The sequence below is a fragment of the Lemur catta genome, chromosome 6 (genome assembly GCF_020740605.2).
Source record: "Lemur catta isolate mLemCat1 chromosome 6, mLemCat1.pri, whole genome shotgun sequence".
Taxonomy (NCBI): domain Eukaryota; kingdom Metazoa; phylum Chordata; class Mammalia; order Primates; family Lemuridae; genus Lemur; species Lemur catta.
In genome coordinates this window covers 21,179,772-21,251,860 of record NC_059133.1, presented here as the reverse complement: position 1 = coordinate 21,251,860, position 72,089 = coordinate 21,179,772, and the positions used below count along the sequence as shown (strand labels likewise).

The window sequence follows — 72,089 nt, the reverse complement described above, 5'->3', positions numbered from 1 at the left end:
GCTTATGTTCCTAATTTTAAGTTAATTAATTGTCATTCTGGTATATGACTAGTCTCTCACAAGTTTGGTTAGGGTGAGTCGGTTGCCAAGAGTATACTATGATCAACTCAACTGTTGATTAACTGATAAAGGAAAACCCTTGGACCTGAAAGACTGGGAACAGAGCCAGGATCCACAGTGACTATACCAAGGCACTGTCAACTTAGCTGGGCAGTCAGCCTTTCCAAAAAGACATCTACCTCTCTCACCCCTTGCAGGCCATCATCAAACCAAATTATTCACAGCTATTCCTCTCTTGAGATCATTTCCAACCCTTCTCATTCATCACAGTCATTTCCATTTTGTCAGTATCTCTGTTAAAAAGTATCATCCAAACTTGAACACAATACTTCAGATGCAATCTAAACAGCACAGAATATATCACATGTATTGGACCCCATTTTTGTATGAATGTACCCTAAATCTGAACTGGCTTTTTTACAAGCTGCTATACTTGTAGAATCCTATCAAGCTTATATTTAACTCCAGCTCCCAAGTCTTGTTTTGTTTTTTGTTTGTTTTTCTGGGTTTGTTTTTGTTTTTGTTTTGACACAGAATCTTGCTCTGTTGCCCGGGCTAGAGTGCCATGGCATCAGCTTAGCTCACAGAAACCTCAAACTCCTGGGCTCAAGCGATCCTTCTGCCTCAGCCTCCCGAGTAGCTAGGACCACCGGCATGTGCCACCATGCCCGGCTAATTTTTTTCTATATATATTTTTAGCTGTCCAGATCATTTCTTTCTATTTTTTTCAGTAGAGATGGGGTCTCACTCTTGCTCAGGCTGGTCTCAAACTCCTGACCTCGAGCAATCCTCCCGCCTCGGCCTCCCAAAGTGGTAAGATTACAGGCGTGAGCCACAGCGCCCTGCCCCAAGTCTTATTCACATGGGGAAGACAGTAAAAGTAGGAGAGAGCTTATACTGTGGAGTCAGACTTCCTGAGTTTGAATTCCTGCTGTGCAATGTGCTGACCGTGTAATCTTGGGCAAATTATTTAATTTCTCTAGACCTTAGTTTTCTTACCTGTAAAATAGGAATGATAAGCATACCTGCCTCAAAGGTTGTCGTGAGGATTAAGTAAGTCACCTCAGGCAAAATACTTGGTACAATGCTGGCCATGCACTGTGCACCCTCATTATATGGATATTTATTTTAGTCCTCCCAGGAATTCTGTGAGGTATATATTACCAAATCCACTTTACAGATGGGAAATATGAGGTTCACAGAATTTAAGTAGATTGCCTGAGGTCAAACAGCTGCTAAATGGCAGAGCCAAAATTGTAACAAGACCTGCCTGATTCCAAAGACCAAGTTCTTTCTCTTGTACCATTTCAGGAGCTTTCTTCCCCTTCCTGTATTTCTATATATTTTTAAGCTTTTACAGAGCACAATACGGAGGTTAAGCATGCAAGCTCCAGGGGCAGACTGCCTTGTTTAATGATCTTGAATGACATTGCTTAATCTCTATTTACATGATCTGGGACAAGTTACTTAACTTTTCCAAGGCTCCATTTCCCCATCCATAAAATAAGAATTTTAACAGAAATACCTACCACAGGGTTCGCAGGGCTGATTAACGGAGACAGCATTTAACAGAGTGCCTACCCATTGGCTAGGACACAATAGATGTTAGCTCTGTCCTTCCCACTCCATCTCACCTTGCTGGTTCCACCCAAGTGTTTAGCCTGTCAAAGTAACTCTGAACTCCAACAAATCCATGCAACTCCTGGTGATCACAATACTCTCTTCTAAATGCTCACAAGTCATCTGCATAGTAAACCATCCTAGAGTGTTTCAAGAGATCAACATTGACTTTACAAAAGTTCTCTGAACTTTCTTAAATACTACATGAACTTTCCTGCATCTAAGAAAAAAGTCAGATTATATCTAGAGTTCTTTTCCTCACTCTAATGAACTCTGACATGACAGTATTGAAAAGAGGGAGAAATGAAGGCCATCAGAACTTATAAGATGCAAAAAGAGACCAGAAATAATAGAAAATTGACTTCAGCTGTGATTCATCAAAGGTTCTTTGCATCCGTTCCTACTGCTTTACCACAGCTCACTTCCCATATTGCTCAGCCCTATATATTTATCGCTCGCAACCCACATTTGAGGGTAATGATTACAAAATGTTCTTTTGTACATCAACCCAGCTGCCAGGGGCCCCCACCCCCATGCTCAGCAAAGTTGGTTCAGATAACTAAGCTTTTGACATTTCAATGCTGAAGGAAAAGGAATTCAATCCCATGTAAATTCTGTGAGCTACTTATTACTGTCCCCATTTTTCTGCTGAGGAAGATGGGGATGCGAAAGGCGATTATCTATATCTTACCCAAAGTCACAGAGTTGATTAGAGACCGAGATAAGAGGTGACCCAGATCTCTCACAGTGCCACCGCAGGCTGAAGGAGCCTGCAGGCTGCAAACAGCAATGTTTCCCAAACTGTTTCTCCATCCATACCATTTTTGCAATATCTTCCTACCTCCTATGGGATTACTTACCCAACTTTTTAAAATCAATGCAGTTTTTCTGCCTTAATAAATGTAGAGATTATTAGTGTCAACAGTTGCAGCTGTGAAATCACAGGTTTTATATACCATGTATATATTGTATAATACATTTTTAAAGTACATTAGTTTCCTAGGGCTACCATAACAAATTACTACAAACTAGGTGGCTTAAAACAACAGAAATGTATTCTCTGACAGTTGAGAAGGCCAGAAGTCCAAAATCAAAGTGTTGGCAGGGTTGGTTCCTTCTGGAAGCTCTCAGAAGAAATTGTCCCATGCCCCTCTCCTGTTCTTGGTGTTCTTGGCTTGTAGACACATCACTCCAATCTCCACCCCCATATTTACGTGAACTTTTTCTCTGTGTGTCCAAATATCCTCTTCTTTCATTTATAAAGATACCAGATCTCAAGATCCTTATTCAATTACATCTGCAAAGGCCCTATTTCCAAATATGTTCATGTTCTGAGTTTCTGGGTGGACATAAATTTTGTGAGGGACAATATCTAACCCAGTACAATATGGAAATAATGATTAAATCTTTTTGAAAGTTTACGCATACACCACTTAATATCATCTTGCATCCTGTTAGTGGTTGGTAAACGACATTAGGGAGACCACTGGTACATGACATTTCAGGGTGCTTGGTCCCCTCTCCTACTTTTAAAAGCAGAAGATTTTACAGTCACGGTGATTGAAGTTCCTCTACTGTATTTGAACAAATGTATGTTTTGATATATCAAGAAGTTGATCCCCTAGATAGTTTCGATTCTCTGGTTTTGAGAACTCAGGAAATGTTATTAATAATAAATTATTTCAAATGCTATTTTAAGAAGACAGGTGAACACTAGCTTACAATGACTCATTGTTTTTTGAATTCAGTAGCTGTGTATGTGCAGGTCTCTGCAGGGTTGTATTTAGGGATTTATTAAGTTTTCTCTCCATAGAGACAACCAGAGGATGGTGCGGTGAATTTGCAATTTAAAAGAAGCTGTTAGGTAGTGCTGGACATTGTGAAACTCCACTTTGTGTAGGAAAGCAGGATGTTTGAGATCATTGTAAACAGGAACCCAGAGTAGACTTGTGGAACTCAAAGCCCAAATTTTCAGTCCAGAGGACAGAAAGAAAGACTTTACTTTCAGCAGTCTTTACGAGACCTAGACTTCTGTATGAATCACAAGCGGAGGAAACCTGACTTTTTCCATTTGAGATAATATTCAGAAGACCTTGCTCTCCTAAATGCACAGACTTCAGCTCTTTCTAAACAGCATGCACTGTAGAATGGAAATTAAAGAACTCAGAAAACATTTTGTATTGATCATTCTTATTTTTAACTTAGATGCTTTCTTCCTCCAAAATGTTAAAAATTGTCATATATCAATGACATAAGAGGAGAAACTATCTTAAATAAAAAATTATCAGATGGTGATCAATTGCTGTATAGGCTCAATGCAAAATAATATAAAAGATGCATAAGACCAGATGCTGTGCTTGGAAACGACATCTCAATAAGCACATTTCTATAAACACATATGGTGTAGGATCTTTCCCATACATGCCACCTCAGTGTTTACACCAAGTTAAATAATTCAAGATGGTGTAACCAGCTCACAGAAATGTGATTAAAAAAAACACTTTAAATAAATTGGGTTGTGGCCATGACAAATAAACAAAACAAAAGAAACAACAATAGCAAAAATACTTAGAGAAGAGGAGATTGGGAAGGTCCCCAAACTGGAAGGTTCAGTATTTGTTGGCAAAAACTCAAAGAACAAGATGTTACTAACCTGTACGTTGTGTTCCCACCCGCAAATGTATCGTAAAGAAATAGCCCAAACTTTCATGTCGGAATGATTGCTGGCCTTGAAATAGTATTTGTCATTATATGAGTCAATGTCACCCTACACCATTGCCAATATCCAGAGCTTTTTAAAACTTCTCTTGTAGGACTCCCTCAGAGACGGACTACCTACCGCACAAGAAAATGTGTTCCTTTACTTTTTTTAATCACTCCTAGATTTTCATGATGTGCACTGCCCAGGAAGGCTTTAGAGGATCAAGAATGACCAACTCCTCAAGACCAGCCTGAGCAAGAGTGAGGCTCCGTCTCTACTAAAAATAGAAAAATTAGCCGGGCACAGCAGCACACACCTGTACTCCTAGCTACTCAGGAGGCTGAGGCAGGAGGATCACTTGAGCTCAGGGATTTGAGGTTGCAATGAGCTATGATCTCTGACCACTACACCCTAGCTTGGGCAACAAAGCAAGACCCTGTCTCAAATAATAATAATAAAAATAAAATAAAAATTTAAAGAAAAGAGAAGCGAAGAATATGTTTCGTGGGAAAAGAGAAACCAGGTCTGAGTTGTCTCTAAGCAACAGGTTCAGCAGGCAGCTCCTGACGTCTTGCCAAGCACCGAGGATCTAAAGTGAAACCTTCCAGAAGACATTGCTATTGCCTCTGGGCAGACCTTAGTATCTCTTCTGACTGCTCTATGCAAACTCCCCTTGGGAGCACCTTGGGTCACCATCACCAGATCTACTTCATGCTTCTTGTATCTCCACCATGTCAGGTGCTTTCCAATTCTTAAACCATTCAGATCCAGGAAGGCCTGCTACCGGCATGGGCCCCATGACATCAGCCATCTGAAGTCAGACATCCGTCAGCTCACATGTCCCAGAAGAATAGCCCAGTGGTGAGTTGTATTCTGGCATTTATGTTTTCCCCATCCTCAGAAAGTGGGGGTTAAACAATCTCCTATACAATTGAGAGCTAGAAGAAAGGGAAAGTCCAGTTCATCTTTGCTAGTGAATGATGCAAGAGATGAGGTCAAACATTCTCCCATCTCTTTTGATTCCTGGCTTGCCTCTAGAACAAGGAGCAGTGAAGCATCTGAAACTAATGGAACCTCAAATGGATTTTATTCATTTTTGCCATTTTGGTGATTCTGACATTTCACTGGGACCTACAATCCCAAAATAATAGAAAAGTAGTCTTTAAAGGGGCTCTGAGTTAATTTAATCCAATCCCATCATTTTGCAGAGTAAAAACTAAACACTAGAGAGAGGCCACGGTGATTTAGTAGCAGAACTAAATAGTCTCACTTCCATTATCTTTCTAGTGCACCATACCACCTTGATTTATAGCCTTGTTTTATTATGGCTGGACCCTAATCAGAATCTTTCTGGAAATTAAATATCCTTTTGGATCAGAGGATGTCCCTTGCATTAGTATTTTTAAGACCACTAGAAAGACCCACCCAGTCTTTAGCTTATAGCTCCTAGGAGATGAAATCTGAGCTGGTGGAGAGCAGGGAGGATGAAAGGTCAGGGAAATATTTTATTTCCTTCCCCTGGTGGCTGTAAATTAGAACAACAAGCCTAGTTTCTTTGCCAGAAAAGGAAATGTGTTACATTAAAAGTAAATGATACAATGTAAAAGGACAGTGTTCTTCAATCTTTAGTAGTTGAACTCCTTTCAAGGATATAAATGCTCATGAATCCCTCTAGAAATTTTAAAAATTATTTTGCCATTTTGCGTGGATAAAATTATAAAGTTTATATTAATAAAGTAATTATAATCTTTTTTAAAAGTTGTAGAAGTTAGCCAGGTATGGTGGCATACACCTGCATTCCCAGCTATTGGAAAGGCTTGAGCTGGGAAGATCTCTTGAGTCGAGGAGTTTGAGGCTCTAGTGAGCTATGATAACACCACTGCACTCTAGCCCTGGCAAAAGAGAGAGAGCAGGTTTCAAAAAAAAAAAAAAATTCAGTAGATTTATTTAGAATACTTTATCATTAAGACAAGAAAAATTGCAAGATTGTGGTTTCACATCTCCAGGAATTTGAGGTGGGAAAAATCTTAACAAACTGCAAGCACATTATTTTAATATAATTTATTGCAACTGATATTTATAATAATGAAAGTGTTTCTACCCTCATTATTAAAACTTAAGAAACAATCAATGTTCATTAGAAATCAAACCTTTAGAAATCAAAATGCTATTTAACTTTTGTTTAGACAGGCAGGTCTTGAGTTCCTAGAAAAACAAATGCTGAATCAACAGGTCTATTTAAGAAAAACACAGCATCTTTTTTTCCCACCTAAAAAGATGATTCCCATGGCTTAAATCCTGGTATTATACTGATTTCAGCAGTCTAGAAGCTTCCTCTTACCTTTCCTTTATATAAGCTTTCCTATGATTTCCCTTCAAGTTTTACAATTTGGTTTAAAACACAAAATCAAAGTCACAAATACACGCACACACACACACACACACACACACACTCCTTCTCCTCTCCTAGGGGTCTCCTACTAATCTGATTTATTTTCAAGGAGATTGGCATCTCCTAGGGAATCTTCATTTTCTCTCCGTGCTTGGTCGTCCAGGAATGCCAAGCACTTGCATGCAGATTACACTAGACAGGCATGTTGTCCTGACAGCAAGAACAAGCTCTGGGCTCAAGCAACTGCCATGAGACTGCCAAGAAAAACAGCACCCTCATCTTCCCTGCCCCCCACCTCACGGACTATGGGAGCCGAACCAGATTTGTAACCTGACTAGGATCCAAATTTCTAGCCTAGAGCATACCAATGATAGCTCCAGGCCAGGCACCTGGGATTCTTCTGACCTGGGAATGACCCACTAGGCAAGTTAAAGTCCATCAACCCAACCTAACCTAACCAGAATCTGTCTCTAAACTAAACCAGCAGTTACTCTTCCTCCAATGACCTGGTTAGCTTCTCATAAAATTAATCAAAGAGGCTCATAACTCCACTCTTTCCAATATACTCCCTAAATATCCCACTGGCAATATACACTAATGTTTAATTGAGTGCTATTGTATTACAGTAATTAAATGTATACCCTGGGATTATCTGATAGTAAAAAATCTTGATTTTCTACATCTGAATTATATAGACGAAAAATTTAATCCTATAAGTAAATAGTATATAAATATGTATAAATAGTATAAATATCTTCACATTAATAGTATAAAAGAGATACAGTTGAACATAAAGAAATGGGGAGAAAAATCCGTGCTTTTGTCATAATCTGGAATGTACATATGTGGCATTCCTATGTATATGTAGTAGGATGATATAAAAATATTGACTGTTTTTCCTTCTAAGACTGTGTGTTGCTCTTCCCCGCCCGCCCTCCTGGCCATGGGCCCCAAGCCCCAGTGAGGAAACAATTCTGAAGTGTCAGGACTTTAAGTGACCGTGAAACCACTGGAGTCAAGTGTGTTTACCTGGAAGCAACTAAGTGCCATTTTCTGCATCAGGAAGAATGAGCAGGAGATGAACTCTGGAGGTAGGAATATGGGAATGTAAATCATAAGTTGAGTTTTAAAAAATAAGTTACATTTCTAGCACATCCAATTTTGTGTCCTTAATGCATTATATCCACTACCCGCACACATGCACACACATATACATACAGCTTTGCATATTTGTAAACAAAAATGGAATCCTGCTGTACATACTTTTTTACAACCTGCTTTTCTCATTTAATTTTTTTTTTTTTTGAGACAGAGTCTCACTCTGCTGCCCGGGCTAGAGTGCCGTGGCCCGTGGCGTCAGCCTTGCTCACAGCAACCTCAGACTCCTGGGCTCAGGCAATCCTCCTGCCTCAACCTCCCCAGCAGCTGGGGCTACAGGCATGTGCCACCATGCCCAGCTAATTTTTCTATATATATTTTTAGCTGTCCATATGATTTCTTTCTATTTTAGTAGAGAGGGGCTCTCGCTCTTGCTCAGGCTGGTCTTGAACTCCTGAGCTCAAAGGATCCACCCGTTTCTGCCTCCCAGAGTGCTAGGATTACAGGCGTGAGCCACCGTGCCCAGCCTTCTCATTTAATATTAACATATCTGAAAGAGCTTTACAGACCAAACTTTCAATGCCAGACTAAACATGCTCAATCCCCTTCACCCTACCAAAGAGGCCTCAACAATATCTCCCAGATGCTCTTCTGCAATGTGACCTTACATTCCCCCATCAAGAAGCAGAGTCTAACTCACCTCCCCTTGATCCGGGCTAGACTTAGTGACTCCCTCATACCAATAGACAGTGACAAAAGAGACTACTTCATGACTTCTGAGACTAGGTCAGAAAAGGCCACACAGCTTCCCTCTGTACTCTTGGATTGTTTGTCTGGATGCTCTTCGAACCCACTTGTCATGTTGTAAGAAGCCCAAGCCCCATAGTGAGGCCAAATATAGATGTTCCAGGTGACAGACCCAGTGAAGTCCAGCTGTCAAGTCAAGCCAGCCCAGGCACCAGACACGTAAGTAAAGAAGTCTCTAATGATTGCAGCTCCTCACCCTTTGAGTTACCCTTAGGTATTTACATCTTCCTAGCTGAGACCCCAGACATCTTAAAGCAGAAACAAGCCATTTCCTGCTGTCCTCTTTCAGATTCCTGGCCCACAGAATCCAGGAGCATAATAAAATTGTTGGTACTTTATATCACTAAGTTTTATGGTGGTTTATTCTGCAGCAATTCAAAACCAAACCACAGGTCCAAGAGTTTCCATGGAAAACTAAAATAATGTTGTCAACTGCCTAAAAATGAATTAACAAAGTAAATCCTCTGTAAATAGCCAATGCAGTATAATGAAAGTCAAGCCCGAATTTAAAATTTTTTCCAATTATCTCTGCTCTCCTATCGCGTTCATCAATGCGTGGCTTCATCAGGTGTGGCTAATGCATATTATATGTTAGACACTTTCATTCACAAGAACCCTGCAAGAAAAGCATTTTCTCCCCATTTTACAGATGATGATTTGAGGTTCCAAAGAGTTACTCAGCTAATAAATCACACGGCAGAGATTTGAACCCCTCCTGTCTTCTGGCTCTAAATGGATGTCTTTTGCCCACTGTACTACCAGATAGCTGCTGTATAGAACTTGCGGAAAGTTTATGTGGCATAGTCAAACCATAATTCCACCACACCCCCCAAAATAAGAAAGGATTACAATGAAATGTCATGGGGAAGATCCCATTGCCTCATTCCTAGTTCTTTTTTGTGATGGTATACTCTGGAAATGCATCCACTAACCTTGTATTTCACAGGTATGTTTACATACGTTAATACCCTTTTCTCAGCAAAAATTTTTATCAATCCAGTTTGTCAGCACATTACAAGCATAAAAGACCCCTCTACCAAGGAACATCAAATATGACATTGTCAATACCAACATGGCGTGAGCTGTTCTTTTCTCTACGTTGATTTTCATAAGGACATATGTTGACTGGCATTCTATGGTCGTAGTAGAGGACAGATCAAGTGGAGAGAAGATGTAGAAACATAGTGGGTATGTGACAGAGGCATTTATAACTTATCGGGATATTAGTGCTAATCCTTCTTGGGTTTCTTACCCAGAAAAGGGGGCTCTAAATGTAATACTCAAACTGTAATTCCTCAGACATAAATTATCTAATGTCCTATTATGGTTAAATTTAATATCATCTACCTCGATTGTCCTACATCAACAACAACAATAATACCATCAACAAGATCAATAATAACAATATGAGCTTGTCATTAGTGAGTGTTCACCATGCACTAGGCACTGGGTTAAATGCTTTTTGCTCTAAATCATTTAACCTTAATAGCACCTCTGTGATGTATCCACTATCATCCTCCATATTTTACAGGTGAGGAAACAGCCTTAAAAAGGTGGAGTAGCTGACCCACAGCCACTCAGGTAGGAAGCTGTGGGGCTGGACTTGAACTGAGGTCCATCTGACTCCACGCTCTTAAGCCTGTCCGTTCTCTTTCGATTTGGCATGTGTCCTATTTAGAGTGCCCGTATCTGTGTATATAATTCCTGTGTTTGGAGAATCCTTCACATTATGAGTCTCACTCTCAAAGTTAGAAATTGGAACTTGGCCTTCTCAGCCTTTCTTACTGCTAGGGTGCTGACATGTGACAAAAGCCCTACTAATCAGATAGACCCATACGAAGACTCAATTTGCTGGAGAACAACACAATGCACAGAACTTCTGCTTCTGGGGAGGCTGCTGGTGGAGGTGACCTTCTCATGAAGGTCTTCACAGCAGCCAGCGGTAGGCAGGTCACATCAGTAGCTGACACTGTAATGGAGTCACCTGTCACTTGTTTCTGTAGCCACCATGTCATTTGCTCCTGGTTGTCAAGCCAGCAAGCCTAACTCCAAGCTATCAATTAGACCTTAATAAATTAAGTTTCTTTCTTTAACTTAAGCTAAAGTTTTGTTCCTTGGATCTACGAACCTGACTGGCACAATCCCTTCAGAATACAGGAACTAATACTTCAACCAGAACTACAAATACCTGTCTGTTGTTCTGTTTTTCACAAGCTACAATCAATTTCATTATTAATGATTTATTTTAAATGCACACAGCTTTTCCTAAGTGGGTGAGTCTTCTAATAATTCATCAAAAGCAGCAAGGCTAGCACCTCCTCAGCTCTATAGAGAGGTCTGCTGACTTTTTCACCAACTGAGAACCATTGCTTCATGAGTAGAAATCCCAAAATACTTCAGATATACTTTTTTCCCTTTAGAAGTATTTTCTTGCTTTGCTTTTTCTGTTATTAATATTAATGTGATCTATCTGGTTCTAGTTACAAATGTAATCAAATTCTTGTTCTATTGTATTAACTTTATTCCTCAAGCCAAACTCTGAAACTTTTATTAATTCTGGTCAGATATTTCATTCTTATAAAACATCATCCTCATCCTCTGTTCTACTGATGGATTAAATAACATCACATAATTGTGAGGCATGTAGAACACTTTTTTAAATCTGATTTTGTCTACAGGTTGTCAACTAACTGACAGTCTGCAATGCTACATGTGGTGTCCTTATGGCAGACAGAGTTGGTTGCCCATTTCACAGCAATTTCCCCTTATTTCTTGCTCACAGAGCCCCAGTTGGTGCAGGCATAAGGCAGAAATATGCTCCAGATGGCGGGCTCTTTCCCCCACTGGTTTCCCTTTCCTTTTGCTGTGATTGATTTAGGAGTGTGCATGTCGTAGGCATACAAATCTGACCAATCAGACTGAGGGTGGTCTAACTTTGGAATCACTTATCTTCCTGATAAGATGAGATGAATACATGAAGAAGAACATCTGTACTTTTCCAATTTTGGATGTGTTCACAGGTGGATGCGAGGTTTGGAATTGCAGCAGCCATTTTGTAACCAAGAAGAATTTTAAAAAAAAAAACATAAATCCACAAGGTCTGGAGAACAAGAGAGGAGGCAATAGCAAGAAATATTGGAAACTGGAAAATAGATGGATAAGGGGTAACTGGTGACAGACCCAAGAAACTTGAATTCTAAGCTGGTAGTAAGAAAAACTGAGACCAAACTTGATTAGCACTTCAGAATCCTCCCAGGTCCGAAATGGCAGCATCAAGGACCTCTGGAACTGGAAGTGAAAGATGATAAAATAAAAAGGCAGCAGTAATGCCCTAGAACCGTTGCCTCATTCCATGCAGCTAGACCAATGCTCGTTTCCCAAATCAGCAAAATACTTAGGGTTCATTTACTGAAAAAAGCAAAACAGAGTTCTCTAGACTTGAGGATAGTTGAAGTAATGGACACTGTACAGAAATCAGAAGTATTAAGAAACTGTGTGTTCACTGAAGGCTGAATGCTGACACCCTCACCCTATTATCTCACTTGGCTCCCAAAACATTGGCAACCAGACATTAATCCTCCCGGTGGGTAATTGGAATACTTTCTGAGTAATCGAACCAGTTCAAGACGAAAGACCAAAAGATACAGACATAGAGATGGGAGAGACTCACTCAGGACATCATCTAGAGTGAGGCTCCCGAGTGAGCAAGCTCCACCCACACTCAGAACTACAAGTTGTCTTTGCTTTCTTTCTCTGAATCAGAAGCAGACAACTAAGAATTTCCAATCATCTGAGAGAAGCCCCTCCATAGACACTGAAAACCAAACAAACGGAAGGGGGGAAAGTGAAGCAACTTGAAGAAAACAGAAACTGTAGAAGAAAACTTCAAAAAAGACTCTCTAACCTCAGAGAGAAAAGATAATATTTTGCTTCCATAAAACAAGAAATAGAAATAAATGCTATTTTAAAAGTATAATCTGGCTGGGTGTAGTGGCTCATGCCTGTAATCCCAGCACTTTGAGAGACCAAGGCAGGAGGATTGCTTGAGGCCAGGAGTTCAAAACCAGCCTGGGCAACAGAGCAAGACCCTGTCTCTACAAAACAAATATAAAAATCAGTCAGGCATGGTGGCGCACGCCTACAGTCCTTGCTACTCAGGAAGCTGAGACGGGAGGATTGCTTAAGCCCAGGAGTTTGGGGTAGCAGTGAGCTATGAGGATGCCATTGCACTGTAACCTGGGGAGAACAAGACTCTCTCTCAAAAAAAAGTATAATCTGAGTGTAAGAATGAGCACTTGAAATTTTGAAATATACTAGCAGTATATAAAACTCAAAATAAGAGTTGGAAGATAAATTTGTACAAATCTCCCAATAGTAGAGCAAAAAGACAAAGCTAAGGGAAATAGCAAAATAAAATTTTAAAATTAGAGGACTAGCCCAGGAAGTCCAACATCCAGATAACAGGAGTTCCAGAAAGACAAAGCAGAAAAAATAAACAGAGGAAAATAATCGATCCAGAAAAATGTCCCAGAACTACAGGGCATGAGTCACCAGATTGAAAGGACTCTCTGGGAGCCATACACCATGAATGAAAACAGAACCACTCATGAAACATCAATGTGGAATTTCAGAACCCTAAGGGACAAAGAGATTATTCTACCAGTTCCCTGAGAGCTCACCTATAAAGTATTAGGAATTGGCCTGGGTGCGGTGGCTCACGCCTGTTGTCCTAGCGCTCTGGGAGGCTGAGTTGGGAGGATCACTTGAGGTCAGGAGTTCAAGACCAGCCTGAGCAAGAGCTCGAGACCCCCATCTCTACTAAAAAAATAGAAAACAAAGTTAGCCAGGCAGCTAAAAATAGCAAAAAATTAGCTGAGCACGGTGGCACATGCCCATAGTCCCAGCTACTCTGGAAGCTGAGGCAAAAGGATTACTTGAGCCCCGGAGTTTGAGGTTGCTGTGAGCTAGGCTGATACCATGGCACTCTAGCCCAGGCAACCAAGTGAGACTCTGTCTCAAAAAAAAAAAGAAAGAAAAAAAAGTGTTAGAAATCAAAAATCGCTTCAGATTTCTCAACAGCAATGCTAAAAGCAAAATGACTCAGTCAGGATTCGACTGGGAAAACAGAAGCCACTCTGGGTACAGAAATAGGAAGAGCTTTAAGAGAGGGAATCAGAGGCTCATAGAACTAAGAGTTGAGGATGTGACAGTCAGGAGAGCAGTCAGTAGAAGTAAGTGATCCACAGGACTTCACCTGCAAGCAGTGGAAGATCTCAGCAATCCAAGGCCTTCAATCCCAGCTGCTGGCATCACCAAAGCAAGAAAGTCTCGAGAGCTTGCCCTCAGCCCATGTGTCTACCTTACAGCTGCCCCTGGAGAATAATGGTTTCTTCTTCTTTTTTGCTTTCCTTCTCACACAAGAGCCTCTCATCGGCAAACTCCAACACAGAATTATATGAACAAGGGGATTCTGGCACTGGTTTCTCCTCTTTAACGCAGAAGTCACTCCAGAAGGGATAATGGAGATATGAAGTCAGACAACAGACAATCCAGGACAATGACAGTGAAATGGTGCCTTCAAAATTTTGAGGCCAAATAACTTCCAGCTGGAATTGTATTCTCAGCTAAGCTATAAATCAAATATAAACATAAAATTACTTCCATGTACCCACTTTCAAAAAGTTCCAAGAAGGAATCCCAATTAAATCTTGGCCTGGAAGCCAGAGACAGGAGAAGTCAGAGATCAGAAGCATGAGGGGGATTTGGTGCTCCAGAAATTCTTTGCTGGCCCAGAAGAAAGCAAAAATCCATGTTGTGGACTATCTGCAGAGCCATGTGGTAAGGAACTGCAGGCTGCCTGAGGTTGCTGAGAGTAGTCCCCAGCTGACAGCTAGAAGGGAAATGAAGACCTCAGTCCCACGACTACAAGAAAATGGATTGCTGCCAGTGACCTCTGAGCTCAGAAGAGGGCCCTGTGAGAACCAAGAACCACGATCCTGGCCAACATCTTGGTTTCAGCCCGGAGAGACCCTAAGCAGAGTATCCAGCCATACTGTGAAACTTTGAGATAATAAGTTTGTGGGTTTTTTTAAAAAAAGAAGTTCCAAGATGATTGGCTATATCAAAATAAGAATAAAGCAAGAAAGAGTAAGAATTAAGAGTAAAGAGGAAGAAATGAGATGCAGGAAAGAGGCAACCCAACACAGGAGAGAAATGAAAGGATGCTCAGGAAGATGATAAAAAGAGGTGACAGAATGACAGCTCTGTGTCAGATGCAGAGGCCAATCAGTCCAGATTGGAGCAGTGTGACACAAGACACAGAGACATCAAAGGAGCCACCTCCAATATACCCTTTGCCATGGGACCATCTTTTTAACTCAAGGTCAAGAGGCCATGTGGGTCTGACTTAGATTTTATCTGTGCTTGGCCTCTCTTGACTAGGTACCAGTGAACTTTCTGCTGTCATCACTATGGTGGGCAGAATTCTAAAGCAGCCTCTGTAGTCTCCAAACCCCAGTGTTACCCCCATGATCACGTTACTTACATAGCAAAAGAGATTTTGCAGATGTAATTAAGGTAACTAATCAGTTGACTTTATGATAGATCCTGGTGGTCCTGATTTAATCACATGAGCCCTTTAAAAGCAGAGCATTTTCTGTGGCCAGGAGCAGAAGAGAAAGCCAGAGAGATTCTAAGTGTAAAAGGGACTCAACACAAGGAGCATCTCCATTGCTGAGTGGAGGAGGCCACCTGAGAGCAGCCTCTAGGAGCTGAGAACAGTCCCCCTGAAAGAAAGAAAATGGAGCCCTCAGTCCTACATCTGCAAGGAAGTGAATTCTGCTAACAACCTGAGGTGGCCCAGAAATAGACCTGTCCCTAGTTGAGCCTCCAGATGAGGATGCAGCCCACTGACATCTTGATGTCAGCCTTACGAGGCCTTGAGCAGAGGAGCCAGCTAAAATGTGCCAAACTCCTAACCTGTGTAAACTATGAGATAATAAATATGTGTTGTTTTAAGCTGCTGCATTTGTGATATTTTATTATATGGTAATAGAAAACTACACCCCCCCATTGGCCTACTATCTGGACAAACTGAGGAAATTCACTTCACCCCATAGAAGGGGTCTTTTAAAATTTCCTCTTGCAAGTAGGTGAGAAGCCACAGAGAGCTTGGAACCTGCACGTAGAAAGCCTCCCACTCCTTGACTATATTTCTGCAGATGTCCATTACTTGGCTCAAAACTACAGACCTGTTGGATGTCCCAACTGTGGTATAGCCTGTGTTTCCAAGAACTCATGCTTGACCCTGATCCCTGACTTCCCAAAAAGGGCTCTTGCATTCTCTCAGGAATGCTGAAGTTAAACTTGACCCAGAGATTTGTTCAGCTTATTTTTTGAGGCCTGCTGCCATGGTTATGCTTGACACTCAGTCGTCAAAAATAAGCAATATCGTATTTAAGAATACATATAGGTGGTAAAAGTATGAAGCAAAACAAGGAATAATTATCCAAAAAAAAAAAAAATAAGGGGAATGGTTACCTCTTAAGAAGGAGGAAGGAGAAGATGATTGAAACAGAGTACATGGAGAACCTTCAAGTCACTGGCAATGTTGTATTTGTGCACCTAGGTAGCAGGTACACAGTGTTCATTTTACCATTATGCCTTAAACTCTGCATATTTTTATGCAGTCTTCTGTGTATATTATAACATATAAATGCTTAACAAAAATAGTGTTATTGTAAAATGAAGACATGTAAGACATGAGACTACAAATTACAATTTCATCCTGACTGCTTTACATTTGAGTTTCTTTCCTTAGAACTTACTAGAGTGTTAAAAGTGTTAAAAGTTTCATAGGAAATAGTCTCTGAAAATCAAGAACCCTTTAGAGTTTCCATCAGTGGGGAAAATATGGACTATCTGATAAATAATATTAGATCTGATTCATACCTCAAAACTTATACCAAAATAAATTCCAGATGGATCAAGATTTACATGCGAAAAATTGAAAACTGGAAAGTAAGGGAAGAAGATATGGGAGAGTTATAATCTGGGGAAGCCTTTCTAAGCAAGATACAAAACATAGAAGCTATAAAAGGAAAGAAGCTAAGTAAAAATACATTTTTTAAATTCTGCTTAGTAACAACACCATAAACAAACTGAAAAGACATGAAAAACTTGGGAACAACTATTTGCATTCCTACAGATTGATAAAAAAAAGAACAATAATTCACTTAAAAAAATGGGCAAAGGATATGAACAGACAGTTCTTAGGAAAGAAATTTCAAATGGCTTTTAAACATATGAAAATATGTTCTGTCTTCTCTGTAATAAGGGAAATGCAAATTAAAACTACCAGATTGCCACAGATAAAAATTTTGATAACACCATGTGGATGAAGGTTAGAGAAACAGATGCTCTCACATATTGCTGGTGGGAGTGTAAACTGGCTCAACCCCTGTGGAGAACAACTTGACAATATCTATCAAAATCTAAAACGCATGTTTTGGCAGGCACCATGAGTTGCGTACCCCAAAATCATCCCTCCATATTCCTTGCTAACAGGATCCAGTTGCTCAGGTGGCAATGTGCCAAGCCCCAAGTAATGAATTTATATATTGGTTCATTCACATTTATTAAGAACTTACTGTGTATTAGATACTGTTCTGGGCTCAGTCAAGGGAGCAAAGTAAATCCCAGTCTTCCTGACAATCCTGCATCTACTGATGGAGATACCAGAGCAAAATGGCCACAGTTTTTTTCTTAAGGGATGGATCTCGCTTGCTGCCCAGGCTGGAGCGCAGTGGCCATTCACAGGCACAGTCCCACTAGTGATCAGCACTGGAGTTTTGACCTGCTCCATTTCTGACCTGGGCCACTTCACCCCTCCTTAGGCAACCTGGTGGTCCCCTGCTCTTGGAAGGTCACAGTGTTGATGCCAAATTTGGACACGCGATCAGCATAGCTCACTACAGCCCGAAATGCCTGGGCTCAAGTGATCTTCCTACCTCCGCCTCCCAGATAGCTGGGACTATAGGCATGGGCCACTGTGCCTGGCAACCGTGGTATTTTGATGCGTATTTCAAACAGTAAATGACCATATAATTTTTCACCCAAATTGGGACACTTTTGAGAGTGAATGGAGTGCTACTGTAAATACACTGGGACAGCAGTCATAAATTGGGATTGTCCCAAGCAAACTGGGAAATATGGTCACCCTTAGTAATCCTAAAATAAGGATGATGTCAACACTGTCTCAGGTGCTGTTCTAAATGATGCCCTTTCATTCTAAAATGACTCTACCAGGAAACTGGAAGAAAATCGGTACCCAGACTAGCTCTGGAGAAAATACCAATCACAGATAAACATGAAAAGATGCTCAGCCTCTTTAATAATGAGGAAAATTAGAATTAAATCAATAATAAGGTGCCTTGGAAGGATTTGAAAGGGAGGAAGGATATGGTCAAAATGCTTTCAAAACATGTGCAACTTTGATTTGAAATTGTAATCAGTACATAATTTTCTGGACGTACCTCCTGACATACTAGGTGAAAATGATTAAAACATTGTGAAATTAATGAAAAACAGTATTATACTAATAGACTTAGGTTCTTAAAACAGCACAGAACACTAGAATACAAAAAACTGATACTAGAATCACTACGCCTTCACTTTTGCCTCATAATCACTTTCCCAGCCTCACTGCGAACCAATAGTGGTTAATGAAACAGGTAAACAACTGCCAGGATTCTTCTGGGAAGGCCTTCTTCTGTTCAAAGGGGCAAATTCAAAAGGAAAGTTTGCTGGAGCTGCCTCTTCCCTCATGCTCCAACCTTGAAACTGGCAGTGATGCCTGCACAGCTATCTTGTAACCATGAAGTGACAATCATGAAAAAGAAAAGTCAGTTTGCTAAAAGTTGCAGACAAGAAAAACCCAGAAGAAAGAGAAGAAAGAACTCAAGAGACTTTGATGACCTCGCTGAGCTGCCTGACCAATTCTGACATCACCTAAGAGAACTGTAGTTGTGAGTTAGGGATTGGGAGAGAGACTTTCTTCTGTATACCTTTTGGTACTTTTTGAATTTCGTTCTCTGTGCATGAATCACCTATTCAAATAAAGGTGTATGCCTGAGATCCTATCAATCAAACATGTAAACCAAACTCATCTAATTTTTCTTTCTCTTTCTTTCCTTCCTTCCTTCCTTTTTTCTTTCTTTCTTTTTTTTTTTTTTTGAGACAGAGTCTTGCTCTGTTACCCAGGCTAGAGTACAGCAGCGTCATTGTAGCTCACTGCAACCTCAAACTCCTGGGTTCAAATGAGTAGCTGGGACTTCAAGTCCCTGGGACTACAGGCGCGCGCCATCACGTCCGGCTAATTTTTCTGTTTCGGAGAAACTGGGTTCTGTTGCACAGGCTGGTCTCCAATTCCTGGCCTCAAGCAATCCTCCTGGATTGGTCTTCCAAAGTGCTAGGATTGCAGGTGTCAGCCACTGCGCCCAGCCTTTCATCTACTTTTTAAAGAGGAAATGTAACTTTAAAAAAACACACGAGGGGTTGCAAACACACACACACACACACACACACACACACACACACACATAGCTTGATGAAAAATGCAATAAAACGAGGTATATCATAGACAAAAGGGGCCTTCAGTATCACCTCTCACATACTGATAAATCTCAAGGTATTCGGACCCCTTTCGCTTATTTGCAATTAATCCAAAGTATTGATTTATGTTGTACTTATAGAACAAAACTTGACTTTCTTAGTTTTACAACCCAGAAAGCAGTGCCAAATGCCTTGAGAAATGACTTATTTACTATCAGATTTTTTAAAAATACTTGCAGCCCAGATGCTGCTTTTAACTTTTTTTAAAAAAACTCAGTATCCATACTCATAGGGTCTGATTAAGTTTCAAAGACTAAGCCTGCCTTGCTTGTGGGTGTGTGATTCCTTCCTCCAAGATTCCAGACATTCGTCTCCAAGCTTCGCCAGGCAGAGAGAGCGCCGCCTGACAATGGCTGTGATCTTTGCGGGCTGTATCTGGTTATACCTCACTGGGACACCAGAGGGCGCGAAGAGGGCCAGCACTTGTTTTTCTTCAAATCTCAAACCAAAGTCCGTGCGGAGAACAACAAAGGACCCGGAACACAGGGGCCTTGAGACAAAGGGGCCAGGGGGAAAGGGTGCACGCCCTGTTTCGCCGGAGCTGAATTTGCTTCCTCACCGCCCTCACCCTCCAATCCCCTCCTCCTGGCCTTCAGGAACTAGAAATAAACAACTTCAACTGCAAAATAATGAAATCTTTGGCTAACAAAGAAAACCAGACTAGAATACATTAATCAGATAGGGCCAGGGAAGATCGTTTCAAGTGCGCATTTGAGCCATTTGTTTTGCCTAATATTAGTAAATTTTTTTAAAAAATTTTATCGTTTGCTTTTCTGAGCTCAAGAATAACATATGCACATAGTAGAAAATTTAGAAAATATAGAAAAGCAAAAAGAACAGAGATTATCAACACACTCTAACCCAGATATAACTATTTTTAATATTTTCACCTATTTCTTTCCAGATTTTTTCCATGTTTATAAATGCATAGAAAAAATAGACTTCTGCATGCTATCTTGTGCTGGTTTTCTTCTTACTAGATCCACTTCATTTTTATCTTTTTTTTTTTTTTCTTTTTTGTAGAGACAGGGTCTTGCTTTTGCCCAGGCTGGTCTCCAACTCCTGACCTCAAGCGATCCTCCTGCCATGGCCTCCCCGAGTGGTAGGATTTATTGATAAATTCTGATAACAAAACTTTGCTAATCACATGAGTTAGTCACAGGTAGAAGAATAAAAAGTGCTACAGACAGCTTTTTTCCAAAGATAGCAGCAACTTGAATGCCAGACCTGAGTTACGCATTTGAAGCAAGAGATTTTCTGTTGCTTTGAGTTTAGCAGAGGAAACAAGTAAAGACCAAAGAAAAGAAGTAAAAACTGTTCCATCTTTAACAGGCAGAATTAATTGTCCTTTCCAGCAGCCTGAGTACTGACCCCCAAAAGGCCAGGGCAGAGTGTGGGTCACTAGAACCCTCTGTTCCCCCACTGGGGTTAGTGTTTGCCTTAAGGGCACACAGGTCAGCAGGTGGTCAGCGAGGCAGGAAAAATGTCAGGAACAGAGAGGTCACTGATCTCCCACTGGCTTGCAGCCAGTAAACTTAGACCAGCCCAGGCAGATAGCCACAAGGAAAGTGATGGCAAGATCTGAGGCCCTGGAAGCCTCCAGTGGACACCTACCCCCTGAGCCTGCAGATTCCCTTACATTTACAGCTACAGATAAAGGAGAGAGTGTTGATGTTCTGGCCACAAGAATCTAGTTTAATCACCGGAGCCCTCTGGGCCTCAGTCCCCTTATCTGTGTAATAAAAGGGTCAAAAAGATGTGTAAGCTTCCTGCCAGCTCCTTAAAGTCTGTGATTTTTAACTTTCTCCAGCAGTGCATTACAATGAAAGGTGAAGACATTTCCTGTCTCTCACCACCCTAGTCCTGGAAGCAGCAAGTCCCCATTGCTACTTGCTGTTTCCCAACGCCCCACATGCTCTTTCATAAACTCTGAGCCTTTGTTAGTGTCTCCCTCTTCCCTGAGTGCTGGGAAACGTTTCCTCCTTTCTCTTTCAAAGTTCTTCATCCTCCTTTCAGGGCCCATCTAAAAAGCAGGTCTTCTTCAACAGCTCCAGTCCCCCCTTCTCTGTGATCCCATAGTATTTTGCACATGCTTCCATCACTGTCTACCTTTGTGGCGTTAACCTTCCTCTGCCTCAGTTTCCTCATTGTAAAAGGGAGAGAACCATTATACTAAACTCATGGGATTTAAATAAGGATTAAATTGTGTTTAACAAAAATTATAGGAGGCCCTTGGTTTGGACAGAGCTCTTGCACTAGGCCCAAAAGACCAAACCAAAATGGAGTCACTCATGCTAAAGTTCCACATCACCAACCCAAAACTAAGTTGTTTTTCTGAGCTTCCAAGAAACCAGGAGAGTGAATGATGATAGCCAAATACCCCCCAAAAAAGCCAGTTTTAGCTGAAATGATAAGGAAGTCCTTTCTGCTTTAACCTTTACAAAGAAAGTAACTTTAAACAACCAATCCACTTTTTGTTCTCTGTTTCTGCTTTCCTCAGCCCTTTTCTGCCTATAAAGCCAACCTCCTCTGCTCAGGTCACTGGAACTCTCATTTCTATTATATTTTTATGGAATGAGCTATTGCCTGGGTTTAGAATGGCAAATAAAAGCCAATTAAGATCTTTAAGCTAAACTTGTAATTTTGCATTTTGACAACGGTTAATATTACGTAAAGCGCTATAAACTATGCCTCATCCATAGCACTTACCAAATTGTATCCTGCCAGTTAGAGGGTCCACCTCCCCCAAGAAATTTGAGTTCCTTGAGAGCAGGAAATGAGTCTTCCTCATTTTCTGTCCCCAGTGCCTAGCCCTATGCCTGGCACAAAGGATAAATCAATAAAGATTTATTGTTTTAAATGAGAAGGGAAAGAAAAGACTGAAGTGTTGATTGAACTGGAGGGGGACAGATTTTGCCTCTCAGTTTTAACTTTATATTATTGTTTAAATAAATTAGGCTGAGCAATAGTGAAGTATGAGCATCCCCAATAGTTTTTTTTCCTGCCTCTTAATAACCTAAACATGTAACCATCTAAGTCTGTCCTCCAAGCCCAAATCATAAACATTCACCTTTGAATTTTATTGTTTATGGAGGGCAAGTTCCCATAACTGTTTGGAAAATCTGGGGTTTAATAGATATAAATAATGTTTCTGTCAATGAATGATTATGGAATCCAAAAACTACCCAAGGACAATTTGGGTAGGCTCTTCAATTATGGGGGAAGAAGAAAGGGAAGAAGAAAAGTTTCATAGTGAGCTGGTCAAAGTTCTTGTTTATATTTTCTTGAAAGGTTGAGTTGAGGATGTGAGAATAATAGAGAAAAAAAAGGGAAGAAACATAAGAAAGAAAAACCAAGTCTCCTAAGCTCTATTTAAAACCTTTTCATAGTTTCCTATTACTCCTAGGATAAAAACAAAAGTCTTTCAAGAGCCTGGAAAGACTCAGTTTAGGAGAAACTGTTTGCAAAAAAACATATCTAATAAAAACCTTGGGGTTGGGCGCAGTGGCTCATGCCTGTGATCCTAGCACTTTGGGAGGCCAAGGCAGGAAGATCACTTGAAGCCAGGAGATAGAGACTAGCCTGTGCAAAATAGCAAGACCCCATGTCTACAAAAGAAACTTTTTGAAAAACCTGGTAATCAGTCAGGCACAGTGGTATGTGCCTGTAGTCCCAGCTACTCATGAGGCTGAGGCGAGAGGATTGCTCGAGTCTAGGAGTTCTGGGATGCAGTGCTCCATGCCGGGTGTCTGCACCGAGTTCAGCATCAGTATGGTTACCTCCAGGCATCAGGGGACCACCAGGTTGCCTAAGGAGGGGCGAACCAGCCCAGGTGGGAAACAGAGCAGGTCAAAACTCTGCTACTGATCAGTAGTGGGATGGCGCCTGTGAAAAGCCACTACACTCCAGCCTGGGCAACCTAGCACGACCCTGTCTCTAAAAAACAGAACAGAACAACCCAAAAACCAAAACCAAAACCAAAACCAAAAAACCCCCTAGTAATCAATATATAAAGAACTTTCAAAACTCAATAAGAAGAAAACAACAAAATTAAAATGGGCAAAAGATTTGGATGCTTAAATAAGTCCATGAAAAGATGTTCAACATCATTAATCGTCAGGGAAAGGCATATTAAAACGATAATGAGAGCCCACTATACACCTATTTTAAATAATGGCTCAAATCAAAAAACCTTACAATACCAAGACCTAGTAAAAGGACCTTGTGGCGCAACAGTAGCATGTCTGACTCCAACTCCTAGCAAAGATGTGAAACAAGAACTCTCACGTATTTTTAGTGAGAAAGCAAAATGTTATAGCCAGGTAGGAAAAGTGTAGCAATTTCTTACAAAGATAAACATAGATTTACCCTAAGGCCCCACAACCCCACTCCTAGGGTTCATTCATCCAAGAGAAATGAAGACATAGGTCCACAGAAAAACCTGTACACTTAGGTTTATAATAGCTGTATTTATAACCATCAAAAACTGGAAACAACCCAAATGTCCATGAGCTGGTGTGTGGATAAACAAATAAACATCCATACAATGGAATACTAATCAGCAATTAAAAAAAAACAGCAACATCATGGATGACTCTCAAAAGCATTGTGCTAAGTGACAGAAGCCATATTCAAAAGATTCCATACTGCATGATTCTATTCATATGACATTCTGGAAATGGAAATCAGACCACTGTTTGCCTGGGGATGGAGGGACGGTATTGACCACAAAGGGACATATGGGAACTTTGTGATGAAAGTGATGGGGGAATGGAAATGGTAGTCTATATCTTGATTACGGTCAAAATTCATAGAACGGTATGCCTAAAAAGAGTGAATTTTACTGGTATGCAAATTATACCTCAATAAACCCTAAAAATAGCAAATAGCTAGGTAGGTAGGTGGGGATAGATAGATAAGAAGGAAGGAATAAGAGGCCCCCCAAAAATTGTCAACATAGCCTAGACCGTGCATTGTCTGACTCCCATCAGCCTGTTTGGCCCCATCTCCTTACTCACCAGGTTTCCTCTGGTCCTATTGATAAGGAAAACCCCCATCTATTACTTGGCACAGCAGCCACCTGAGACCCCCACCCCTCACGGGAGCCTGTATCAGCATAATACTAACCTATCACCTGGCCCATCAACTAATCTATTATCTGGCTCATCAGCATAACACTAAACCTATTACCTAGTGCATCAACTACCCTATTACCTGGTGCATCAACATAATACTAACCTACTAACACATCAGCTAACCTATTACCTGGCAGGCATTATTAGTCACCTGAGACCCCTCCCCTCGGATCACCCCAACTTAATAAAAGTGGGAAAAATTGGGTAGATGGAGCTCAGAATTTGGTGGTGAGACCCCTCTGAGCCTACCGGCGAACTTGATTCTCCAACTCTCCGTGGGCTGCTCGGTGTGTCCTCAGGACCCCTCACTGTAACACTTGCTGTCACACTAAAACCTTTGCACATCCAGTTCCACCTACCTAGGAAGCTCTTTCCGCAACTGAAGCTTCTCCATCTTCTTAGTAACTGTCACAGTTTCACTTCTGCATTTTGTTTTGTTATTCTTTTATTAGTGATATGTGTCTCCTCCACTAAAATGAAAGCTTCTCAAGATCGAAGGTCTGTCTTTGTTCATCACTGTATCTCCAGAACCCAGTACTGTGTTTGACCTACACGATGAATACTCAACTATTATATTCAATTGACTAGTCCATGTCTCAACGTTAACACACCCAAAACTGAAATGCTGATCACCCCCGCAGACCACTGCTCCACATGGGAGGCTGCCATGGTGCACAATTCCAAGGAGTGCCATCCACAGTGCGGTCTCTGGGGGGCACCCTGCCTCCTTCCTAGTCGTGCTCTTCGCACGAACTATGGATACGAAGGGTGCCCTCTGAACTGGTGCATTATCACTCTTCTGCACCTCAGAGATAGCAACCGCATCCTTCCAGTTGCTCATGCCAAAAATTTTGGAGGCATCTTTGATTCCTCTTTTTCTCTCAGATTTCACATTCGCTCTACTGGGAAATTCGATGGGCTCAACCTTCAAAGTCTATCAGGACCTGTCAACTTCTCCACCGATTCCCACCCTGGCCTGAACCACTATCATCTCCTTCGTGGATTATTGCAATAGACTTCAGAGGTCTCCTTGCTTCTGCTCTTGCCCCTTACAATCTACTCTCAAAAACCCTTCAAAACATAAATCAGACCATATCACTACTTTGTTCACAACCCTGCAGTTCTTATGGAGGAAGACAATAGAATGACAGTTTCTAGAGGCTGGGAAAGCGTTGGGGGTCATGCGGTTGGTGATGAAGAGAGGCCAGCTAATGGGTGCAAACACACAGTTAGAAGGAATAAGTTCTAGTGTTCGATAGCACAGTAGGGTGACTATAGTTAACAATAATTTACTGTATATTTCCAAATAGCTGGAAGATTTGAAATGTTCCCAACACAAATATATGTTTGAGGTGATGGATATCCTAAATACCCTGATTCGATCAGTATACATTGTATGCATGTATCAAAATATCACATGTACCCCATAAATATGTACAATTATGTATCAAGAAAAAAAATTTTTAACCCTGCATTGGCTCCCCATTTCCCTCAGAATAAAAGCCAAGGTTGTTACAATCACCTCTCTACAATATCTTTTACCTCCTTCAAGACTGCTCAAATGTTAACTTCTTCATGAGGCTTACCTTGACCATTCTATTTAACTTGCCACTCTCCAAACCCCCTTACTCTGCTATTTTGTTTTCTATTTCTGCCCCCATCCCCACCCCACCCCACAACCCTGAGACAGAGTTTCGCTTGTCTGACTAGAGTGCAGTGGTATCATCACAGCTCACTGCAACCTCCGACTCCTGGGCTCAAGTGATCCTCCTGCCTCAGCTTCCCCAGTAGGTGGGACTGTAGTCACAAACTACTATGCCAGGCTAATATTTTTTTCTATTTTTTTTTCTACTTTTAATAGATATGGGGTCTCGAACTCCTGACCTCAAGCTATCCTCCTGCCTTGGCCTCCCAGAGTGCTAGGATTGCAGGCATGAACCACCATGCCTGGCCTCTACTTCTGCTCTTATCACTGTCTAACACACTCATCTATTTATTTATTATATTCATTGTTTATCGTCTTTCTTTTGTGAGAATAAAAGTTCCACAAGAACAATATTTATCCACTAAAACCTCCCTATGCAGCTAAAACAATGTCTAGTACATTTTAGGTTCAATAAGTCAATGAAGACAGGTACCACGGCACATGTCTGTAATCCCAGCTACTTGGGAGGCTGAGGCAGGAGGATCGCTCAAGCCCAGGGGTTTCAGAACCGTCTGGGCAACATAGGGAGACCCCATTGCAATTTTTTAAAAAAGTGAACAAATAACTACAGTGACTGCCAAATAATTAGCAAATATTAATAGGAACAAGTATGACACATGTTGATACTATTTATAAAGGTTTTCTCTCCATAGCATACATTTATTTGTGTGTGTGTGTGTATACATATGGAACTGTGCAGCAGGATGAAAATTAAACAGGATTCACAGTCAGAAGTTGGGTGATTCTGGCCTTTCACCACCTCCTATCTGTGTGACCTTGCACAAGATTCTCTTTATCCTGCTGTAAAATAGAAAATACTTCCCCTATTGACCTCACAGGGCTGTTGAGCAAATGAAATGAAAGTGAATCGTTTTACAAGATGTGATAAGAAATATAGTTCTTTAGGCAGAGCAAGATTTGAAAGTTTCAGTAACACCAAATGCCATCATGCCATTTACCTCCAAAGAGAGATCTGTGCCCTCTGTACCGCGGGTCAGATTTTAACCTTTACTTTCTCCTGATACTGACAGCGAGGAATCTCTGAACTCCCTCACCCTGTTCAGGGTAATTGCCCTCTCTTTTCCTTTCCATTTTAGGAAGGTGGACAGCAGGTGCTTGCTGAGTTCCCTGCTCCCTGATCTCCGCTGACTCAGGCTGCTTCTTAGTTTCCCCAGGGAGGAAAAAAAAAGGAGCAGTGGTAACACGTGTGTGTGTGAACACTGGCTTAGCTTGACCAGAGTTTCAGTGGAGAGGATGTTGTCTCTTCTGGAGGGACAAAGATTAAGCTACTTCTCCCACAGTGTGGAACCGGGGGCAAACGTGATTCAGGAGACCTGGGTTCCCACTGCCCTGCAACTCCACCAACAGAGAGACCGGGGACAAGTTCCTTAAATCTTACCAGTTAAAGGAGATCATCATAGTTATCACAGTGCCTTCTGAACCTCACAAGAGTTATTGGAGGATCAGAGTGGAAAGAAGCCCCAGGACAACAACTGGTTTTTGAGGCTTTGGTGTATTTAAGAGTAAAAAAAAAAAAAAAAAAAAACAGGCTTCAGAAATTGCCATTTGTTTAAAATCTGCATTAAACAAATTATCCCTTTCATCAGGTGAAAATATCACGTGATCTATGATCTATAAAAATACATTCATTTATAGCACACTACAAACAAGGGATTCCTTAAGTTCTGTAATGAAACCCTGTCAACCCTGTCGGTTGATCTGTGGGTATATATACGCTATTTACAGACAAAGTCCAAAATTTACAGGTCAGGCCCCTCCCCCCCTCCCCCGTCCCGGAGGCTTGATTCTGTTTATGAAAAGGCTTAGGATGATACGCACTATCCTATTAGTACACTTTCCTAACCCTAGGGTTAATTATTGGCACGTTCTTGTTCTGGGTTATTTAAATGTATTATTATTTAAGCATGTACTTATTTATTTCTGTCACTTTCAAATAAACTGTAGACGCCTCAGGAGGGAAAGCAACGCAGGAAAAGTCAGGTGATAAAACTTCATTTGACCACAGCTGGTCAAATGCGTGAGCGCTTTTGTGTTATGAAAGCTTAGGAATTGTTTGAACAGGCACGAGACTGTGGGACAACCCCTACTGTCCCAGACATCTGGCAACCAGATGAATCCTTGAACTTCAAGTTCAGGATGAAAATATACATTTATGAGGGTAAAGTTCTGCTGCAACTCACATATTCATTCACGATTTAAAAACAAAAACAAACAAACAAAAAAAAATTCACGCCAGAGACCTAAATCATTTGGAAAGCGTAAAGAGCCCTGGGAAACTATTTTCACCCAATTTATCAACGTTAAATTTAAAGTGTATTTCCTTCATTTATTCTAAACCTTTTCTCTCCACCAACAAAAAGAGTCCAAGGCGCCCAGAGAGGATAACAAGCCAAGCAGCGGTTCCAAGAGTGGAGTTTGTACACTTCAGCAGCGGGAAAGCAGACGAGCCCGAGAGGGACCTCAGTATCCTTGAAGCAATATCCATGAAAGATGAGCACGACGGCTCCTCGTTAGTATAGTGGTTAGTATCCCCGCCTGTCACGCGGGAGACCGGGGTTCAATTCCCCGACGGGGAGGTAGCATCCTTTTATTGACCCACTGCCCTCTGTTGCACTTAATTGCACCGCGGTCCTGTCAAACATAATATGCTAAGACCTCTTTCTTAAGTGCAAAACCATGTCCTTTCAAAATGGTGACTTTTAAGCTTCGTGCATACTATGAAATGAAAGCCAGCCCTAACAGAAAGTGCTTTATTTTGTTGGCAGAAGAGGAGGGAAGGGAAAAAGAAAACGACCTGAGAAGCTCTACACTTGCTCCCAGCCGCCATCTGGCAAAGGCCTGCGCGTGCGCAGTGGCGCCCGGCCCGATAACTCGAGGTCAAGAACTCAGAGCGCAGAACCCGTGGGGGGAGGGGAGAGAGAAGGCGGAGTCTCCGCGCCTAACGGGGCGGGGGCGGGGCGGGTAAGAACGGAAATCGCTTGCTAGACAGGAAGGACCCATTTCCTTTGACCCTGGGGACCCTACTAAATGGGAAAGCCCATTGTCGCGCCTCAGCTCCTTACGTTCCGACCTTGGCAGGGGGTCGGCTGTCAGGAAAGTTTGGGCACTGAAAGAACAGTCTCCAGCTCCGACAGATACTGATGGAGGGGAAGAGGGTAAGAGGAAGAAAGGGCGGCGTGCACCTCGAAGAAATGCCATGTTATCCGAGTCCTAAGAAACGGCACGAGCCACAGCCCAGCAGGACCTCGTGGCGCAACGGTAGCGCGTCTGACTCCAGATCAGAAGGCTGCGTGTTCGAATCACGTCGGGGTCAAGGTTCTTTTTTTTTCCCTCTTTAAACCACCGACTTCCGTAAACCTAGGTGTAGTCCCGCCATTTTTTGAAAGTGCTTTTAATGCTAGAATTATCTCTTCCTCGTTCAAATATTATCTTAGTAATCCTTGGTCTGCAGAGAGATGAGGGTTTCTATTGAAAAGCCATAAGGTTGATATTTATTCTGTTTGGCCTTTTAAAGTGAGTTTTTTGTCACTTACTGTGCATAATGCGTAGAAAGGTGGACTATTACTGCTGCGCATGGGTGGTCCCCTCATAGGAATTGTACGACATATACTGTACAACCTTCCAAAACAGGTTTTAGACTGCCTCTTGAAAGCGAGTACAATAGAGTACAATTTCTAACTTTGAATATTATAGTAATATTTTACATGTTTTAGCCCTTACCACATGCCAGACACTATAAACAAATCTTGCAACGTGAGATTAATATCCCTCTTGGCCAAGGGGACTCTCTTCTCTTCCCCAGGAGTTGAGAACTTGTATGGTATTCTTATCTGAAGTTTCTTTAGTAGGGCTGCAGATTGGTATGTCATCAACCTACTGTAAAATAGCTCCTTCTGGTAGTCTTAACTCCCTAATGTCTTGGGCAAGGGTGTTACCAAAAGGATGGGGACTTTCCCAGAAGCCCTGTGGCAGTATAGTCTAAGCATATTGTTGGGTGTGGGGGGAACTCAAAGAAGTCCATTCAAAAGCGAACAAAAATTGAGATTCGGGACATTAAGGGGATACAAAAATATCATGAAGATCCAATACAGTGTTTCAGGTATACGGGTTAGTATAGTACAGGGGTTAGGAACAATGGGATTGATTAGGATCATGGCTTCCTTAACTGCTGTCAGGTCTTGCACCATATGATAACTACTGTCTGGCTTTTGAACAAGGAAAATGGGAGTATTACAAGGGGACTGACAGGGGACCAAGAGGCCATGATGTAGAAACTTATCTATTAAAGGTTGGAGTCCTCCTTTAGCTTCTGGCTTGAGGGAACATTGGCATCTATTGGGGAATGCATTCTTGAGTTTCAGAGAGACTACAACTGGTTTAGTAGTTTCTGTCCTCCTGGGGGTCCCTTCATCCCAGACCTGTGGGTCAACTAGCAATTGGAACACGGCAAGGATGTTTTGATCCAAGACTGAGGCCTGAGGTAATAATACAGGCCCTTGGGATTTTGGAATTATAAAATTCAGGGTTGCCCCAAGGACTTTCATTAAATCTTGTCCAAACAATGGAGTAGGACATTCAGGGATAACACTAAGAAACTATGAGAGATCATAATACCCTTTTTTTTTTTTTCCGAGACAAGGTCTCGTTCTGTCGCCTGGGCTACAGTGCAGTGGCTTCATCATAGCTCACTGCAACCTCAAATTCCTGCCAAGCGATCCTCCTGCCTCAGCCTCCTGAGTAGCTACAACTACAGGTGCACACCACCATGCCTAGCAAATTTTTCTATTTTTGTGGAGAGGGGATCTCACTCTTGCTCAGGCTGGTCCCTGAACTCCTGGCCTCAAGTAGTCCTCCCACCTCAGCCTCCCAGAGTGCTGGGATTACAGGCTTAAACCACTGTGCCCGGCCTAATTCCACAATTTAAAGGCAGGGTGAATCTCCTAATTTTGAGTATTACATCCACCTTAGCAATAGCACAGTTCTTATCAGACAGTGGTCCAGCATGAGCAGTCAGGACAGAGAACTGGGCCCTGTATCAATTAAGAAATCAATTTTTTTTTTTTTTTTTTTAAGACAGAGTCTCGCTGTGTTGCCCGGGCTAGAGTAAGTGCCGAGGCGTCAGCCTAGCTCACAGCAACCTCAAACTCCTGAGTTTAAGCAATCCTACTGCCTCAGCCTCCCGAGTAGCTGGGACTACAGACATGCGCCACCATGCCCGGCTAATTTTTTCTATATATATATTTTAGTTGGCCAGATAATTTCTTTCTATTTTTAGTAGAGACAGGGTCTCGCTCTTGCTGAGGCTGGTCTTGAACTCCTGACCTCGAGCGATCCACCCGCCTCAGCCTCCCAGAGTGCTAGGATTACAGGCGTGAGCCACTGCGCCCAGCCAAGAAATCAATTTTCTTACCTGCCACCTCTATGGTTACCCAAGGCTCCTCATCAATGACAGTGAAGTTAGTGTTGGTAGCCTTTAGAGTCCCTGGGCCCCTTTAGTCCAAACTTGCCACCATGGCACCGGGACTCTCATCCCCCCTTTGGGAGGGGAGAGTCCCTCTTCCAGTGTCTCTTTTGTTTGCATAGTGGATAGGGCCCTAGGGGTTTGTTTTGAGGACAATCCTTTTTCTAGTGTCCCAACTCCCTGCACTTAAAGCAGCCATCCTTTGAGGCCGCATTCTGTTTCTCCAGTTTAAGGGCCATTATGAGTTTTCTAGAGGATGGCAGTTTGCTATTAATAGCAATAGCCAATAGGTGGGCTTATCATTAATCTAACTGCCTCTCATGTTGGGTTTTTTCTCCCTTTTCAGTTACATCTCTGTTATTAAATACCTCAAAGGCCTTGTATAATAGCTGGTGAGTAGGTATTTGGGGTTCCATGGCCAACTTTTGTAGTTTTCTGTGGATATCAGGGGCTGACTGGTTTATAAATGGGTCACATATATATATTTGGCCCTCAGGGGAGTATGGATCTACATTTGTATATTTTCTGATGGCATCAATCAAGCATCCCTGGAAAAGGGCTGGTTTCTCCCATAGTTCTGGAGTTATTTCTCTGGCTTTGTCATAATTTATAGGTTTCATAATACATTTCTTTATTCCTTCCCGAAAGCAAAGAAGCACATGGTCCCCCCTCCTCCTTAAGTCCACCTGTCCTGTCCCTTTTGATAATTTCATTGGGAGTTTTTGCTCAGTGCAGCAGTGGCCAGGCATATTGGCCAGGCTGCCCAACTGCTAAATCATCAGCATGGGCCTGAAATGTGTCACAAATGTGGTGTTTCTCTTTGGGGGCACAACAGGTAGATAGAATAACATGTATATCCCCCCAGGTCAATTCAAAAGACAATGACAAGGTCTGGAATTCTTCTAAGAAGCAAGGGTCTTCAGAAAATTTACCTAACTTTTGCTTACATTGTGCCAGGTTGGTCATAGAGAAAGGGATGCGCACTTGAATGGTCCCAGCATCCCTATTTGTCACTTCCCTTAGAGAAAACAATTTGGCTGGCAGATTAGGGTGATAAGAGGTTCCACTCCTGGTTAGCCACGCAGGGCTAAGTTCTGGGTGGAGACAGATCCTGTTTTGGTCTCTGATCTGGGTTTGGTCCCATGGCCTTGGGAGCCTAGCTGATAGGTGAGATATTCCCAAGGAGGGAGGTCATTGACAATATGGGGCTTTTCTTCTTGCTGGGTCTCAGGAAGAAACAAATATATACAAAATCTGGCAGGTTTTCCCGAGGTCTGGGTTCTGATACAGAGCTATAAAAGCCTGGACATAAGGAATTTATGACTTTTTGTTATCATTTACAAAACAAATCTAATTGTATTATAGTGTTATAATTTAGAGTCCCATGTTCAGGCCGTATCTGTCCATCTCCTAACTCACATTGTGGCAAAGTGGTATTACAAAAGAAAATAAGCTTTTTCTTTTATATCCCATCCAATTAAAAGGTTCCCCAGTTACTCAGGATGCAACCTAAAGGGGAGTCCATAGGAATGGACTGAGAATTACCCACCAGTGCTTCTCTCTATTCCTCTGGGAGCGAAAACGTGTAAGAAAGGGAACAAGGACCTTGTTAGTGAATCCCTGGTCATCTGTTGGTCCAACCAGCACCCAAGTATCCTTGGGGTCCCTAACAACTTCCTGCAGGAGTTTGAAACCTGGCATCCCGGAGGTCCCAGAGGAGGAATAGAGGGCTGCACTTGGCATTTCTGGGAACCTGAGTATCCCTGAAATTGGGCCCAGTCTAGCTGGGTCCATTGTAACAGTGATATGCAGAGCTGCTGAACACACACAAGTTTTGAACGGTGGAGGCCTTAAAAGAGGGTCTTTTAACATTAATAGTAAACACCAAAGGGATGGATAGAAATTTCCCGGGATGATCTGTTGCTTCCCATGACCAGTTGTCCTTACTGCTTCCCAGCTGTAGCCCAAACTTACATAGAAGGTGTCTCATTAGGCATAAAATGGAAATAAAAGGATTTCTGTGGGAAGCAAAATGGGGAAATTCCATGGAGATTGCTACGTCTCCAAAATCTGACAGAAAGCATCTGTAGCATGGCTGCTCTGGGTCCCTGGGTCTGCAATAAAAAGTAGCCAGTCTTAAGAGTTGATCAGGGCCTGTAAGTGCAAACTGAGACAAAAAAAGAAAGTGGTAATAAATTGTGGCGTTGGGGTAAGTCAACGAAAGGAAAAGAGGATTAGGAAGGAGAGGGGAAAAGGGGAGGGGAGGAATATGTGCCGTGTCCCACCAGGGAAGCCAGCATTATGCACAGGTGGAGTCCATGGGATCAGATCGATCATTCACGAAATTTTGTGATTGCTCAATGTCTCAAGCAGCTTGGCCATATAATTGAAAGATAATGAAAACAAGGACCTGATCTCTGAGGGATCGTCGGGATGGATGGAAAAAAGGAGGGGCTATATATGATGCAAGAACTGAGGAAGAAGGTCCCTCTTACACCATGTCCAATCAGTGGAACACCTAGAGCCCCTAATTCGGGAAACATAGTAACAGTTAAAAAGATGCCTAACAATAATAGTGAAAATCTGTAGGGAATGAAGCCGAGTATCCAAAAAGAATAGTTAGAATTGGCCAGCTCTGCATCAAGGACACAGTTCTTCCAGACGGCATGATGGCAGAATGTGAGAAGTATGAAGGAAATATGAAACAGATCCTGTGCTGAAGAGTGAGCAGCAAAGAGCTTGGAAGTGTTCAGCGGAGTTTTCTTTTTCTTAAACAAAAGGGAGCAGAGCCATGTTTATGAGTGGAAAAGAAGTAACTTTCCAAGCACTGCATGGAAGGAGAGCTAAGCCTCTTCCACCTTCAGGGCTCTTCTGTCAAAGAAGGTCAGAACCCTGGCTGGAGGGAGCAAAGACACCTGTGACAGTGGGAAGTGTAGCTGTAGCAGGTTTCAGAGGAGGGAGGAAACAAAGCACTCTCTAGCCAGAGGGGTGAGAATCAAAGCTAACTCAATGATGGTTGTGTGTGTGTGTGGGGGGGAAGGTTGTAGTTTTCCCTACCTAGCTCAACAAAACAAGGATGAGAAGAAGATAATTAATGAAAAAGAATGAAAGTGTTTGTGTTTTTGCTCAGGGGAACATAAATTGCCAGCATCTAGGATGCAGTTCTTTGTGAATCATATTTTGAATGTCAGCCTGTAAGGCATAGTACTGTATATTTAAAACAACTTTCAGACTCAACAGGTAATTGTTTTTTGTTTGTTTTTTGCTTGTGGCAAAAAGTAGGATGAGTTATTGTTTGTAAGGATTAAACTACCAGGAAAATTTCTGGGGCAAAGGTCTTATGGAAAAAGCAGTTCCAATGTGGCATCCTCAGGTAGCTGAGACTCCAGTGTTATATTCTACTCACATCAAACTTAGGTAGAAGAATATTATCTTCAAATATCAGTGATCCTATGTCCTCTGAGGATCCACTTCAGGGACCTAGCGGCCCAGCTATCCTCATACCACAGGGCAGCTGTCAGAACCTGCAGACCCTACTATGTATTCCACCTTAGTTAGGTGGAGTACAAATCTAGCCCTTGCAACTCTGACCCTTTTCAGTCAGAACAGCAAAAACTACCTCTAAAGAAGTATTAGTACAGGCCAGGAGAGGTGACTCACACCTGTAATCCCAGCACTTTGGAAGGCCAGGAGTTTGAGACCAGCTTGGGCAACACAGCAGGACCCCTGTCTACAAAAAAATTTCAAAAATTAGCCAGGCTTGTCCTATAGTACTAGTTACTCTGGAGGCTAAAAAAAAAAAAAAAGTATTAGTACTGTCAGGCTAGAGCTAGACTCTTCAACTAGCAAAGTAACAATTTAACAAGAGAAAAAAAAATTTTAACAGGGTAATTTACTAATCGAAATAGGGTAGAATAAACCCATCAGTTGTGGCCTTGGAAAGAGAGAGGTCAGTACTCTGTTGCTCTGCCCATTGTAATTTGAGTCTATACTGGAAGAAATCACTGACCTGTGGTAGGCACATTGCAGACTGTGATTATCCTACATGCATTACATTTGCTGGGTTACCAGTCACTGCAAATCATGATCCTTTGCCTCTCAGCTCAGTTTCCCTTCTGAAGATAAAAACATGCCTATGTGCCCAGGAAAGCTGTGGGGGCAAAAAATGAGCAACTTTTACAAGGCATCATAAAAATCTACAAAACAACTTGCTACTTAAAACACGATTTCTAATTTGCATTATTGACCTTAATACTATTGTTTAAATATATGTGAATACTGAGATTTTTAAAAAGGAATTACAATTGCCTCTAGAAAAATAATTAAGAAAATAACATCTCAATCTGAACAAAATGGCTTAAACCATAGAAAATATTTTTATTCTAAGTGTTTGCCTTAAATTTATTACAACTTAAACAATCACGTAGAAGTCAAGTAAACATTTAAAAAAAATTTTTTAAAGCAGCTTCTAAAGCATAGCTTGGAGCCCAGAATCTTGGGAAATGATTAAGACACCCTAGATCCAAGATCAGCTTCTTTCCTTTCTAGGAAAATGTATCTTGAAACATATATTCATAAAAAATACAATATTTGTCATCAATGGTACTTGTTTTCAGGAAGACTTAATTGTAGTAAATTTCTGAGAGTCTACCTGGTTTTAATTTAGATCAGTAACATGGGTTTGATTAGCGTTCCTGGCCTAATTGTAGGTCACTAGGTTACCTCTAGGATTAAAATCTAGTATGCACCTTCTTAGTTATTTTAAGTTGGCCATTAATGGGTTCCTAAAGGTTCTATTTCATTTTGTTAGGTTATCAAACGTTAGGCTTAAGTTACGGTAAGATAGTTATGGGTGGGGGAATCTAACCCAAAGACGGCTTTCAACGAAAATTCTTGCATGGATTTGTTTTGAGTCACAACTGTTCAAATGAAACTTAGAAATGCCCCAGCCTTTTACCTTAAGAAGCGAGTAACAATACAATTGTGTTCCCAATTCAAGGACAATCTAAAGCGCCCAGTAGTAGAAGTCTGGTTTTTCCTGAATTTCAGGAACAAAAGAAGCGTTCGCGAGCAGAGAGCAGGGGGGAGGATTTAACTCCCTGCCCACCTTCGCCCCCACACATGTTATCAAGGAACATGAGTGCCTGCAGACACGCCTCGCTTCTTTCCTTCCCCTTCATGGGTGGCCTTTGGGGAAGGCAGGGCTGCGGCTACTCTTCGGTGGGTCAGTGTCCCGGGAGGAAGAAAGGCCCAGCCAAGGGTCCTTGCAGCTGGCGTGGAATTCGGCCCGGTCGACCCCAGAGGACCGCTGCTGCTTAAGCAAGGAGGAGAGGAAACGGCGCCCCAAAGCGGTACGACCTGTCCTTATCAGCGTCTGAGGGGAAGGGTGGGGGAAATGAAAACAGAACCGGACCGGGTGCCTCGGCTCCCGCTCGAGCGGCTTTTAAACTGCGTTTCCACCACCTCTCGCTCGGCGCCGCGGCTAATGGAACCCGCGCGAGCCAGGCCGCCAATCGCCGCCGCGCTTCCTCCCGCCGCCCGCCAATGGCGGCGCGCGTTCTTGGGGCGTGGGCGAAGCAGGCTGTTCGTCGCCTGCCTGTAGTGTGTGGGCTGGGGTTGGTGTGGGCTTCCAGCTTGGCCGCACTTGGTCCGTAGTTGCGCTCCGGGGGCTTTTGTGTCCGTCGCCGAATTTGCTTTGTGTCCGGGAGTTTCTGCGTAGCTCCGCGGCGTTCGTCCCGGGCGGGAGCAGAGCGGCTCGGAGGCTGCCGTGCGGCCCCCCGGCCAGGAGCTAGCGCGCCGGCGTGAGCGGCGGCTGCGAAAGCGGCGGGGAAGGGGATTCGCGGATCCCCGAGATGCCGGAGTTCCTGGAAGACCCCTCGGTGCTGACGAAAGACAAGTTGAAGAGTGAGTTGGTCGCCAACAATGTGACCCTCCCGGCCGGGGAGCAGCGCAAAGACGTGTACGTACAGCTCTACCTGCAGCACCTCACGGCGCGCAACCGGCCGCCGCTCGCTGCGGGCGCCAACAGCAAGGGGCCGCCGGACTTCTCCAGCGACGAGGAGCGCGAGCCCACCCCGGTCCTCGGCTCCGGGGCCGCCGCCGCGGGCCGCAGTCGAGCCACCGTCGGCAGGGTAAGGACGCCGGGCCGGGGCCACAAAGGCGGGCGTTTGGCGGTTGCGGCGCGCGCTCGCCCCCCGCCGCAGCCCCTCCCTCCCGGGCGCCGCGCCGCGGAGCTCCGCAGCCGCAGGGTGCTGGCCCTGGGGGGAGGCCGCGGGGCTCGCGTCTTTCCACGTTGGGAGTCCGGGAGGTGTGAAGTTGCGTTTGCGGCGGCTATTTTGCGCGCAGGTGCGGGCTGCGCGGGTGACTTGGAGCCCCTGGCCCGCCGACCGCCTGGAGTGGGCACGTAGGGACTTCCGTGTCCTTTTCGGAAGCCTCAGGAGGGTCAGCTCTAAAATGCTGTAGGTTAAGTTTGAGCGTTTTCCCGCTTTATTAACTGAAATGTCTTGCAGTAGAGTCTCAGAGCGCTCCCTGGAGGGCAATTTGTGACATACCGATTTCTAACCGAAGTTTGAAATAAAGATATTCCCGCCTTTTTATATTTTTGCATATGGAGGGCTTTTTGAACCGTTTATGTTTTCTTGTTTTAATCTTTTCCCAGCAACAGACTATCTTTTGGCGGGACTGCTTCACTGTAAAATGAGCATTTTAAAATACACTTTTATTCCCCTGGATTGTTCAGCAGGAAAAGAAATGAAAAAAAATTTAAGCGCTTATCATAGACAAATATTTAAAAATTACTAAGAGTTTGGATTGGGGTTCCCCCCGCCTCATTTGGCAAATTTTGCTTGAGGGGAGGAAAAAGTTCGGATTTAGGGAAGATGTTTATTTCATGACATTCAGGTGTATTAGTATTGCAATTTGAAATGTTTAATCTCAGTTCAGCTCCACCAAATGCATATTTTGTTTGAGAATAGTTTGCTTTCTGTTCTGTGGATTTTTATGTGCTGTTTTGTTGGTTGTATATGCCTGCCTAGTTACTGAGCTTTAAATCATAGTAGAATGAAGTTAAAACTAGTGATTGGTGTAACTTAAAGTGCATCGTAAAGCACAATTAATGTGGTGTTTCGAGTTGTTACTGCAGGTTACTAGTATAACTCAAAATTATTGCTTCTTTTAAAGTTTACGACACTCCATGTTGTTTGATTTTAAAAAACATATCTAATGTGTTTTCCTGACTACCCAGGAGGAAATGAATGACATGTTATTGACATGTGTAAATTTAATTGAAAATCTTAGTCTGGGCGTTAGAGAAATTGAAAGTCTTATAAATGTTTTAAGTCAGTGTCTGACACATAGTAGTCTCAAATAAAAATGCGTTAAGTAATATAAGACCAGTCACACCTTTTTGTTTCTCATGTCTTGTTTTTGTGGATTTGAAGAAAGCCACTTTACCATTCTGTAATAAACAGAAATTTACTTTTGAAGTAAAGCATATATCCCTTATCCATTATCCCCCACCCACTCTGAAAAAGAAGGTAGTATTCAAACTATTTCAGTAAAGATTTGGTTGAAAATGAAATATTTTTTATTTAAATCAGCACATTAAAAAAAAAGTTCTTTATAACCCTGTGTCAATCTTCTGTGCAAATGTATTAAACCATGAAGTTTTTGGTTGTATGCTTGTAATTAGGATTATTGATTCTTACTTATTTTGATGATGGTTCCTTTTTGACAAAAACAACCATCTTAGTTTTGACGTTTTCCCTTTACTACTTTGCAAAAGAGTTCCTGTCCCCAATCTACCCTGTGGTCTTTGAGGGCCAAGAAGACCTAAATGGCTGGTCACTGTGGGAGGCTGAGGCAGGAGGATCACTTGAGGCCAGGAGTTTGAGACCAGTGTGAGCAATATCTAGCAAGACCCTGTCTCTACAGAATTTTTTTTTTTTTAATTAGCTAGGTGCGGTGGTGGGTGCTTGTAGTCCCAGCTACTCTAGAGCCTGAAGTGGGAGGATTGCTTGAGCCCAGGAATTGGAGGCTGCAGTGTGCTATGATCTGTGCCACTGCACTCCAGCCTAGGGGACTGAGCCAGACCTTGTCTCTTAAAAAAAGTAAAAGTAAAAAATGTTATTCAAATTGATGAGCACCATGAAAACAAATCTTGGGTGAAAAGAATTAACATTTGTTTGAGAGTACCTACTATGTCTGTTGGCATGCTAAGCCCTTTATAGCTCATTAAACATTTTCATCCATATAGAGAATAACTTTTATAATCATGGATTTAAGTGTTTTCTCTACCTTGAGTATTTAAAACCGAAAAATATCTATCCTTGGGTGGGCTCAATGGTACCAAGAAATTGAAAAAGTTAATATTGATAGCGCCATTTTCTATTTTAAAGTACATTAAGTAAAAGTGAGTTATATAATTAATTTAGGAGTCTGATAGGTGTTTTTATCAGGCATACGATAAAGTAATTTGAATTTACAGTAAAAGAACCTTAAGACATTTATAATAATATATAGAAAATTGTTCATGTTAAATTCCTTTTATATATATTGTATTTTGTGTTTTAGTCATTTTTAGCTCCATATAAAATAACAGCATAGGGTCATATTTCTTAAAGAATATTTATAATCTTGGAGAAAGCCAGATTATGTTTGCAAGTTGCAGATAAGGCAGATTTTTAAGTGATGATTTTTTTTTGGGGGGGGGGGGACAGAGTCTCACTCTGTTGCCCAGGCTAACGTGCCGTGGCGTCAGCCTAGCTCACAGCAACCTCAAACTCCTGACCTCAAGCGATCCTCCCGCCTCAGCCTCCCCTCCAGAGTGCTGGGATTACAGACGTGAGCCACTGTGCCTGGCCTAAGTGGTGAATTTTTAACATTTTACATTTTTAAAAAAATTTTTTTTAGAGACAGGTCCTGACTCTGGCCAGGCTGAGTGCAGTGGCATGATAATAGCTTACTGTAGCCTCTAACTCCTGGGTTCAGGCAATCCTCCTGCCTCAGCCTCCCAACTTGCTGCCATTACAGGCATGAGCAACCATGCCTGACTGAGAAATATTTTTAACAAAAGGAGAAATTGTTTCATTTCGGCCACGACAGTAGTCTCTTTTCTTAGATTTACTGGGTGTGATATGACAAAATTTTCTTTGTTAAAAAGTTTATTTTGGTTTTGTTTTCTTATTTCTAAGCCTTTTATGCACCTAGGTGATACTAGTGCTTTTAGATAGCGAAATTATCTAGGTTGTGGACACAAAAATAAACATTTACAGAGTTGGCAATCTGCCTTTTCTAAAATGCGGGGCATGAAGGTGTAGCTATTTGGGATCTAGTGGAACATAGCATTCTTGAATGGTCTGGTGAATTATGCTTTCTTAACAGGAAATATTAACTGTGGCAAATGTTGATTAAATCACAAATTGACCACCATACTATATATATAGTAATTTGTTAAGTGTATAGACTTCTAAATTTGAGGGTTACAGATTCTAGTTCCAGGTCTGTCACTTACTTATACGACTTTGAACAGTGAACATTGCCTCTCAAATGCTCCATTTTCACCTGAAATAAAGGAAAAAATCTAATAGCTACTTATCAGATTGAGGATTACATGTGGTTGCATATTTGAAGTGTCTAGTGTTCAATAGTTGATACATTATAACATGATCTCTGAATTTTTTTGTCTTTATTTAATGCCAGGCCAATACAATACAAAGTTACTAAAATATAGTTTTCAAAAAAGGGTGAGGTAAGTATGTGAAAGTGATGTATAAAATCTGTTCACTTTGTAGGGTAGGTAGTATGAAGATTTCCGAGTTACCAAGTGCAGCCTTGGACCTCAGTTTCCTCACTTGTAAAATAAGGACATTGGTATCTTATAGATTTTTAGGATTCTGTAAGTTAATACAAAGGCACTTAGAACACAATTGAATGCATAGTAAGTGCTTAATTTAATCTACTTTATAATATTGTAGTTCATTCTCTGCTACTAGAGGAAGAGATTGAAGAAATTAGCTCATTGGTGTTATCACAGAACTGTTGGATTTTTTTAAAGTTGGAAAAGACATTAGAGATCATTTGGTAGCTGGGAAGAAACTGGACAATGGTTCCTGGTGGGTAGAAAGTACTTGATATTTTTGAATGAAACTCTAAGAGATCGAGTGATTTATTTAAAGGAACAACGCTCTCTGGAGGCAGAATTCTGTACAACTAGTAGTTTCTTCCTGATTGAAACTGCTGGCTTGCTAATCACCGTACAATACACTACCTGTCTTATAATTTTTATTCTTATTAAATTTGATATTTATGAAATGACATAACTTTTCTGAAACTTCTCTCCCCACAGATAAAAAAAATCAGGTAGCCTGTTATGAACCTCTCCTCTATTTGACTTACCTTATGCAAATTTATTGGCATACGGTTATTTAAGATTACTTTGTTCAACTAAAGTTTTTCATTATGTTTTAAGAAAATATAAGGGAGTTAGTTGGTTTCCTTATTCAATTTGATAAACCTACATTATTTCTGATAAGAAATGGACTTTCAAAAATAAATGACTTTTTTCTTCCCCACGTTGTACTTGCATTCATTCATTTTTATCAGGTGCCTATTTCTGTGTCAGGTACTCTTTTTAGAAATTTTTAGATGCTTGGTATAAAAATACGACTATAATAGCGATCCTCCTTTTTACTGCCTGCTTAAATGCTACATCCAAATCACCTGAGTTACGTCTTAAAAATACACATTCTCAGGGTCAAGATTAAGAATCAGAATGGGGTAAGACCTTTTAAATTAGAGATAACTTATAAAAGAGTTAAGATATTGATAACCTTAACTTGAAAAAGTTAATATTGATAGTAGCATCATTTTCTATTTTGAAGTACATTAAGTAAAAGTGAGTTATTGGGACTTGGGGACTATTGTTGCTCAGGGAGAGTTAACCATTCGGAGAAGATAAAACATGTACTATAGTGATAACTATTAATAATAAAAAGCAGGTGGAACGTATGGAGTGCCAAAGAAAGATTTCTTGAAAACCATTGCAAGAAGTTGGAATGCGTGGATGTTTTACTGATAGTAAATTTTTTTTTAATGGCTTTGGTTTTTATTGTCATTAGGATGATAGTAAAATTTAAATGTTCTTATGGTGGGAAGGATTATCTACAGTAATTTGAACCTTACTGATTATTTATTATTTAAAGTATTTGCATTATATAATGGAGTTCTTCTCCCTTACTTGACTGCAGTTTTCGGGAAAGCTGAGTAGGTCTCTTAATACAGGATTAGATCTATTTGATTAAAATAAACCTTTTTTCTAAAGAATTCAAGTTTTTAAGAACTCTTAGATTCTAGGCAGCTATTTTGACATAATGGTGTGGGTTGCTTTAAGACTCAAGCCTGGTAATTCTAGATCAGTGCAATATATGTGTACTAAAGCCTTCTGAAAGTACCCTCACTATAACTTCACAGCCATTGTTTTAAAGATTTCTCTTGAATGGACATCAGATTTTTATTTTTTAAAAACATAGAAATTCTAGTACATGACCAAATAATGCCTGATTTTTTTTTCTCTCTAGCATTATTGGAAAGCAAACAGTACAACTTCATAATTTTAGCAGTTCTTCATAAATTTTACTTTGATGTTTGTGGCTATTGTTTAACAGTCCTTTTTTGTTTAGTACTCTGATGCTTTCTGGGATTACTGAGGCATTTGTAAGGCTATTTGCCACAACCTTAAAAGGTACCCATACTTTTGCTTCCTATGCACGTTTAACCTTAGAAATTTACATAATTTTTTCAGTAGCTACTGCTATTGCTTAATTTAAAAACTTAAAATTTCTCTCCAAGTTTGTTCCAAGTTCTTTTGACTATTCTTAGTGGAATGCTCATAGAACTTAATCTGGGGGACTAAAGTGTTGGAGATGGTATGTAACCATGAAGTCTGTCAGACTTCTTTCATGGATCATAAACTATTAGATCATTAAATATGAAATGTCTGATTTCAAATCAAAAGTTTAATTTATTATATCTCAAACAAGAAGCAGTACAGTTAATCAAAGTATGCACCTGAACTATTGACACAGTTCTGCCATTTTAATGGTAGCTTGTTTATGCCAGCAGCAAAGAAGTCTGGAGAGCAAGGGGCGATAAAATATTCCATAGCTTGTTCAGAATTGAAGTGGTGCAAAGCCTGGAAGTAGTAGTGATAGTCAGTTGGTGCAAGGTCTGGTGAATGCAGTGAATGACAGAGAGTTTCCAAGTCCAGCCTTTGTAGTTTGAGCCTCATTTTTTGTGCAACATGTGGTTGAGCATTGTCTTGTAAGAGGATTGACCTGTCTCTGTTGACCAGTCTTAGCTGCTTTATCGCAACCAGTCTCATGATGTCATCCAGTTTGTTGAAGTTGATTGAAGTAGACATCCGCTATAATTGATTGACCAAGTTTCATGAAGCTGTAGTGGATAATACCAACCGCTGAACCACCAAACAGACACCATTAGGTTTTTTTTTGATGAATGACATCCGCTATAATTGATTGACAAAGTTTCATGAAGCTGTAGTGGATAATACCAACCGCTGAACCACCAAACAGACACCATTAGGGTTTTTTTTTGATGAATATTTGGTTTTAGACGGTTTTCGGCACTTCATCTTTATCCAACCATTGTGCCAAATGCTTGTGATTGTCAAAAAGAATCCATTTTTCAAATCATATGTAACAATATGGCGTAGAAATCGTTTGCCTTTATATCTTGACAGCAAAGAAAGCCAAGCTTTGAGACAGATTTCTCTTCTGACGTTTGTTTAATTCATGCTGTATAGTACCCATCTATCTAGCTTCTTTACCTTGCCAATTTGTTTCCAGTGGTCCAATATTGTTGGAATAGTAATGTCAAATCTTGCTGCTAATTCACGTGTAATTTGAGATGAATTCACTTCTACTACAGCTTTCAGCTCATCATTATCCACCTTGGTCTTGGATCGCCCACATGGCTCATTTTCAAGATTAAAATGACCTGAACAGAATTTCCAAAATGTCCACGTACTGTGTGTTCATTAGCCACATCCTTCTCAAACACTTTGTTGATATTTCGAGCTATCTGTGCTGCATTGGTTCTACAACGGAACCAATTTCATATTTGAAAATAACACAAATTTTTGCCTTATCCATGGTTTCACAAAAATAGCTCTAAAAAAATTTGAAAGATAATCACAAGCTAAAACATGCGTTTGAAAGGCTGAGGATGTACCTTCATGATAAAAATGAAACAAGAAGTGTCAAGGTGAAATGTCAGAGATTTCCACTGTCAAAGTTAGTACTTAAAGAAATTGGACATTTCATACTTAATAACCTCATACTGAAATAGTTATGTTACAAGGAGAATACAGTTGTCCCTCTTATCCTTAGGGTGGGAATTGGTTCCAAGATCCTCCCTGGATACCACACTCCATGATGCTCAAGTCCCTTATATAAAAAGGTTTACTAACCTACACACATCCTCCCTTATACTTTAAATCATCTCTGGATTACTTGTAACACCTAATGCAATGTAAATAGCTGTTGTGCTGTATTTTTAAAATTTGTATTATTTTTATTATTGTTTTTTATTGGTTCCCCCCCGCCCTGAATATTTTCAATATTTTTGATGAATATTTGGTTTTAGACCGTTTTTGGCACTTCATCTTTATCCATCCATTGTGCCGAGTGCTTGGCAATTGTCAGGCTGTTGGTTGAATCCACAGATGTGGAACCCATGGATATGGAAAGCCAACTGTATTCATTCATTTGAGCTTCTTTAAGTTCTAATATGCTATTTAATGGAAATCGCTTTTATATATAACTAAGTATGAACCTTTGTGTAAAGTCTTAACTTACACTTTCTTGAATTAATTTAAGCTTTTAAGGATTATCAAAAGGTCAATAATAAATTGTGTTCACAATTGGGATGAAAATTTTAAAACTCAGTCTGGCTTCTCTTTTCAACTTCCATGCTAATCTGTCTCCATTGCCATCAGGAGTTATGTGCTTTAAGAAATACAGTACAACTTTTGGTTATTTAAAGGAGAACAAGCAGAAATTTCATTATAATACAGCTATATAATATTATCCAAAGTCAATCAGCTTTAGTTTTTATTTACTTTTTTGAATTTTTGATGCCATTACTACCTTTTTTAGATAGGTAATTCAAAAATTGACTATTTTAACAATAATGTCTTCAAAATTTGAGTTACATACTTGGGTATTAGGTTTGTATAATTAAGTTGAACTTAGCAAATGCCCTCAAATAATGAGCTGCTTTTAATTGAACCAAATTGCCAAGGCCTAATATTACTGTAAATCAACTTGAAAGTGAATTTGCATGTTTATTGTTTACTGAGTGTTGTGTATCTAGTAAGTGCACTTTTTAATTCATGTGGAAAGATAACTGAACTTTGTTTACAGAAAGCCACAAAGAAAACTGATAAACCCAGACTAGAAGATAAAGATGATCTAGATGTAACAGAGCTCACTAATGAGGATCTTCTGGATCAGCTTGTGAAATACGGAGTGAATCCTGGTCCTATTGTGGGTAAGTTGATGAAATTTCAAATACAGTATCTTTTACTATGAAGCAGGACCCCAAATTGTTTTTCCCCCTTGCTTAGCAGTTAGAATTTGAGTTCTAAGGACTGGTCTGTCATCAATCATTTATATGCCCAGGACCTTAGTTTCCTTGACTCTAAATGAGGGAAATAAAAATGGGAAGATTGAACTTTAGATAATCTCCAAAATTATTTCTGTTGCTAAGATTGTTTTATATGGTGCACATACCACGCTGCGTGGTGAGACACATGGGTCTTATATGACAATTGAGGAAAATCTGAGATAACCTAGTTGGCCAAATTCATCCAAATCAGTAAGTTAGTGACTCAAGTTATTCAATTCCTAGCATAGTACTTTTTTTCATTTATCGTTAAAAGTACCTTTTAAAAAGTCCTGTCTTGATTAGAATTCAAGAATGATACCCAAAAGAACAAACTAAAAAAAGAAAACTTAGAACTAAACACACTGGATTTCCGTCATTGGATTACTTTTAGGTGGTGATGATTTTGTAAGATTGACTATGGCTTAGTTTTAGAGGGCCTTGGAAATAACTTCAAGATGAGAAAAATCCATTTTGATCTTCTGTGTTGTGTGAAATTGTGAACACTGGAGATTTGCTGAGTTTTGCTGTAGGTATAGTTGCAAACAAAGATTTAGAATATTTTGTTTTAATTTATATACTGCTTCCAAGTAGATAATAATAAGCCTATTAATATAATTACCAACATATATAATTTTAAATTTTCTTATTTAAAATTTCAAAAAGGAGACACTGAAAAATGTGTATTATATATCAAAATACACTAAATTACATGTTGGTGTACCAGCTGTTCAACTTAATTAAGACCACTTATATAAAATTTCTAGATACGTGTTGTTTCTTAAAAAATGTCCAGTGTCAATTTGTTCATCTTACAGAAATACAGGAAAGATACAGTTAGTATAAAACAAAATAAAAGCTATTTTTGGTTTTAAACTGTCATTGATGTTGAAATGTGTCAAGAATTTGTAATCAATTTTGCTTTGTAATTTCTATTTCTGATATATATTTTCCATAAAAAGTCATTCCAACTGTAAAGTTATTATATTTAAATGCAATTTATAGAAATTTTCTTCTCCCCATTAACTGAATGGCTAATTATAGGCATATAATCTCAGAAATCTGGGAGTTTAATCGTAGTTATTCTACAGAGGAGAATAATCTGTTTAAAAATGATTTTTCTATGTAGTCAAGTACTGTTATTACATAGTAGTGGAGAAAATGTACAAGTCCAAGACTTTCAGTCAAAAATAGTCAGACACGGCTCTTCAGTAGGTGATCTACAAGAAGGTCTACATCAATCTAATACGTATTCCATGGTATTAAAAGAAACATTGTTGTAATCACATATTAAAATCCCAGAAAAACACCTATTGTAGGAGAGTCCATTATATACTATTAATATTTTTAAGCACCTGAGTTTAAAAAAGGAATAGGTAAAAGTAAGCTTAGAACGTTGCTGAAGATAGTGTCTGAGCTGGATCTTAAATAAGACAATACAAGTACTAAAGCAAGTTCTGCCTTAATTTAGGAACAACCAGGAAGCTATATGAGAAAAAGCTGTTGAAACTTAGGGAACAAGGAACAGAATCAAGATCTTCTACTCCTCTGCCAACAATTTCTTCGTCAGCAGAAAATACAAGGCAGAATGGAAGTAATGATTCTGACAGATACAGTGACAACGAAGAAGGTAAAATTTAAAAAGATGATAATCAAATACATATAATTTTTTTCAGACTCACAGTGACCACGAAGAAGGTAAAATTTAAAACTATTGGTAAGATACATATAATTTTTGTTCATATCATTAGAGTAATCCTCAAAGTAATTTGATTTAAGTACTTTTTTGTTGATAATTCCAAGAGACAAGTATAAATGTCCAATTTTCCATCACTTAAAATTGACGATTGACTGTCTTTTTTGCTTCAAATCTCATTTTTCTGAGAGAATAAAGTATTACAAGTAAATGCAAAGTTCCACCTACTTACCCTTTGCCTATTATCACCTACTTCCACAGAAGCAACCACTATCTTTCATTTGATGCTTATCTTTCCAGTTCATTTTGTATACTTTTACATACGCATCCATCTAATATGTGATACTGTTTTGTACTTTTAAAAAATCCATATACATAATATGCTAAATCTTATCACTTGCTTTTCTTTGCTCCATGTTATATTTTTGAGATTTAATTTTACTGATTTATTACATATATGTTTATTCCTCATTATTGATATATGGTGGTAGCATTTGAATATAGCATATTTATTCTCTATTGTTAAACATTTAAATTGTTTACATTTTTTGCTAAATAATCTGATTTCAAGGCAACTTTAAAGCAAATGTTTTGGCCATGTTTTTAGTAAGCTATAAAACTTTGACCATGATATTTTTGAGACTAATATATGAAATAAATGTTCTTTTAAAAATTATTATAAGTACAACTTGATATTTACAAACTTTTAATTCATATTACTTGTTTGTTAATGTTGTGATTATTTAATTTGACCCAAATTGCTTGTAGTTCCATAAGCAATGCCTACCAGGGCACAGTCTGCCAAATTGGTTTGTTCAGAATATGAAATATAGAGTCTTTTCCTTCAACAGCACTATTTTAGCAAAGAGGCAAAGAATAAAATCAGCTAAAACACGAGTAATGCTTAAACTTCCTGCCTCTTTTGCCTCTACAGGAAAGAAGAAAGAACACAAGAAAGTGAAGTCCACTAGGGATTTTGTTCCTTTTTCTGAACTTCCAACTACTCCCTCTGGTGGATTTTTTCAGGGTATTTCTTTTCCTGAAATCTCCACCCGTCCTCCTTTGGGCAGTACTGAACTACAGGCAGCTAAGAAAATACATACTTCTAAGGGAGACCCACCTAGGGAGCCTCTTACTGCCACAAACTTCCCTGGCAGGAGACAGTTGCAGAAATTAGCCTCTGGAGAGAATTTGTTTATTTCCTCCAAATCTAGCCATGATAGGTGTTTAGAGAAAAGTTCTTCGTCATCTTCTCAGCATGAACTCACTGCCATGTTGGTCTCTACTGCAGCTTCTCCTTCACTGATTAAAGAAACCACCACTACTTGCTATAAAGACATAGTAGAAAATATTTACAGTGGAGAGAAAAGTGGAATTCAGCCATTATGTCCTGAGAGATCTCATATTGCAGATCAGTCGATTCTCTCCAGTGAAAGGAAAGCACTGGAAGAGTCTGAGAGATCGCAACTAATTTCTCCACCACTTGCTCAGGCAATCAGAGATTATGTCAATTCTCTGTTGGTCCAAGGTGGGGTAAGTAGTTTGCCTGGGACTTCTAACTCTGCACCCCCACTGGATATAGAAAACATATGCAAGAGAATTGATCAATCTAAGTTTCAAGAAACTGAATCCCTGTCTCCTCCACAAAAATTCCCTAGATTCAATGAGAAGTCAGTAGAGGAAAGGGCTTCAGGTTCCTTTGTGGCGTTTCAGAATATACCTGGATCTGAACTCATGTCCTTTGCCAGAAGTGTTGTCTCTCACTCACTCACCACCTTAGGTATAGAGGTGTCTAAGCAATCACAGCATGATAAACTAGATGCCTCAGGACTATCTTTTCCCTTCCATGAATCTATTTTAAAAGTAATTGAAGAGGAGTGGCAGCAAATTGACAGGGAAGTGCCTTCACTGGCACGCAAGTATCCAGTTTCTTCCAGAGAGGCAACACAGATATTGGCAGTTCCAAAAGTAGATGATGAAATTTTAGGGTTTATTTCTGAAGCCACTCCACCAGCAGGTATTCAGGCAGGCTCCACTGAGTCTTATGATAAACAATTGGACTTAGCACTCTGTAGAGCATATGAAGCTGCAGCATCAGCATTGCAGATTGCAACCCACACCGCCTTTGTAGCTAAAGCTATGCAGGCAGACATCAGTCAGGCTGCACAAATTCTTAGCTCAGATCCTAGTCGTATGCACCAGGCACTTGGAATTCTGAGCAAAACATACGACGCAGCCTCATATATTTGTGAAGCTGCATTTGATGAAGTGAAGGTGGCTGCCCATACCATGGGAAATTCCACTGTAGGTCGCCGATATCTTTGGCTGAAGGATTGCAAAATTAATTCAGCTTCTAAGAATAAGCTGGCTGCTACATCCTTTAAAGGTGGAATGTTATTTGGAGGAGAAGTATGTAAAGTAATTAAAAAGCGTGGAAATAAACGCAAATAAAGTAAAGAACAAAGACATCTATCTTATCTTTGATATGGGGAACTTAGGAGCTTTTCTAGGAATTTCAGGTATTTTTATGCCAAAATTTTCTTTTCTATTAAGGTCTTTGGTTTCCAGATGAGGCTAATTTCAAGATGTTATGCTTCTACCCATCAAATTACTGTATAAAAGTAATTGCCTATGTAGAACTGCCTTTTTCTTTTTAAGATTTGCACAGATAGCCTGGTACAATGTAAAACTTTCTAGATCACATATTTGTCTCAATATTTTGGTATTTTCTATTTTACTTATGCTTTTACAACTTTTCAAAACTAAGAAAATTCTAATAACTAGAATACAAGCAGAGTCTTTACTGTGTTTTAATAGCATGATATACATTCTCCTTTATATCTAAGATAAAATTAAACACTTGGTACACATTCAACACAATGATTTTTTTTCTTTTTGATACTTCCATCTAAATATCTTTTCACTTTCTAGAACTTGTCCATGTTTTTGCTCTTATTTTCTTTTTGTTTGTTGCTACGTTTGCAACATCATTCATAATATTCTAGACCAGTGCAACTCACCGTGCCAGTACACAAACTGTTAGTGATCCAGAGACAAGATAAGCAAACAAGAATTTATATCTAATGACACTTTTTAGGTCAATGATAGGATTTATTTTTTAGTAAAATTTTGGTAATAGCAGTAGCCATATAATGTATTGGTTTACATTCTGATGCAAGTCGCTCATTTCTTCATGATCTGGTAACAGACAGTTCATGGGCCAGTGTTTCCATGAGAAACACTTCTTTAGGTCATTATAGATATTTTGGTATGGTGTATACTCACCATAACTATTTTGTCATATGAACTAGATACTAGAAAAATGAGGCCTTTTTAAAAATAACACTTTTCTTTCAAGGTACGTTGTATTTCATGGATGTTTAAGCTTAATCTAGACTCTAAAGCAGATTTAAATTAAAAAAACCATAAGAAATTATATTTCAGTATCTGTCTGTATAAAGCAGTTTATTGTCCTCCTTTAATTTCTATGATTGTAAGATGAGAGAGTAACTTATCTAGTAGAGGCATTGTGGAAAATAGTAGTCTTAAGTATAACAAAATATGGTCCCTTGGGTACTTTCTAGTCATTACCATATTCTTAGACTGCACATGTCCATCTTTGCAACTTTCTGGGAGTAATTTTTGTTATTTGTCTTTTGAAATGTACATGTATACATGTACCTACTAAGTGCTATGTGATTTTTTAAAATGTATTACTGTAGAACGCTTCTGCAAATTCAATAAAGTTGTTAAATTTGAACATTTTTGTGTGGTCTCCAGAAACATGTTGTATGTGTGTTTTATTCTTGGAGTTGCAACAAGTTAAACATTTGTGGATGAACATCTCTTTTCCATTTCATCATTGAAACTCACTTGACATTTCTAATTGAAAATATTGTGATTATTATCACAAGATTTTTCTTCTATTTGAGGACCATGTTTTTATTGGCTGTTGGAATCTAAATTTGTAAGAGGAATTAATCTGTAACCTTACACTGCATGGGTTTTTTACTTGGTGCTTTCTAATTCTTAGAGCCTGAGTTAACATAGCATAAAAGTAGATTTTATATTGCTAGGCTGTATCAGTCATAGATAGATCCATTAATAGAAGTGTTGGGAAGATGGGAGGTGGAGTTGATAGCTTAATCCTAAATAAAGATTGAACTGTTTGAACTAACTTGGTAAAAATCACTGTTCTCTTTTGGGAAACTTGGATGTAGTTTCTGGACTGACTGGGTATTACACTGGAAAATTAGCAAGACACATAGCTATGTGGACCACATTTTAACACAACTACATTGAGTTCATGCAAAACTAAGCTTAGTTTAAAAATTGATGCCATTCCTGCCTCTTTGGTAAGAAAGTAATCCAAGTTAAATTTTTGGTAGTAGAAGTTAACGACTGACTTTACTAATTTTACTATACTCTGATAAATGGCCACAAAAAGGGAGAAGTTAACTAAAATTTATCAGTCTTTTTTATTTTTTTTAGAGACAGAGTCTTGCTCTGTCTCACAGGCTAGAGTGCAGTGGTAACAATCGTAGCTCACTACCACCTGAAACTCCTGGGCTCAAGCTATCCTCCTGCCTCAGCCTCAGGAGTAGCTGGGACTTTAGGCACGCACCATCATGCCTGGCTAATTATTTTTTGTGGAGACAGGATCTGCTGTGTTGCCTGGGTTGGTCTGAAACTCTTGGCCTCAAGTGATCCTCCCACCTTGGCCCCCTAAAGTGCTGGGATTATAGGCATGAGCCACTGTGCCTAGCCTATAATACCAGTCTTTAAAAATCTGGATCTTCAAGTGGTGATAAAGTCAAGACATGTATCTTTGAATTGTTTGGTTACTAACTCATGATAAGTCAAGTAATATAGAAGTATTGGCTTCTCTCCAAAGAAATGTTATTTTCATTATGGAGAAGAGAAGTGACCTGTGATTGGTTGTATTTTTCTGTGAACAAGATTCCTCCTTACCTCAGTTGTACTCGGGCTTTTTGTAACTGCATCAAAAAAGAAAGGAGGGAGACTTAGTATTAAAGTACTTATTAATGGCATTGGCAGTTATCATTTATTGTTATTAAAGGCTTGATACCGTACGTGTTTTTTTCTTTCCTAAAGTTTCCTGTAGCTTTTTCTCTTTCCCATTCCAAGTTTTAATACATTAACCTTTGCAATACAGTAGTAGCGTACTATATGGGCAAAACAGTGGTAACAGCTGTGTATTTTAATTGTGCTTTTTCCACATATAAATTGATTTTTAGTGAAAATTTCCATGGGAGAATTTTTAATTCACTTTATGTTTGAAGCTGTTAATCCCAGAAAAAGGAGAGGAGAATTAGTAGGAAGAAGTGGTCAGATTAAAGAGTAAGGGAGATTAAAAAAACAATTGAATAAAATAATGGAAAAGAAAGTTTTTAAGACAAACTGCAGTTAAACAATTTTGGTCTATTGCAGGATTGCCAATAGACAAACTTGTTTTACCTATTAATGTGCCTAAAACCAGGGTTCCAAAGTAGTATTAGGATAACATCATAGTTTATTGTGTGTTTCAGAGAGTAATGGTTTCTTCGATGTTATTTCCAGACTCTAAAATAGAGCTCAAGCTTGAGAAGAGAGAACCACTAAAGGGCAGAGCAAAGACTCCAGTAACACTCAAGCAAAGAAGAGTTGAGCACAATCAGGTATCTAGTTTTGTGATCCCCGTGTATAGGGATAAGTAATATCTTGACAACACTAATCTGTCTTGTGTTTTAGCCTTTGTTTAATGGTTGACAGCCAGATTCCAGCACATTCAATAAACTTAATTCCATTTTAGTTAAATGGCATTCGAAATCTGAACTGTGGGTTTTGTTAGTAGCATAGTCTGTGTTTACTGCCAAAGCAAGTGTTTAATAAATGTTTGATTCTCTGCTAAGTGTAGTTCAAAGCCAGTTATACTGCTTTTTGAGAGAAATTTTTAAAAGGTGGAAATGCCTAACCACTTTTGATGCAATTTCTTTAAAAGGCAGAGGAATTTTTTATTTGTGTCTTTGTCTCTAGATTTCTGACTTTGGTTTAATTTTTGCCTGTCTTGTCTTCTGTGGCTTTTCCCTAAACTCTGAAGCTAATCTGGTCCTGAGACCACACTATTTTCTTTCCTTATTCTAGATGAAAATTTGCCTTTTTTATTATAGGAGAGGCAAGATACAGTTTTTCAAAAGGAAAATATAGGAACATAAGCATAGGTGTAAATGAACTAGTTTACGAAGAACAATCATTGGCTCTAATGTAGCATTGATTTGGCTGACGCTTTATAAGACTGCTATCCCTAGAATCGTTTTCCTTTCCCTTACACTGTCTTGTTGGAAGATTTGTCTAGTTGGTTACTTATCTTTTCTGTCTCATGTTGGTCGTTTTAAAATCATAAATCTTCAGAGGAAGTGTTCTTGATTTCTTAAGCTATTTCCCTCTCTTCATTTGATGTAGTTGGTAAGTTGAATTTCAGAACTATTTGTTAGAAATGAGCATGGTGACTGGAGAATGTATAGACCATTGAATGAATGAAGATTTTTTCAGGAGAGAACCAAATACTGGAATAAATATTTTATTGCCATGTTATCTATTATTGCCAACAAAACATGGAAGGAGCATGCCACAGAATAAGGAAATAATAGAGCAAGTGAAATTGGGAAAATCTGATGAAGGCACTGGAAAAGACAAGCGTGGAGAATTTGGGTCCAGAGTATGAAGGCAAAATGATGTGCTAGCAAGTGCATGTGACTAATCAGATAGTAGATTAAAAAAGAGGAAGCGGAAATGGTATTAAAAATGGTTCAAAGGGTAGTTGTTTTGAGTTGGGGAATCTACACTGGGGTAGAATAAAGTCACAGAATTGTAGGCTTAGGAGATGACAGACAAAATTGGATAATGGCCTTATAACAGAAAATTTAGAAAAGTGAAGAGAGTAACGACTCTCCAGTCACAGATGCTCAATAGTTATGAGTGTTTTAACCAATTTAGTCTCTTCACCCACACCCTCCAGCTTTTAAAATTGCTTTTGGTTTTGTTGTGTTTGCCTTTTACTGGAGTATACTAAAGCAAATCCCTGACATATCATTTCACACATTAAAATGTCAGTATTTCAGCATGTATCTCTAAAAGATAAGAGCTGTTCAATTGACAGTGCTACTGTCACACCTAATAAAATTAATTCTTACATGTCTAATTCTTGTTCTGATTCTCCTAGTTTCGAAATGTCTTGGTTATGATTACATCATTCAAATCAGGATACAAACAAGATCCATCTATCATGTTTGATTTTGGGGTTTTTTTTTCTTAAGTTTGTAGTAACTTTCTCTTTGCTCCATTTATTTGGTGAAGAAACTAGGTCACTACATCATTTCCCACGTTCTGGATTTGGCAATTTGCTTATGTCATTTACTTTGCTTTTATTTAAATGAAACTTAAATAGCCACATGTGGCTAGTGGCCTACCATATTAGACAGCACAGAATCTAGAGAGTTGGTTAGATTTGGGTTCAGTATTCCATTTGGGAAGAATGCTTCATGAATGATGCGACCTTACTGCATCATTTCAGGAGGCACAGAATGTCCTTTTGGTGATGCTAAAATTAATTAGTAATAGGTTCAGACGTTGAAAGGCTGATCCATCCATTATAAAGTTCCATACTGCCTTTTCATTTAATGGCTCTAGCAGTCATTAATAATTATTGCCTAGATTCATTATTTTGAGCTTGCAAAATAGTTGTTTTTCTCATTCTCTCATTCCTTTTACATTTATAACTGAAATTCCTTTGTAAAGGACTTTCCCTCATGAATTTCATAGTGACCTTGAAATAAATTTATACAAGAGAACCAGGAGAAATGCTTCTTGCCTTTTGTCAGTTTTCAAATTAAAGTACCCTAGTCACTTTAAAAGGTGATCATACATTTTTTTAAGATTATGGCTTTTATATATTTGATTTATGATCATTTGGCAGTCATTCTTTTTTCATGTTCACATTGTGCCATCTTTAGCTAGCGGGAATTACTAAGTTGGTTCTTGTATTTTTTTATTGCATTCCACCCACCCCCCATTTGTCTTTGATAATTTCTTGTTTTCTGACACTGTAAGGTGTTCTGGGCTCATGTAAACTTTCTGCCTCATATCTGGAATTAGCCATTTTTCCAGGGAACCCTGATCCTTTTAATGGAAAGTGTTATTTTGAGTCTATAACCCGGATGCTAGAGTGTTCATTCCTACTGGGTTGTCACTGCTTCTAGGTCTTTTCAGTAAGCAGAGCTAGGTAAATCATGAGTTCCTGGTGATATTTCAAATTTATGGATATAGTCTCTTTAAACTTTTGGATTATATTTGTATCTCTTTTATGCTGAGTATCTTGGTTCTTCAAATGATGTTACTTATATAAGTATCACAACATATATATGTTTTAAAATAATGCAGTATTACTACTAATAATAAGGCTACTAAATGCAATTAGGGGGCATATTTTTTCTTGTCTTTAGGATATGTCCCACTAGGATATAATGTCAAAATACTGTGCTTAAAATCATTTGAAAGAATTTCTTTCTGTCATGAGGCCCCCAACTTAATGTACAGCTAGGTTTTTTTGTTTTGTAATACTCAAGTTCCTTTTTCTTTCTTTCTTTAATTGTTGAAAATATATTTGTAGTTTTCTTTAGGCAAAATACGGTGGAGTCAGAACTCTCATTTCTATCCTTGTCCCCTCCATCTATAGATAACCTTTTTTTTTTTTCTTTTTTTCTTTTTTTTTTTTTTTTGAGACAGTCTCGCTCTGTTGCCCAGCTAGAGTGAGTGCCGTGCCATCAGCCTAGCTCACAGCAACCTCAAACTCCTGGGCTTAAGCGATCCTACTGCCTCAGCCTCCCGAGTAGCTGGGACTACAGGCATGTGCCACCATGCCCGGCTAGTTTTTTCTGTATATATTTTTAGTTGGCCAGATAATTTCTTTCTATTTTTAGTAGAGACGTGGTCTCGCTCTTGCTCAGGCTGGTCTCGAACTCCTGACCTCGAGCAATCCACCCGCCTCGGCCTCCCAGAGTGCTAGGATTACAGGCGTGAGCCACTGCGCCCAGCCTAGATAACCATTTTTATTAGGTTTTGGTTTATATTGGTTCCGTTTTGAAAATAAAGAAACAAACATAAATACATGGATTTTATATAATGCTTCCCTTTGCATAAAAGGCATCCAACTTTGCACATTCCTTAATGTCCTCAGGTTAAACACGCATCCTAGAGATCACTCCATATCAGAATGTAGCCATGTTCCTCATAGCTTTGTACAACTGCATTTTATGTGTTGCATTTTATGGATGTACTGTAATTTATTCAACCACTTTCCTTTTGGTGGATATTTGAGTTGAGATCAGTTGTATGCTATTGGTGATGTTTTACCTAAAATTACTCTTTAGAATAAGGTGGCTCTTAATTATCTCAGGAGCTTTAAGAATTAATTATGCCCAGGCCCTTCTAGAAGAGATTCTGATTTAATTGGTCTAAGGTAGGGTTGAGGGCATTTGATATTTTTTAAAAGTGATACAGTGCTGCCAGAATTGAGAACCTCAGATTGTGAAAGTATTGTTCTTTTTAAATAGTCAGGAATATGACTGTTAAAATGCAGTTATTTGTGTATGTGATTTGTTTACAAATTTGTCTTGACTAATGTTAATTTTGCATTCAGCAAATATTTCCTAATTGATAGCAGGATAAAGAAGTCAGATATTTATATTGTGAGTAAAGCTCTCATAATGTAAGTTCCAAATATGAATAAATATAAAATCAGGCACATGAAACTGTGTTTGTACCTTGTGGGGTTTTGGTAGTAATATTTCCAGCCAAATAAGTATATTTATTGGATGATTGCTCTTGTCACAAGAGTAAAAAATAACTGTTTAAATTTAGTAGACATTGACTTGGACATAAAACCGTCAGTTATCTACATAAAATATTGAAAGCAAAATTGACAACATAAGCACACTCTATTACTATAATACCAATCAAGAATCACTTGGTAATTGTGGCTTCAAAATTGAAAACCTTGCTACTTTGAATGCAGAATCTCAGGTCCCATCTCAGAGCTACTGAATCAGAGTCTCTGCTTTTAACAAAAGCTCGAGGTGATTGATAGGCACATTATAATTTGAGAAGCACTGGTCTAATGGGTTTCAAACTAGTATGTAAGAACTGTTAAATTTTTTTTAAATGAAAAATCAGTCGGCTCTCTGGGGGAGAAATGAATCTCGCACTGGGAGATAACAACTATCACCTTCCTGTCTGTAGTGAGTCTTGGGTAGCATTGTGATTTGACAGTGACGTATTAGGCTTGCGTATTCATGAAAGGGTTTTTGTTGCTGCCTAATTTTGATTCTATCTGTTTCCGAGAAGAGTTTAACACCTGGAAATTTTTCAGTTCAGATAGCTATGTATAGATTACAATTTAAATTGATTCTACTAAAATAATTCTTACCACATGAAAAGACTTTTAATCTGTGCTGACAGTTATAAAAGTTTGTATTTTTGTTTTACAAGGAAACTGACTTGTGATAACAGATGACTTTCTCTTAAGATAACAGATGACTTTCTCTTAAGTCTCTATTAGTCTGCTTTCTGTTTCGACAAAGAGATGCAGCTCCAACACTAGAGCCAAATAGCAAATAGCAAGCCAAAAAAGGAGCCAGTGATAATTGATGCACTTTCTTCCCCCTCACTTTTATTAAAATTTGTGAGCTATTATAGGTGGACTCTTCAGTATATTTAACCATCCTTCAAGTATATTCTGGTGCATAGGTATCTATTCAATCAGTACTTTTAGGAATATTTTGAGGACATAACATTATTGTTTGTTTTGCGCATTGTTTTTATATGCTGGCATTTGGAGACTTTTCATGGCTTCTCAGTGTGCTAATATAGCCATTATTCAGGTGTTAAATGTTAGAATATGACTTTTTAATGTGTTGATGCTTGAATAGAGCTATTCTCAAGTTGGAATAACTGAGACTGACTGGACAAGTGGATCTTCAAAAGGCGGACCTCTGCAGGCATTAACTAGGGAATCTACAAGAGGGTCGAGAAGAACTCCAAGGAAAAGGGTGATGCAAGGCTTATTGCTTAGAATTGGGTTTTCAGATTGGTAGGGTTTTAGTGATTATTTTATATTTATTGTTTTTGTTTTGTTTTCAACCTAACAGGTGGAAACTTCAGAACATTTTCGTATAGATGGTGCAGTAATTTCAGAGAGTACTCCCATAGCTGAAACTATAATGGCTTCAAGCAACGAAACTTTAGTAAATATTAAATATGTTTCATAAACTATACAAGTGGTATTCCTTATAAATTACCCTTTAATTGGAAATGGGGAGGTGGTAATTTTGGCAAATCTCAAATTTACATGTTTTTTTTTAACATTTTAAACTGAGTTTCCCCATATGGTTCTGAATTTTAGAATTTTTCTATATAGCCAATTTATATAAATAAATTTAGTTCATTGTACAAGAATCCTAAGTATTATAAGGATACTTTTTGCTAAAATATTTGAAGAATGACAAGGTTTCACATAGAAACACTAAGTTGTATTCATATTTAGGCTCTGTTGCCTAAATTTTTATTAAGGGAAAATTTCAAATATTACAGAAATAGAATATCTTTCTTTTCTTTTTAAACCTTTGTTATGTTTGGATAATTCTGAGTCTGAATAATTTGAATCTTGGCAGGTTGTCAATAGGGTGACTGGAAATTTCAAGCATGCAACTCCTATTCTGCCAATCACTGAATTCTCAGACATACCCAGAAGAACACCAAAGAAACCATTGACAAGAGCTGAAGTAAATGAATAAAATTTAGATCGATGCTATCATTGATCTTTCAAAGAGGAAATGGAGTGGGAGGGAGCAGAGCTTTCTTTCTTGGGTGGTGTGTGTTTATATGCATATATTTTAAAGACACACTTTTATTAGTGAAAGTGGAAATTAATACAGTGTGACATGCTAATACTATCCTCTTGCTACTGTGTGCCTCTTAAATTCCAGTTTTCAAGGGAGTGGTCCTTTGTATGCTGCTTGTAATATATTCTGTTTGTCGTGGATGCAAGTTTGAAAGTGCTGCTGGGCTGTGAGGGGAGGCTACACTTTCATTTGTTGAAAGGTCAAATAATGGGACTTTAAAGTGACTTTGGTGCTTGAATTGGTTAACTCCTGTGTAATTAAGCTTTAAAGTACTAACTGCATGGTGCATTATACTTTTAATGAATCTTTGCCAAAGGAGATGAAATATTTATTATTTTGATCTGGGCATAAACAGCAAAACAATCAAGCTGAAAAATTACTTTATGCACTTTAAGTTGGGAACATTGCACTGACTTTATAATTGAAAACATACTATTATAAAATTTGTTAAAGGGCCATGTTAATTGGCTATCTTAATGTTTTATTAGTATAAAACATGGAAAATCAGTGAGGGAAGTTAGACTGCCATATTAGGTTAGTGAAATTTTTTTCTACTGATTTGAATGTGTGACGATTCTTTCCCCTAATAATCACATTAAGATATCTTCATATGGGGCCGGGCGCGGTGGCTCACGCCTGTAATCCCAGCACTATGGGAGGCCAAGGCAGGCAGATCGTTTGAGCTCAGGAGTTCGAGACCAGCCTGAGCAAGAGCGAGACCCCGTCTCTGCTAAAAATAGAAAGAAATGATTTGGACAGCTAAAAATATATATAGAAAAAATTAGCCGGGCATGGTGGCTCATGCCTGTAGTCCCAGCTACTCGGGAGGCTGAGGCAGGAGGATCGCTTGAGCCCAGGAGTTTGAGGTTGCTGTGAGCAAGGCTGATGCCACGGCACTCACTCTAGCCTGGGCAACAGAGTGAGACTCTGTCTCAAAAAAAAAAAAAAAAAGATATCTTCATATGGAAGAAATTTGAAGAGAGCCTTGGAAGCATGTGGATACCTAGATAATAATGAATTTAGAAATGGCAGTTGTTAAAAAGCTCAGCTAGATTTAAAGACATTTTGTTCTCTAAAACTTCTATTTAAAATTGTTTTAATTATTGCACATTTACTCTAAATTTTAACTTGTGGTTGTTTGTTTGTTTGTTTCTTATTAGGTGGGAGAAAAAACAGAGGAAAGAAGAGTAGAAAGGGATATTCTTAAGGAAATGTTTCCCTATGAAGCATCTACACCAACAGGAATTAGGTACTCAGATACATTGAAACAAGTGTTAGTGTATTCTACTAGGGAATCCTCATCACAAAGATATTGTACCTCTGTTCTCAGAATTAAACTGTTCTTTTGGGAGCAGTTTAATTCGCCTAGGACACCAATGTTTCATATCCTTGAAAGTTGAATCAGTTTCAAAAAAATTAACTTTGTTAAGCTGAAGGATTGTAAATAAATCATTTACCTATTATTTAGTTCATATTTTTAAATCTAAATGAAACCTTAATAAGAGGGAAATAATTTTTTCCCCTGAGTTTCTCTTTTCTAATTGAACAGGGTATATTTAGATATCTGTTTAATTATTTCTTAACTGTAGGAATCACTATGAAAACTAACTTACATTTTTCCTATTTCCTCCTAATTATATTACCTTTGAAAAGCCTTTAAGAAGGCAGGTTTAGTGAATATTATCAGTATTCTGAATATTATTTTCTAATAAAAGATGCGTCTACTTTTAAAATGAAAAATGTATAGGAGTTTTAAGTAGGTTGAACTCACTGCTTTATATGTGTCAATTTTCTACTGTTACCTTACGGAATGTGCTTAGACTTAGGAGTGGCAATGACATTTTGTTATTTATCTAAATCATGACTTTATCTAAAATTATTTTTCTCTCCCTCCTTTACTCCCAACAGTGCTAGTTGCCGCAGACCAATCAAAGGGGCTGCAGGCCGGCCATTAGAACTCAGTGATTTCAGGATGGAGGAGTCTTTTTCATCTAAATATGTTCCTAAGTATGTTCCCTTGGCAGATGTCAAGTCTGAAAAGACAAAAAAGGGACGCTCCATTCCCATGTGGATAAAAATTTTGCTGTTTGTTGTTGTGGCAGTTTTTTTGTTTTTGGTCTATCAAGCTATGGAAACCAACCAAGGAAATCCCTTCTTTAAGTTTCTTCCTAATAACTCTATGAAATCCACCTGAATGATATCTCTTTGGCACACTAAACTTGGTCTCCTATTTTTAACAACTGTATTGAAAAACATTTGTGTACATTTGTTGACTACAAGAACTAAAAATAATGTGATTTCACCTCAGTAAATATAGTATTCCATTGAAAAGCAAACAAAATATATAAATGGACTTCATTAAAATGTTTTTGGACTTTGGACTAGTAGGAGATCACTTTGTGCCATATCAATCTTTTTTAGCTCTGGAACTTTTTTGTAGGCTTTATTTTTTTAATGTGGGCATCTTATTTCATTTTTGAAAAAAATGTATATTGTTTTTGTGTATTTGAGAAACAAGAAGGGCAAAACATGGTAGTATAATGTGAAGCTACACATTTAAATACTTTGAATTCTTACAGAAAAGATTTTAAGAATTATTCTCTGCTAAATAAAAACTTCACAGATGTGAAAATGAAATTTGGTAAGAGAAAAAGTAATTTGGTTGTACTTTTTGTAACTACAAAATTTGATGGTGTTTATGAGGAAAAGTACAGCAATAATCTCTTCTGTAATTTTATTAATAGTAATGTCATTGTTTTAGCCCTATCATACTTTTTAAAACATTTCTAGTATCATGAAAATCCTACTTCAGTAAGACCCATTTAAATAGTTGATTTTTAGCAGGGATCTTTAGTGCAACATGTACATGTTTTAGAGAACTCTTAGCTGGCTGTACATGTCTGAAAAGGCTGCCAGCCAGCTATAAGGCTATAATTGGAAATTTGTACTTTTTATTTACAGCAAAACATTTATTCTGTCAATCCAGTTTGCTACCAAAATATTTTTTAGATAAGTATGTGTGTGTTTATAAGTTAGAAATTTTAAACACTGGTCTTGTGTTCCATTTGGATTCATTATTACATTGTCTTCTGTTACCAAGAACAAATTTTGCCAAGTTCTTTTGCCCTGTACTTCCCAGAGTAATTTGATTAAAAGTGCAAAAAGTATTTGGTTTTAAATTACATGCTAAGCAGCAGTTAATACAAAGTTGTAAACTCTGAATGAGTTGGGCATTATGATTTTGTTACTCTTGAAATGGTTAACTTTATCTTTGTGATTGATTTTTTTTTTTTTTTAGCTGAAACTTTACCTCATGTATGAACTTGGTTAAGTAAAGTAGTAGGTGATTGAAATTTCAGGAGAAATCAAGTAAAACATAAAAATTTTAAACTTATTCATTTGAGTTTCAACTTTACAGTGATTGATCATAAAGCACACTAAAAATGTAAGTTATTTTTAAATATCATCTGAAATTAAAAGATACTTTTTAAAAAGGAAGAAGCTGAAGGTGTATATTTAGACTGGCACACAATTTTAATTTGGATCGGCCCTGTTCTGGTTTTTAACTTTTAGATATTTTGTAGACATTTTCACTTACTTTGCAATTGCAACCAGAGACATTTGTAGGTCTGGTCCTGCAGGATGAGTGGGAAACTAACTCCTAGATCAGAAATGTTTGCCTCTCTGAGTAAAAGTGTTTCTTTGAGATGAGCCACAGAAGGGGCATGTTTTACTCAACTTTTCCACTATAAGGTAATAGCAGTGTACTTTCTTTGTTTTTAAACTTTGTTTCCCATGTTGTTTTCAGTCTTTTGTTTATAATTTGAAATTGTGAGAGACTCCATTGAATGTTTAAAATGTGGGCAGATAAATCAGAGTTAACATGTATGTAAAAATCAATTCTCTAAAAGTATGGTCCAAAATAGCAAAAGTAGTACCAGGTAAAACATGTAGTCATTTTTTAAAAACATGTATTTGGTCTTTTGTCTGTGTCTATTTTATTCCCCTAGAGTAAATGTGTCCTTGATGTAAGTGCAAAGCATTTCTTCCTGATTAAATTGTAGATGTAGCCCTTACAATATAATTCAATAATAAAGTAATTAACCTCTAGTTTTGTCGTTGTAATAAATGATTTTCAGATAACACAAACTGTAAGATTCTTAGATAACATTCTTATGTCATATTTGTGGGCTATTGCATTTTAGTTCTTATTTCAGTCTATTCATATGTTTTACTTATAATCGTTGTAATTAGGTCCTCATTTGTTCATAGGTAAGCAATGTGTAGGCATTATACTCACGGAATGACATTAGGAAGCTCTCAGAGGCATCTGTCACTCTATAGTGTAGTGACTACTGCTTGTCTGTCTCTATTTCCTTTCACTCCCCACCGCCCCCAGTTTTACTGTCTTTAGTACTTACCTGTGACCCTCGTGATTGTTAGTCTTGTTTTGAGACTCCTGATTTGAGTCTAAGCCAAAGTGTCTCTGTGGTATGTTCATCATGGAGCTATGCTTACAAGATGAAAGTGCTGTTATGTCTCTGTCACCCCACCAAAGGTGATTTTATTTATTCCCAGAGTAACATATACATCATCATTAATTAGAAAGCAAATAGCATCAAAGGCTTAAAACAACAATAAAGTTTATTGCGTGCTTACCATGTGCTAAGTACTGTTCAATGTATTTGATATGTATTGACTCCCTGAATCCTCGTGATAAGCCTATAAAGTAGGCATTTTCTTATTCTCTCATTACAAAAGAGGAAACTGATAGAAAAGTTAAGAAATTTGGTCAAGCTTGCACACAGCCGATTGCATATGATATGACAGAGGGGACCTAACAGCCCAATTCGCTATAGACATACTGTAGACCAGTTTCGTGTTCAGCCCTGCTCCTTCCACAACTTCGGTGGTGCCTCTTAGGGGGTTCTTTAGAGTAAACTAGCTCACTCCTAGTTTAATCTCTCTCTAGCCGTTTAGGTTTTAAGCCTTATTTAATGTTGCTAATTCAATTTCTATTTCTTAATCTGTTTTCCATCTTCCAAAGAGAGTGTTTTTGAAATATCTTTTGTCTCACTCCTCTTTGTCATTATACACTTTTAAAATCATTTACCAGTAATACGGTCTCAGTAGGAAGATGCTATAAAACAAATGTGGTCAGTCTGTCACCTTGAATTGGCAGTCACTGGGAGCTTTTCAGAGTTCACATAGCATCCTTTCCACCAAAGATTTGAGCAGGAAGGAGAGGAGCAGACATAGAGTTTTGAGTTGCAAGGGGAATCCATGTGATTCTGTTACATTCTCCCAATATGGAATCAGTAGTTGAATTAACAGTGACATTAATGCTATTTTACAGTGCTTTTAAATTGAAATTTATTGCTTACAGAAGTTTGCCACCTACTCCAGCAGATATTTATTTGATCCTTCCTCTGTACCAAATATAGTGTTTGGTGGTGCATGGGTACAATTATAGAAATTTCTTTAAACTTGTATTGAGGCAGTCTTGGGGAAAGTAGTTTTTTAATAAAAGCATTTGGCCATTCCCTTAACTATTAGCCATATTGATTTATTCACAGTTTAAATATTGCCATTAATTATTCTTTATCATATTGTGAGAAATTAATAATGACTTTGTAGTTAAAGGACCAAATATATGTCAGCTTATTTGGAATAAATTAAAGCTGATTTTGAAAATTCAATCCTGGCCAAATGCTTTTATAATAGACCACTATTGATTTTATTGTCAGAAGTAACTTACCTATTACTGTGTGGTAAATCGCCTCAAAACTCAGCAGCCTAAAATAATTGTTGCAGTTTCTGTGGGTCATAAATCAGGGAATAGATTAGCTGGGTGAGTCTGGCTCAAGATTTCATGACACTGCAGTTGAACTGTCTGCCAGGCTGCAGTATCATTTGAAGGATCAGCTGGGGCAGAATCTGCTTCCAGGCTCGCAAAGTAGTTGGCAGGCCTTAATTTTCCATACTGGCTATTGGCTGGAGACATCATAGTTGCCTAAGTGCCTTCATGACATAGCTGCTGGCTTCTCACAGATTAATCTACAGGAGAGCAAGTACACCCAAAATTGAAACTGCAGCTTTTATATAACCTAATCTTGGAAGTGATAATATCTCTTTAACCATATTCTGTTGGTCACGCAGATCAATGCTGTTAAAGTGGAGCAGGGACTACACAAGGGGGTGAATACCAGGACTCAGGATTTAGATAAAGTTAAATATGAATGAATAGCGATGAGACTGGAGAGAAATAGGTTTGAGTTATCTTTCAGAGGTAAAGTCAACAGATTTGGTTAATTAGAGATGGACAGAGAGGGATAAGTAAAGAATAAGCTAGAGAGTTTTTTGGTTGGCTTAGTGGAAGGTGGTGCCATTCACTGAAAAAATTCTAGAAGAACAAATTTAGAGAAAAGATAGACTTTGGATTTGAACACATTGAATTTGATAATCCCTATGAGAAATTGTTGTGGCCTAACACAATGCGGGTATGTGTGAGATTACCCACAGCGATTTGGAAGAGTGAGAAGGGGCTAAGGGGGAATATCAGTATTTAAGGGATGAGTAACAAAGGAAGACCAGGAGAGTAAGATGGTCAACAGTTTTATGCTGCTGAGTAAAATATGGGCAGAGAAACAGTGGTCTGAATTTGCAATCAGGTGACCTTGGTGAGAATAATTTCACTGTTATGACAGAGGCAGAAATGTAGACAGCTCTCAGAGAAAATAGCAGCAGTAGCTTGAGAGCAGACAATATATCAAGGAAGGGGTTTTGTTTCTAAAATGAGAAACCATGCAGCCAGCACACAGGTGAAGAAACAATATTACCAGTCCCCCAAAGGCTCTCACCTCCCTTGTAGTTTCTATCCTTACCCCTGCTAAACATAACACTGATTTTGTTTTTTTTTTTTAATTCTCATCCTTTTCTTATAATCTGTAGGTCAGAATTGTCCTGTTTTTGTTGGTTGGTTGGTTGGTTGTTTTTTTAAAGAGACCATTCTGTCTCCCAGGCTGGCTTGTAGTGTGGCACAATCATAGCTCACTGCAGCCTCAAATTCCTAGGTTGTTTTTGTAGCTTTATAAGTAAAATCATACACTGTATACACAGAACTATTTGTTTTTCACTTTTAGGACAGTAGTCAATAAATTATATGAGATAATTCAACACTTTTATAAATCACTGCTATAAAATAGGCTTTGTGTGAGATCAGCGGTCCCCAACCTTCCTGGCACCAGGATCAGTCTCATGGAAGACAGTTTTTCCACAGACCCGGGGTGGGGTGTTGTGTGGAGCGAGGTTGTGGAGCTCAGGCAGTGATACACAGCCCGTTTCCTAACAGGCCACAGACATACTGGGTCACAGCCTGGGGGTTGAGGACTACAGTGTTAGATGATTTTGCCAAACTATAGGCTAATACACGTGTTCTGAGCATGTTCAAGGTAGGCTAGGTATATTAAATGCATTTCTAACTTACAATATGTTTATCAGGACATATACACTGTCGTAAGTTGAAGAGCATCTGTACTTGGAATAACATGAGTGGACCTAACAGGCATAATGTTGAGTGGAACAAGCCTGAGACAAAATACTGTATGATCCCATTCAAAATTCCTAAAGTAGAAAAACAGGCAAAAATATTCTATGATAGGAGTCAGTAATACATAACTTTGGGGAGGGGTGGGTATTAACTGAGTAAGAGAATTTTACAAGGTATTGATATAGGTGGTAGTTAATATGGGTACATTTATATGTAAAAATTCAATATACATAAAATTTTGTGCACTTTACTATTTTAAGGCTCCGTAAGTAAAAGCAACATTTCTTCTTAGAGATTGAGAAAACAAAAATTTCAGAAGCCTGAGGCAGGTAGAATTTGTGAGACAAAGTAACAGAAGGGAATTGTGCAGAAAAACTCCAGAAATCTGCATAGGAATCCTGTGAATATTTGACTAAATACCAAACTGCATGCATAGAGTGAAGTTGCATGAGACTAGATGAAAAACACCTACCCAGGGACTGTTCAGCAGAACAATTCTCAAAACACAAGGCTGGGAGACACTCAAGTTCCAAACAGCCAGAGTGGAGATACCTTGTAAAATACTCTCAGGGTATTTAGTATCAATATGCCAAGAGTCTCACCTGCGTGACACTAAATTGAACTCTAGAATAAAAGCTGCTCTCGGTACACTTTAACAGCCCTTAAAAACAAGCTTTGAAAGGATCAAGCTGATCTAGTAAATTGTCTTCCAGAACAAGGTTGAACACTTTAAAGGAAGATAACAAAATGCAGTCCCTCGATAATGTGACATTCACAATATCCAGATCCAATAAGTAACTAGAAATGCAAAGGAGCAGGAAAATGTGATCCACAGAAGAAAAGTCAATAGAAGCAGACTAAGAAATGATTTATTAATACCTATGCTCAAATATTTAAAACATGAACATTATGAGAGATGGGAACTATAGATGAACCAAGTGAAATTTCTAGAGCTGAAAAATACTGTTACCAAGACAAAATTTTATTGTAGGGAGTTAACAGCAGATCTGACAGTGCAAAAGATGAGTGAACCTGAAGACAGCAATAAAATTAAACTGATGCACAGAGAGAAAAAGGCTGAAAAAAGTGAGCAAAGCCTCAGTAACTTGTGTGACAATATTGAGCAGTTTTTCATAGGTGTTTAGAAAGAATTTTGAAGAAATAGCTAAAAATTCGCTAAATTTTACAAAAACTAAACTCAGATACATGAAGTTCAAACAACTCCAAAACACAAAGCCAAACCAAGACATTTTATCAAACTATTGAATAACAGTAATAAAAACAGTGAAATACAACAACTTAGCAGCTGGAGAAAAACTACACATGACACATGGGGAAACCAATTAAAATTACTAACTTCTCATTAAAGTAATAAGATAAACATATCAGTGTAGGTATCCAGCAAAAATGTTCTTCAAAATAAGGTATTTTCAGACAAGTATCATTAGAAAATGATAGTTGGGAGGGAAACTTGGGTCTACACAAAGGAATGCAGAGTGCTAGAAATGGTAAATTTGTGAACAATGACTTTTTTATCTCACTTAAGATAGTTGACTAATACAAAATTAGCCATGTATTGTAGAATTTGAAACATGGAGAATGTATATCAATAAAAAGAAAAGATGGAAGAGGAGGTGAGGAATATTGTTACCAAGTTCTTAAATATAAAGTAGTATATTATTTGAGGTTAGACTATGATAGGTTAAAGATGCATATCGTAAACCCCAAGGCAGCCATTAAAAGCAGAACAGGTGTAGCTAATAAACTACCAATAGAGGAGATAAAGTATAATACTAAAAACCTCAATCCAAAAGAAAGTGGGAAATGTAGGGGGAAGAAAACTGAAGAGATTGGGAAAGTAGAAAATAAATAGTAAAGTGGTAGTCTTAAATCTAACTACAGATTGTTCTTGACTTAAGATGGGTTTATCCAGATGCCCCATCATAAGCTGAACATCTATCACTTTAGCACCATCAGAAAGTTGAAAAATGGTAAGTCAAACCATCTTAAATTGGGAGGATCATCTATATGTGGTTTTATTCAAAGACTCCAATTAAAAGGCAGAGATTGGGGTTTAAAAAGTAAGAGTCAACTATATGCTGTCTACAAGGAACATTTTAAATATAGAGGCACAGGTTTAAAGTAAAAGAAATGAAAAAGTATACGGTGGAGAAACTAATCAAGAAATCTAGAATGGGCCAGGCACAGTGGCTCATGCCTGTAATCCTAATCCTCCAAGAAGCTGGCAGGAGGATTGGTTGAGCTCAGGAGTTCAAGACCAGCCTGAGCAAGTGCAAGACCCTGTCTCTACTAAAAATAGAAAAATTAGCTGGGCATTGTGCTGTGTGCCTGTAGGCCCAGCTACTTGGGAGGCTGAGACAGGAGGACCTCTTGAGCCCAGGAGTTTGAGGTTGCAGTGAGCCATGATGATGCCACTAAACCTGGGGCAACAGAGCGAGACTCTGTCTCCAAAAAAAAAAAAAAATCTAGAATGGTAATACCAAACAAAGTAGACTTTAGGAAAAGGAATGTTACTGTAGATTTTTTAAAAAAACATAAAGGGTCAATTCATATAAAAGACAAAATTCTAAATGTGTGTGCACCCAGTAACCTTCAAAATACATGAAGAAAATAGACTCAAAAGGAGAAATAGACAAATACAGAAGCATAGCTGGAGATGTCAACACTCTTCTCTCGGTAATTGGTATAACAGACAAAAATTCAGCAAGGTTATAGAAGACATTAACAATGCTTTAAAATAATTTGACCTAATTCACATTAGCTACAAACAATGACAACAGAATACACATTCTTTTCAAGTACACATGGAACATTCACAAAGATGGAAATTATGTTGGTGATAAAGTCTCAGTAAATTCTCCAAAAGTTTTTAAAAAATGTTGAAATCATACAAAAACTGTTTTCTCATCAGCATGGAATTAGAAGTCAATAACAAAAATATATCTGGAAAAAATCCCCAAATATTTGGAAATTAAATAACATTACAAAATAATCCATGGATCAAAGAAGAAATCACAAAGAGAAGTTAGAAAGTATTTTGAGCCAAATGATAATGATAATTCAACATAATTACATATGGGGAGAAATATTTGCATTACATAGATCTGTCAAAGACCTTGTATTCAGAATATATAAAGAAAACCTAAAGAATTAGAAGACAGATAAAAAAGGGCAAAGGATTTGAAAAGGTATTTCACAAAATAAGTTATAAGTATAGCCAATAACCATATATGCAACATTATTAGTATTGAGGGAAGTGCAAATTAAAATTACAATGAACTATACACCCAATAGAATGGCTAAAATTAAAGGGCTTGACGGCATTGAAAAGAATATGGAGTAGCTGGAACTCTCATACATTGCTGCTGGGAGTGTAAAATGGTACAATCATTTGAAAAACAGTTTGGCAATTTTTTGTAATGTTAAAGATACACTTCTTATACAACCCAGTAATTCCACTCCTCAGTATTTAGTCAAGATATAAAAACATATCTATGAGTCTTTATTCATAATAGCAAGAAACTAGAAACAACCCAAATAGCCAACAAAGGATGATGGTAAACAAATTGTGGTATATTCATTCAGTGAGTAGATTAAAAGAAATACACACAACATGAGTGAATCTTAAAAACATTACACTGAGAAAAAGAAGCCAGATGCAAAAGAGTACATACCATATGATTTTATTTGTATGAAATTCTGGGAAAGGCTAAGGTAATCTATACCCTGACAAATCACATCATGGTAGGGAGCACGGGGGGGGGGGGGGGGAGCGCGGGGGGGGGGTTGACTGCAAAGGAACATGGTGAAATTTTGGGAGATAATGGAAATGTTCTATATTGATATATGTTCTATATTGATTGGAAGAGATGGTGGTTACACGGGTATAAATATTTGCTTGTCAAAATTCAGAACTGTACAATTTAAAATGTGTACATTTTATTGTATATAAATTACGTTCCAATAGAGTTGATATTTTAAAATATTATGGCTTTTGTTTTTGTGCCTTGCTTCCTTTGTAGTTCTGACCCAGTCTAAATTCACCTGTCTTTTGCTGTTACCCAGTTATTCACTGCCCTGTTACCTTGTTTCATTTTCTTCAGGAACCTATCTTTTCAGCAAGTAATTCTTTCTCTCTGTGCTCATTATCCTTGCTCAGACACCAGAATGGAGGTTTCTTGAGGGTGGATTTTGTGTGTCATTTTTACTGCTGAATTGCAAGCAACGTAGTCCTGTGCCTAGCACATGGGATACACTCAAAACCTATTTGTAGATAAAGAACATATCACCTGTCTTAGTGCATTCAGGTTGCTGTAACAAAATGTCATAAACTGGGTCACTTATATACAACAGAAATTTATTTCTCACAGTTCTGGAGGCTAGGAAGTCCAAGATAAGGACACTGACAGATTCGGTGTCAGGTGAAGGCCCACTTTCTGGTTCACAGATGGCACTCCGTAGCTGTGTCCAGGAGTCTCCCGTAGGCCTCTTTAATAAAGGCACTAATCCCATT

At 38.9% G+C, this 72,089-nt stretch overlaps 1 protein-coding gene and 2 non-coding genes across 5 annotated transcripts; all 3 read left to right on the top strand.

Annotated features, from left to right (window-relative positions):
- Positions 1-28,714: 28,714 nt before the first annotated feature.
- Positions 28,715-28,786, top strand: TRNAD-GUC. Its single transcript has one exon. It is a non-coding gene; the product is annotated as a tRNA-Asp (tRNA).
- A 665-nt stretch (positions 28,787-29,451) lies between these two features.
- Positions 29,452-29,523, top strand: TRNAW-CCA. Its single transcript has one exon. It is a non-coding gene; the product is annotated as a tRNA-Trp (tRNA).
- A 7,583-nt stretch (positions 29,524-37,106) lies between these two features.
- Positions 37,107-64,116, top strand: TMPO (thymopoietin). 3 transcript variants are annotated; one of them, XM_045553181.1, is made up of 9 exons: positions 37,107-37,802; positions 46,113-46,239; positions 47,825-47,983; positions 53,630-53,727; positions 59,035-59,154; positions 59,254-59,349; positions 59,776-59,886; positions 61,167-61,255; positions 61,915-64,116. In XM_045553181.1, the coding sequence occupies exons 1-9, from the start codon at positions 37,524-37,526 to the stop codon at positions 62,198-62,200; spliced, it is 1,365 nt and encodes a 454-aa protein (XP_045409137.1). In that variant the 5' UTR covers positions 37,107-37,523; the 3' UTR covers positions 62,201-64,116. The 3 variants fall into 3 exon arrangements, with proteins under 3 accessions (XP_045409137.1, XP_045409138.1, XP_045409136.1); XM_045553182.1 differs by lacking the exons at positions 59,035-59,154; positions 59,254-59,349; positions 59,776-59,886; XM_045553180.1 differs by lacking the exons at positions 53,630-53,727; positions 59,035-59,154; positions 59,254-59,349; ... (1 more) ...; positions 61,167-61,255; positions 61,915-64,116 and adding an exon at positions 48,984-51,803.
- Positions 64,117-72,089: the final 7,973 nt, after the last annotated feature.

What these genes read in the sequence shown, in the direction of transcription:
- TMPO (XM_045553180.1), top strand. Translation starts at nt 37,524, where the DNA reads ATGCCGGAGTTCCTGGAAGACCCCTCGGTGCTGACGAAAGACAAGTTG. An exon ending in GTCGAGCCACCGTCGGCAGG is followed by an intron (nt 37,803 to 46,112) that starts GTAAGGACGCCG and finishes CTTTGTTTACAG; the next exon opens with AAAGCCACAAAGAAAACTGA. An exon ending in ATACAGTGACAACGAAGAAG is followed by an intron (nt 47,984 to 48,983) that starts GTAAAATTTAAA and finishes TTGCCTCTACAG; the next exon opens with GAAAGAAGAAAGAACACAAG.